Source organism: Pyrgilauda ruficollis, unplaced genomic scaffold (genome assembly GCF_017590135.1).
Source record: "Pyrgilauda ruficollis isolate IOZ18807 unplaced genomic scaffold, ASM1759013v1 scaffold38, whole genome shotgun sequence".
NCBI classification, from domain to species: Eukaryota; Metazoa; Chordata; class Aves; order Passeriformes; family Passeridae; genus Pyrgilauda; species Pyrgilauda ruficollis.
The window spans coordinates 4,885,234-4,953,531 of NW_024525267.1; the positions used below are offsets into that span (position 1 = coordinate 4,885,234).

General features: G+C 46.8%; 2 protein-coding genes across 2 annotated transcripts in view; both read left to right on the plus strand.

Moving 5' to 3' along the window:
- The first annotated feature begins 19,644 nt into the window (after window positions 1–19,644).
- Window positions 19,645–38,684, plus strand: EXOC3L4 (exocyst complex component 3 like 4). Its single transcript, XM_041476397.1, has 11 exons — window positions 19,645–19,978; window positions 22,962–23,613; window positions 26,177–26,294; window positions 27,287–27,412; window positions 28,656–28,756; window positions 30,133–30,228; window positions 32,225–32,339; window positions 34,299–34,421; window positions 34,699–34,851; window positions 36,241–36,362; window positions 38,522–38,684. The coding sequence occupies exons 1-11, from the start codon at window positions 19,645–19,647 to the stop codon at window positions 38,682–38,684; spliced, it is 2,103 nt and encodes a 700-aa protein (XP_041332331.1).
- Window positions 38,685–54,095: 15,411 nt separating this feature from the next.
- TNFAIP2 (TNF alpha induced protein 2) overlaps window positions 54,096–68,298 on the plus strand; it is an 18,551-nt gene continuing 4,348 nt past the window's right edge. Inside the window, exons 1-9 of the mRNA XM_041476373.1 lie at window positions 54,096–54,196; window positions 59,859–60,210; window positions 61,867–62,494; window positions 63,773–63,887; window positions 65,115–65,240; window positions 65,966–66,066; window positions 66,156–66,254; window positions 66,433–66,556; window positions 67,550–67,672. Coding sequence (XP_041332307.1) covers window positions 59,871–60,210; window positions 61,867–62,494; window positions 63,773–63,887; window positions 65,115–65,240; window positions 65,966–66,066; window positions 66,156–66,254; window positions 66,433–66,556; window positions 67,550–67,672 — 1,656 coding nt within the window. The 5' untranslated portion in view covers window positions 54,096–54,196; window positions 59,859–59,870. The remainder of the gene's footprint in view (window positions 54,197–59,858; window positions 60,211–61,866; window positions 62,495–63,772; window positions 63,888–65,114; window positions 65,241–65,965; window positions 66,067–66,155; window positions 66,255–66,432; window positions 66,557–67,549; window positions 67,673–68,298) is intronic.

A 68,298-nucleotide genomic window follows, 5' to 3' on the forward strand; every position in this document is an offset into this window, starting at 1 on the left:
GACACCAGAGTAGTCACAGGGAAGGTCCATCCAGCCCAATGTCCTGGCTCCAACAGCAGCCAACAAGAGGAAAAAACAGGTTTTTTTTTACCTGTGTTTAAGGAAAAAACACAGGTATGGGGCATACATATAGTGATTTATTCCCCCCCACCCCAGGGTGTCCCACTCTCATTTCCCACCCCAAACACCTATGATTTAAGGTTTCACTGAGCCAGAAAAACACCCTCTCATTTAATTGCCTTCAGTGGATTTTAATTTTCCTTGACTACCTACTCACTTTGTGAGTCCTCGTAAAATTCTGTCATCTACATCCCTTGGCAACGCAATTCACAGATCAACTGTGTGGAAAAAAATTAACCTCTTTTACATTTTGAGGCAACCTCCTGTTAATTACACTTGATGGTCTTCAATTCTCACACAGACAAGAGAAAGGGTATATGACCCTCACACATTCAACTCTCCCATTGCCTCCTGTGACTTCATAGACCTCTCCTATATTCCCCATTTCTCTCTTTCAGGCTGAAGATTTGTGATAAGCTAGAAATATTTAGTTAACTAAATCTAGAGGAACCATCCAGACATCTAGAAATGTTCAGTGCTACTACTATGTAACAAGACCAAATGCTTCTCCTTCCCTGTGCTGGAACCAATACTCACTCCTTGGAAGGAATTGGTCTCTCTCATGGAAACTGCAGTTCTAGGTTTGGAACAGTGATCTGGGCTCATCTAACAACATTTATGTCCTGAGTGATAAACAGGATGCAGCAGCATACCAACAGCCTAGTTTGAAACCAGCCAGCAGCAAACAAAATCTTAAAATCAGAGGGGGAAAAAGTCAGTTTGTCCTCAAAGGACCTCCTAGAAACAGGATTTTTGAGAGTTTCTGATGCATTTACTTAGCTTTGCAGCAGTTTTCCTAAATCTGGTAGCTTCATCCACTGCAGATAGCACTTTTGGCGTTGTTTTTTTTTTTCCCCACTATCAGTAGTGGAATTCCAGCACTAAGCTGCAGCTCTTTAGCAGTAGTGCACTAAGCAGACGTCAGAATGTTAGAGGAAAGGTAAATCCAGCCAACAGCAGTGAAATAGCTTTTACCATGAATGCCTGCTGCTGATGTTCAGAATAAAGTGGTCAGGCACAACAAAAACTGCTCAGATCTTACAGTGCACAGGTCCACGTGCAGCTGTACAAGCAGCAGGGGAGTGAAGAATTATCTTGGGTGTGTCCTACAAAACTTCAGCAAAAGGGTCTCTGAACAAACCCTGCTACAGGCAAACCCCAAGTGAAAACCAGCCTCGTGTCATCCCTGCAATATAAAAGCAAAGACATCAGTGATTTTGTACTGGGACAGATTGAGAAAATGAAAAGCATGTGTCCATTGTAGGACTGCCTGGTAGGCAGGAGCTCTGCACCCTACATCTGGCAGGTGAGATAAGTGTCAGGATGACCAGGAGGTGGGCTGGAGCTCAGCAGGAGCATCAGAACCAAACTGATGTCAAGTAAGACGATCCCTTCAGTATCAGCAAGGCTCTTAGATGCTGCCTGAACTTTGTGGGCTGCTAGAGCCTCCTTATTACAGCTTCTGGGTTTTGAGATGCCTCAATCCTACGTCCAATCTCATGACACTCAGTGTTAATGATATCGTAATACAAAGGGCCAAGAAAAGGCCTAATTTTATCTACCTGTAAAGTGTTAAATATAATCCTAAAACACCCACCTTTTTGCCTTTGAATTGGAACATTGATATTACTTTGACTCCTGGTATAGCATTAGGAAAGCAAAGAGAGCCAATTTTTAAAATATTTTCTGTTGCAAACTTATGTAACTTCACAAAATAATATTGCTAGACAACTTAGTGCACTAGTTTACAGATCTGTAAGGTTTTCAGTAGCAGTCCAAAATTATTGTCTCCCAATATTGCCTGACTTTGGAGGAGCCTTGCCAGTTTCCATCAGCCAGGAAATCTGTTCCTTGGGCTCATTCACAGAACATTCTGAGCATCTTTGGCAAAACATTTGGCTTGAGGAAGAGAAGAAGTAGTCACTCTGAAATGAACTCCAAAGTAAGTATATAGGCAGTAGTAAGCAAAATTCTATGGCAAATACATTTTCATGCGGATGAACCAGCACCAAAACATTCACAACCTGATATTTCAACATCCTCATGCCCTTAACACAAAGCAAAATAAAAAGTCTTGTTTTCTCACCCCAAGGTCCTCGGTTCCAGCTGCCCTTTCACATCAGAGCTTTCAGCATCTTTATGCACACTCTTCCCCCCCGCCCCCCCAGCATTTAGCTTCAATTCTCCCTCTGGCTCCTCCTGCCCTTACAGAGGGTCAGAGAAGAATCAGTCTGGTCTCCAGAAGGTCCAAGAAGCATCTCACCTCACACTAACACTATCACAAAGCACAAAATAAAGACATCAGAGGTGCCTCTCTGTTGGCTTGCTTTACAAATCACTGTGCACAGCTGTGGCAAAAACAGCAGTGCCACCATCCACCATAGTTAAGGAGTTTTGTTGGCTCACATGTTTCAGCTGTAAACCATCAGCTGATCAGGAGTATTTACTTATCATTAGCACCAGTTAAATAATAACCTTAAGGAGCTCTTAGTGCCACACACAAAAAAAATTGTGAAGGAATTTCACCTGCTCTAAATCACTTCTCACCTTCCAAAAATAATGTGGCTTTAGTGACTCCTATTCAGTGGGGCTCTGCTGCCCACTGCCAGTTACACTCTGGTTTTTTACAGGTGCCCCATGCAAAGAGAAGGATGATTTCCTGCTCAGACAAAACAAGATGTAAAGCCCCTTGGCAGAGCTGTTTCACAGGTTACCTGCACAGCAGAAGTGCCTGCCAGAACACCCCATCAGCAGCCTGGCTCCATCCCCAAGGTCTGACACCTCCCTCACCCCTCCCGCGGCAGTGCTGGGACTTTGGGCACAACTTATTGCCCTGAGCCTCTTTCCTGACTTGTGGAAGGAAAAAAGCCCCACGGAAGAGAGTCGAGCTTCCTTTTGTTTGCCTCCCCCAGCATCCCTGAGTCACCAGTGGAGGGTGCGTGGTGCCTGCGGTGACACACCGAGCCCCAGCACCGCCGCCGGAGCACGGATTGCACACGAACGCGGGAGGAGCCCCATACAAACAAGGCAGGATTGTTTGCCTTGCATTACAACGTGATCCTCACCAAAGTAACATAAAGCACGCTCTCCACCCCTCTCTTCCAAGCCCACGTTGTTCTCCAGGTTACCGAATCCGTGGCAGTCTGTCAGCAGTGCCCCACGGCCGTTCCCCACTTCTGCTCACCACTTCCCACAGGGATGCTGCTAGACCCTCGCTCTGCTGGCCGTGTGTCACTGCTCCCCAGCAGGCGATGCTGGGGCAGCATCAGGACCACCATCAGGACAGGACCACCTCACGGACACCTCTGGTGAGGAGTCAGGTACCCGAGGGTTTGCCAGCCATGCAGGGTATAAACACAGCCCCATCATCCTACATTTACAAAGCTCTTCTGGAAACCTTGAAACAACTCTCAGAAAATCCTGTGTGCCTCATGCTTGCTTTAGATACTATGAAAAATAAGTAAAATGTTTATGCAGTATCTGCTTTTTGCTTTTGATAGCCTGTTTCTCCAGCACAGGTAGAAAGAATAAAGGGAGCTCTACAGGGAAGAGATTGCACTGAGGAATATTTCTAAATCACTGATCAGTGAAGGAAATAAAGGGCTTTAGAGCTCGTTGCTCACTTAAAGCAAACAAGCAAACAAACAAACAAGATCATTGACTTTATTGGGACTCCTCTAGGCAAAGCATTTATCTAAAGTACAATATATTTTTATTGTGCCACTGGGAGCTGGATGCAAATATTTATAAATCTTCCTTTGAGGAGGTTAGCACTCAGCTGTTTTAAAGAGCTTTGTGTGCTACAAAAATCTTTAAACCAGACACATTTAAAAGATGCCTGCGAAGACGCATGGGCCCACATTTGGAAAACACCACATGTCCTCATGGATGAACCCACCCTCCCCAACAGGAGGCTGAATTACCCTGCAGCAGACCCTCAGTGATGGTGTGTGGACGAGGACTCACTGGGTCTGGACCAGCCCTGAAAGGGCAGAGCAGAGCTCGGCACCAGTGGAATCCCCTGGGACAGGCTGGGACAAGCAGCTCCCCAACCCAGGTGCCCTGGATACTGTGTCAGGCAGAAACACAGGGGCTCAAGGACACTGCAGCCTGGTGGGGTTAACTGCTGGCCACTGCTAACAGGAACAGAGTTCACTCATTTAAAACTCATTCAGGTATTTCTGCACTCACCATGCTCTCTTTGGGACTATAAAGCCAACACACTGTTGGTAACATGCAGCGGTGCTAAGGCAGTGGCAGACCCAGGCTGTGAGGTAAGGAGTGCAGGAAGGTGTTATCTTATATTTTAATAGCTGATATGTTGGAAGAACTGGTCAAACTCTGGCCCAGAAAGGGTTTGGATACCCTACAACTTGTCTTTGCAGTTGTGTTAATTTGTCAGCAAGGTTGGAGCCTGCAGAGGCTGTGGAGAGCATACAGGGCTGGCATGTCACCTGCTTGGTGCCGTTTAGCTGCACTGAACTGAAATCAGTGTCACTGGGGCAGCACAGCTCACTGTTCAGGCCAGTAATTAATAGGTGTCTTTTGAAACCATTTTCTTCTGTCCATTGAAGGAAATATTCTCTGACTCTTCCAGTACAGGAATTAGGAGCAGAAATTGAAGCCTGCTTCATAGCAAAGCCCAGCTTCAAAACAAGAAAGAGCAAGTTGCTCTTCAGAGAGCAGATGGCCTTATGGGACCCCTTGCTGATGATGTTTTGCATGCTAAAAGTCTGCACGCATTCAGGAGGAAGCAGGAGAAGTTCCTGGGAAAGGAACCTACAGAATGTTGCTACATGCACACTGCAAACCATGTTTAGCTCAGGAAGCCCTGAGCTGAAAATGGTTGGATGCTGCAGGACTATCTATCTGTTTTCTTCTTGCTTTTCTCTGCACACCCATTTATGATGCCCTTCAGAGACAGGGTGCTGGGCTGGATGGACCTATGGCCAGGACTGGTATTGCCAGATTTGTGGTCTTTTAAAGCAAGCCACTCTGATCCAAGTCATCTTTACACCAGTATGACAGTGTCTGTACATTGGGACAAAAATAAACTACGTGGGACCCATGAAAAGGAAGAGCTGAAGGATGCAGGAATCTAAAACAAGAAGTGAGAAGAGAAGCCAGCTCCCAGGAGCAGCCATGCCACAGAATGCAAAGTTTTCTCTGGATGATGCCCCAGCCCTTACCTTTCTTCCCTGTTGATGAGGACAACTGCAGCTGATCAGCTCCTGGACCAGGATGGTCTCCTCACCAGCCCAGAAGGAAAGCCATCTGCAGGGACATAAAAATACAGAAAGAAAAGGAGCAATTCCATTTTGGCCCAGGGTCTCACCCCTCCCACTCCTCACAGGCAACCCTTTTTCTTTGCACTGGGCATTTTGTACATGTTTGTCTGGGAAAGCCTGCCCTGGGTGAAGGAGCAGAGGGGCACAGGTGTGTGGAGTCCAACCATACAGCTATCCTCAGCCATACCCATGGGAAGAATAAAGCATCAGGCTGCTTTTTTTCCCCCCCCCCATCTTTTGAAACTGGCAACAAGAAGTATTTTCCACTTCTGCTCCCTGTGTTGCTTTTCCCCCCATCTTTTGAAACTGGCAACAAGAAGTATTTTCCACTTCTTCTGCTCCCTGTGTTGCTGCTCAGCTTCCACTGAGCTCTCCACACTTCAGCTCTCCAGGGTAGCAATGCACATGCCCCATCTGGAGGCACTAAAGGAAGAGTTGTTTGGCCAGCATCGCTCTGAGGATGTCTGTCCTGCCCAGGGAGGCTCAGCAGGAGCACTGGAACCTCCTGGCCTGTTCCCATGGGCAGGGAAGGCTCAGAAGCAGGAGTTACTGGGAGTTACTGGTGGCCATGTTTGGCAGCAACCCAATGGTCCCAGAATGGGCACATTTGAAACACTTTGACCTTTCAGGAAAGTCTAAGAATAACAGTGATTAAATGTAAACCAGCATGTGGACATGTCCAAATACTGCTGGCCTGAAGGGTGTAACGCAGGAAGCCAGCAAATGTGTGTCTTGGTGTCAGAGTAGCACAGGTCTGTCCCTGCACCACAGCAAGTCTCACCAAGGGCACCAAGCATGAGTGAAGCATGAAATCCAGGTGACAATAGGCAGTCAGTCACAAGGAAGCATCTTCCTGGGGGCTGTTGACATTATTATTCTAGATCAAGAAAAAAATTCCTACATGTTAGTTACTTAGCAGATGAAGTTACCATGCCAACTCATTTGCTACCTTTTTTTTTTTTTTAATTATTATTATTGCAAGAGTAGGCAGCGCTCCCTTGAGATTTCACAAAAGGGGAGGAAAAATGTCAAAGTGCCAAGAATATAATGGAATTTCTAGCCTCAACCCTATTTTCCATAGATCTGTTTTTCAGCTTACATCCTGCTCTTTCTCATGGCAGCAGCGAGGCTAAGCCAAGAGACTCTCTGAATGGTAATTTAGTGGCCAGCCCACGATATTGTGGTGCTACACTCCAGTAATCCGCAGTTCTCTACCCCCGCTTCACAAAATATTCAGGGAACTAATGCAAGGAGCTGGTGCCAAATGATTGCACAGCCTTCCCCCAACCTCTCCTTGACTTCTCTGCATTTCTTTCTTTGTTCACTGTTTCTCTTTGCCTTCCCATCTGTCTTCATTCCTCTACTGAAAGGATTTTTATTTCTGACAGCTATTTTCCTTTTTTCCTCTCTGTTGTCTTTACTTGTTTTCCTTCACAAATAAAATACATAAAATGTATTTTATTCCTGTCTCTTCCCCCCACTCAGTGCTGCCTTTTCTGCTCTCCATCATCTCTAGGGTCCCCTAGCTGAGTGTGAACCCTCCAGGGCAGCAGATGTGGGGGCCACCAGAGGGATGCTGGGAAGTAGGGAATTAGTTGTCCATAGCAGTAACAATGTCAAATATGCACTAGTTCAGCCCGAACACGAGAAAGCCTTTGCCCAACAGACCTGGTGTGTTAAATATTCCTGGAGGCAGGGCGAAAAGTCTCCCTGAATTTAATGCACTTTGCTTTCTGTCTTGGGATTAAAAACCACTCATTTCCTAGAAGCACGGGTGCTGTAGCCTCTGCCAGGAAAAAAATCCAGTGATGGAGGATGTATGAAAGGAGAGGGGCTGCAGGGAGGAGTTTGGAGGCAGCATGTGACTGCCAACTTCCTACACCTCTTTGGGAACCTGCGTAGGATTGGTGTGTTGAGGCACAACAAGACTCCTGAGTGTTTACAAATGAAGCGGATTCAGCCGAGTGCAGCCTCTGCTGGCGGTGCCTGCTGGCACAGCCGGGTGTCCTTGGCACCGCGCTCCGCTGGATCGGCGCGGGAGCCACTCGTGCCCGGCGGCTGCTTGTGTCAACACTGCCGTGTGTTTGCTCCACACACGGCGGCGATGGGGAAGGGTTCCTGGCAGGGGCTGTGCAGCTCCTGGGGGGACGTCGGATGGCTCTGGGAACTCGCTATTCTTGCAGCAGACGCGGGCAGGGTGACACCACTCAGCACTGCCAGTTCTTGGTCCAGACCTCACATTCCTTGCAAAGACAAAGAATCTAGGGTTTGCCTTCACCAAGGGTCAGCTCTACCTCCAAAGAAGCAGAAGCACTGTACCTGCACTTGTCTCACACCCTATTTTCTTTAAGGCCTCTACATAAACCAGAAAAACAGGGCACAGACCTTTGTCCCAAGTAATGGTTCTTTCACGACTCGCCTTGCGTGGCTTTAATCCTGCTTATCTGTCCACAGTCCAGGTCAGTAAAGCTCAAGGATGTGATATGGGCTGTGACTCAGCAGCTGGCTTGTGACCAGAACCAAACAGGAAGCATTAATTTGCCCTGGTCTACATCCATGGCCAAGTCCTGCTTTTTATCTTACTGAGAGACCTTGGCTATTGAAGATTGTATTCAAATGCTGTCAGGTGCACCGGCCATCCAGAGGTGCTCCTCAGTTTTTGACAGACAACACAGCAGGTAAATATGCAGTTCTAACTTTCTACAATGTATTCTGATGCTTGGCTTTTCAAGGTCAGGTTTTACGTATCTATTTGACTTTTTCTGTTTCCACTGGACTCCACAACATGTGGAAGCCTGACTCAGTGATCTGTAACAGGACTTCCCAAAAGTGCCCAGTGTCTGGCTGCTGTGCTCCCACCAAAGTTGCTGGGCATGAGGCAAATCCATACTAATTTCATGCCACCTGCTCCTCAAAGATATAAAAAATTCTTAGGAAGTATCAAACTGAAGCAGAAGCAGTCCTTAGATTTTGGAGAAGCTGCTCACAGGGATGAGGACTATCCCCACGTATCAGTGCTGCTGAAGGCATGGAGAGACTGGAGGCTGTGATTCAATAAATTACACCAGTGCAATTACTGGTTTGCACATAATGACCTGAGTCATGGCTTGTGGGGGAGATTATTTCCATCTCAGTGCAGTGCCATAGCACCGTGGGTTGTACAAGGTGATGCAGTGTGTAGTAAATCTGAAGCCAAACTACACTTGCACTGAGTAACTCAGAGCCCACAACTGCAGCTTCAGTGGAGTGTGAATTGCGTGACAGAATATGATGGTGAAAAAAAACAACAAAAGCCTAATAGGGAAGGAACAGAGAAACCAAGTAGGGAAAATCAAAAAGGCTCCTTGGTTATATTCTTTCAATCTGATAAAAGTCAATAAGATATTAGAGACAAGTGTTTAATAGGTCAAAGAAGAAGAGATGGTTGACATTTCTCTGTGATGCGGTACAAAGATAATCACCACGAGACCAAGTTTTCTAAACATCAGTCTAGCAGATGAGACCAGAGAGGCAATTAAAATGCAGGACACAAAATGTGCCATAGCCACAGAAGCAATACAAATTTGGCTTCATTGTTTATCCTTTGATTTTTTAGCAGGCTGGGGAAGATATTTGTGCTAGGATTTAAAATGTGATTTACTGCTCCCATTGCTATTTTGCAATCATAGAGAGGGAGGATTTACACACCTTAGTGTCATCATCTCTCATCCTCATTCACACCTTCCAAGAAAATGTGTCTCAAATGGCTGATTAGAAAACAATGCAGAAGAGTCAATGCCCTTGGATTCTGGTTAATTTAAACACATCTATGTTTGCTGTTCTGGAGAACTGCTAGATACGGACCAAAATCCAAATTCCTGCCTGAGAGAGGACTGAAGCCTGACTCAGAGTAAAGCTCTGTGGTTCCAGCATGTGTGCTAGGCACTGCCATGGGAGGATGGTGCCAGTATCCCTTTTGGAGCCAACAAAGCAGTCCCTGGTGCAAGGCCAGGCAGCCACCTCTGGCTGGGCAACTTTGTACATATCTGGGTGCGGGTCTGCCTGCCAAGGTGTGCTTGCATAAAGGGGAACACCAAAGAGGACACCAGGCATCACCTGCCACCTCCTGCTGGCCAGTTCTAACCATAGAATGAAAGTAAAAAGTGGAGAGCGGCAGGAAAGATGAGGCAAGATTTCATGTAAAACACTTAAAAAGAACCAAAACAAAACAACAAAACAAAACATTGAAAAATTTAAAATTTAGTTGAATCATAAATTGATTTCTCTCTTTCACCCATCAGATTCCTCAGTGTGGCTACTGGTCTGGGAAATCAGGCAAGAGGGATGTCCCTGGGCATGGCACCAGCCTGCCAAGGGTGCTGCAGCTCCCTCTGGGACTGCCCAGCTCCAAGGTGTCCATCTGCATGGCCAAGGCAGAGCTCTGCAGTGCTGCTCAGTGTCTGGGATGAGTGTTTGAAGCAGCTGGGTGCTCAGGAAGGAGCTGATGCTTCCCTGCAGGGAGAAAGGAAAACGTCTCCCTCTGGGAAGGGATGTTGCTGACAGCCACCAGGAGCCAGGAATTCATGTGGGGCTCCAGAAAAACAGACAGAGAGCTCAACTCACTCGCCTCTGATGAACTCCAAATTATTTTTAAAATTATTCTTTCCCATAGTGGCAGTGCAAAAGCCATGTGGCACTGGCAGCATTGAGAAGCAGCCAAGAGTCCCAGGCTCTGGGCTGGGGACCCCATCCCTGGGGTGGTATGGGTGCTGTGCCCACAGCAACGTGCTCAGCAGGGACACAGGCACCACTGCAGACTGCAGGGATGGCTCCAGGACACTGGCCAGGCAGTGGGAACAGAGCTCCCTGGAGAGCCCAGCTCCATGGTGGCACAGCTGTGAGGGCTGCATTGACACAGCACTGAGAGCTCCATCCATCTTCCAGCTTTCCAGCTCACACCAGACTACCAGCACACCCTCAGCTCTACAGAGGCGAGTTTGGCTCAGTCCTAGGAGGGTTGGGAACTGGAGTTTTCTGCATACCAAGGCTGCGCTGTGACTTGTAGGGCATGTCGTGTCCTCAAAACAGTGTCAGTAGCATTAGGTCAAATTAAACTACATCTGCTGGTGAAAGAGGAGAGAGATTGGCAGGGTTTGCCCAGCTAGGAGGTGGTGCAGATGATGCCAATTGCTCAATCTCATCTGTGCCACAGCGTGTTTGACACCGCAGGAAGCTCATAAACATTGCCTGGAAGAATTTTCTGTGGGCTCGGGGATAAAACCACAGCTGTGTGCCTTGAAGTTTGACCCCACCTCAGCAGAGGGGTGCAGAGTGATCCAAGGCACTGTTGGGCATGAGGACTAGGAGCAGTGGGGTTTGGGCTGTCAGGTCCCTGAGGAGTGTGGTTCTCTGCAACCTCCACCTTTGACTCCTGTGCCTCTGCAAGTGCTGGATTTCATCCCTTTTCCACAGAGAAAAGCTGAGTCTTAAGTTTGTATCGTGGTTTGCTTCCATTCCTGCTAGATTTGTTGGGCAAAGTCAGACTGACCTTCAGTGAATTTCAGATGCAGAAGCAGAAGATGTCTCATGAACACTATTCAGAGAGTAAAATAAAAAATTATTTTGTTCTTTAATTCTCACCCTGCTGGCACTAGAACATTGCAGAAGGAAAGAAGCAGAGAGAAACACCACAGGAGGGTGAAATGTTCACCACAAGAGTTGGAATGAAGGAGATGGGATATCCTGGGGTCCTTTGCTGTCTCCTGCGTAGACACATGCATGTGAACACCACCTCCTCTCTGCAAGCACATGCAGACAGGTTACAACTACAGCATGCATTTGTGTGATGTAGTGGCATGTGGAGGTAGGGAAACACCATAAATCTGAAGCCTTTGTTTCCCAAGTTGGAAGAAAGTCGGTTTTATCTCCCCAGGTCCAACAATGCCTCACTGATTTTTGATGCTGAAGCGGATAGAGGCAATTAAGCAGATCTTTTACTTTCGGGTTCTGGCTGCAACACTGCGAGGTTTTTGCAGGAGCACCCTGGGAGCCGGGACACCCACACATCCCAGTGGGAGCTCTGCCCTCCCAGCGGCACGAACCCCGTGGCGGAGGCAAGCGCACACCCGGCAGCTTCTCCTTGTTTCACCCTGGATAAAGCCCAGCCTCCCGCTGCCATACTCAGTCAGCCCAGCACCGCAGAATTACATCTGCTCCACTTGCCTTCTTGTTTTTTCCCCGGGGAAATGGGATGTATAGGCTTTCTTAAAGGGCCACGCGGCACACGGGAGCCCATCGCCGCAGTCCGGTTTGGGGTGGCAGCCTGCGCCACCTGCGGGGCTCAGCGGCCGGGGGATCGCTGCCGCCGCTGCCCGGGGACAGGCAGGCACGGCCCGGGATGCGGAGGCAGGGCCGGCTGAGCGGTTTGCAAGGTGTTTGCCACGGCAGCGGTGCCGGAGGAACCGGGCTGCTGCTGCCCAGCGAGAGCAGCTGTGTGGGAGCCCGCGGGCGAAGGGTGCCCGTGAAGCACGGCGAGGGAGGGCAGTGCTGGTGGCCACGCTCCCCACAAGCAGCCAGCCCTTGTTTGGCAGCAGGGTGGCCTGCGGCCCCAAAAAGCCAGTCCCCACGGGGGTGCCTGCACACGAGTGGGCTTCCCCTGTGTCCCTGCAGCTGGAACTCGATGGAACACGGCATCTGGCTGGCACTGGCAGCCTCTCGAGTGGCACGTGGGCTGCCATACACTGCCCTTGCACCCATTTCTGCGGGAGCCACAAGGAGGGGGGACGCAGTCTGCCAGCACGTATGAGCAGTGCTCAGTATTCCTCTCACTGCTTTAAAACAAATAAGACCCTACAAAAAAGAAGATGGTGTTTTTGCAGCAGCACCTGCTATGCTGCTGCAATTAGGGATCCATTATAGGCCGCCACACCAAAAGGTTTCAAAACATGGCTATATAAATCCCCTTGGACTGGGGAAGAAAAACACTGCCAGTGAACTGGCCCACTTGAAAGGACAAGCAGGATTGACTGACACCTGTCAGGGCCGAGTGCTTTGGGGCTACTCAAATTATACACCTGCATTGCTTGACTGCCACGAGGGCATGCAGTTTCCCACCTATCTCCTTGGCAGCAGCCCACACTCCTGCTGCTCCAGAGGATGCTGGCACTGTTTTCTACTGGTCTCCAGTTTTCCATACAGATTATGCATTTATCAGAATAAAGGACAAGCTCCTAGGACTGGTTTAGAATAGCGTCATTAGACAGATTCCAGTCAGCCAGAAGAGGTGCCCAGTGTTTTGCAGCAGCAGGAGCAAGGGTTTGCAAACACTCTAATAACTGGTTAGGAGCTACTGCCTTTGTTGGCTTAATAACCAGCTATGGCTTAACCAGTTCACTCTGAACAAAATGACATCATGATTTCTGCACCAACTGGTTCCACCCACCCCACCATCACACAGAAATGATGCCCAGCTCTCTCCATGATGGGAAAGATTCTGATGGTCAGACGGATGGACTGCACATGAAATAGTCTGGAGAATATCAGCCAAAAAGAGTGTCTGGGCTCTAATGCTTGCCCTGAGCGTGGCTGGGTTATAAAACCTTCAGCTGCCTCACAGAGATGAGACCCCTCTGCTATCACCGACCACCCACTCTCATGGGGGCAGCTCCTTCAGTGAATTAGCTCTGAAATGATGAGCCCCTGCAAACATTCATTAGCACAATAGATTTGAGCAGTTTCAGCAGATTTATGGGTTTAGGGTTTATGGAGTCATTGATATGTGAATTAAGCACTGACTGACTGAGACTAACTCTTCAAAAGGAGTCATTATAATCTCTGTAGAAATATAATGATTACAGTGACAACATCTTCAATGCAACTTCAAAAACACTAATTTTAAAAAAATGGTACAGAAGTATATATTTAAATAAAGCACTAGTTCTCAGTTTTTCCCATCCACCAAAGGTAAAGAAAATTCAGATTTCCAGAGGTCAGGCTTCATCCAGGGAGATGTTCAGTAAAAGTCGCTTCTCCCTTCCCTAGGGCATTGCTATGGGCACCACAGCTCACACTGGTGTGGGCAATAAAAAGGTGTGATACAAGAACCCTTCAGCACTGGAAGAAAGCCAGGAACTCAAAGTGTTATTCAGATAAGAACCAGCCTGCACCTTTCCTCCCTCTATCAAACCGAGCCTGGGATTAACCTGCAGAAAGTTCAGCTGGGAAAATACCAAAGATGTTTCTCCCAAGGCTCCATTGATTTCTCTCAATGTCCTTGTGCATCAGAATGTCCTGCAGCAATGTGGCAAGCAACTGCTAACCTGGCTTTGATGAAGTTTTTGAGCACTGTAGAGTGGAAATTTTAGTGCAGTAAAGCAAAACCCCACAAAGGAGAAGCACAAGCTCCTGCTTTGTGCAACCTCCCCGTCATCTGCAGTAGAGGCAGCGCTGAGCTCCCAGCTCAGTCCTTGGCCTCAATGACACATTTTCAACAGCAGACATCTAGTTGTGGTGACAGGCACAGCAGGCAGGTGCCTTGGCTCCAGAAGTGGTCTGCTCTTAGTCACCTAATTTAAATGACAGAGTAGTCTAACTTTTCTTGAATTGCTCAGCAGGGCTTTATTCCTGCTCAAAGGCTGCTAGGAATGTTTCACCGGGAACATTCAGCCCTTCCCTGCTCCAAGGGGAAATTCTCACTGTTAAGTTCAATGCCCCATCTCCAGAAGATGGGGCTGGTTACCCTCTGCTCTTTTGGACATCAGACTCCACCCCACTGAAACCAGTGGAGTCACACCACAGTGAAAAGCTGTGGCAGCAGGCTGGTGTTTTGGCAAAGCGTAGGGTGAATTAAGAGCAGAAGCACAATCACACAGATAATCTCCTGTCAGTGTTATGCACAAAGAACTTCTGCTCTTTGAGTTCTGGTTTGGCAGCTCCTGTGACGAGAGGGATGAGGGCACCCTGCTCAGTAGGACACAGCAGGTACCACCTGAAGCCAATGAGCTGTGACATTTCAGTCTCGAGGCTGGGCTGATGGGCTCCACCCTGGCCTTGCTGATGCCCACTGCAAACCAATGGGCTACAGAGCGCACAGCCTGCACAGCCAGCTATTAGCAATTACCATCCATCCACTCAGCAGCTCACAGCAGTCGCAAACAAGCAGAAGGAAATGCTCACCACAGTGCATCAGTGCATCCCTGATGCACCTGCATCCCCAGGAGCAGAGCTGCTGCCAGGCTGGGGGAGCACACAGGCACTGCCCCGGTCCTGGCTGCACCACGCAGCTCTGGAGCCAGTGGGGGCTGGTCTGTGCCTGCTGACCAAAAAACGTTCTTGTGGGGCTGTTGCGGCAAGAATCAGGAGAGTGGTGAAGCCTGTCTCCCAGCCCTGCCGTTCCTGTTGGGCTCACATGAGTCCTGGCATGATTCAGCACAGCTGGCATAGCACATGGGGCTGGTGGCTTGCTGAAAGTGTTAAAACAATTTCACTTCAAAAGAAGAAAACCAGTGTGAGAGTTCCTGCTTGAACAGGCCTGTTCCAGACCTTTTCTAGGAGGAGAGGAAGGAAAACTTTGATGTCTGTCCTTCAAAAGCACCTAGGATGGACTTCCACAGCAGTGGCAGCCCTCATGGAAAATCCTCCTGGACCACGCTTCTGCAACAAAATGAGCACTTGTGATTTTGTTCCCTGGTGTGATGTATACTAGTTCAAGTGGTCTCCTCCCATGGCTACACAGGAACAGTGTAGGACACGATCCTTAGGTCTGGACCACATCCTCTCCCAGATGTGGTAACACTCCTGTGTTTTGCAGAAATGCACCTTCCAAATTCTTCCACTCAAACCTGGGGGCCAGCATCCCTTCTGTAAAAGCCAGCCTCTAAATCACAACCTGCTTCTTTCCTGCAAATGGACTTTTCAGCTTAAGGCTCAAACTTCCCTCAACCTAAAAGCAGAAAGAAAAATATTTCAGGTGAAACAATATCTCTCATTTCCTTACAAACCACCCCTCAGGAGGAAATGGCTGCATAGGCATGTGCAGCCTCCAAGCATGTCTTTGCCTCATCCATCACTGCCGATGCTGTTAAAAATATCAAACCTCACTGCTGCAATAAATCACTGCAGCTCTGGGGTCTCCTCCACCCACACAGGGTGAGATTTCAAGTGAAACCTGCAGAAAGGGAGTGGTTCACCGCATGCCCCACCAGGGCTGTGCCAGTTGGGTAGCTGAGGCTGTGAGGGGGCATATGGTGCAGCTTTCTGAATATGCATCATAGCAGTATTCCCCTGGAACCTCAGCAATATGTTTTTCTCCTGGTCTTTGGAGCTGATGAAAACCTCAGTGCTGTGGAGGGAATTCCAAGACTCCCCCAAATCACTCTTCACTCCCCTCACCTCTGCCAAGGAGCTCTGCACCTCTGAGTCCTACACTGCTCCACAGGCGTTATTGCAGGAAAAGAAAGACGAAAAGAAATATGAGCAAAAGACACAGAGAAGAGATGAAGGATCAAATAAACCCCAAACCAAATATTCCAAAGGGTCAGGAGGCAAAGCAGCAGTTGAAAGCCTCACAGAGGTTTGTGGGTGCAGGGCATTAGGGAGCTGTTAGACAGCAACACCCCTGCAGATTTTAATGCACCTGCAACTTGACAGAACACTTTGCAAAAGCCATAATTGAAGAAAAATGGAAAACAAATGCAAAACCTAGTACATTTTTCATTTCCCATGATCTTCTGTGGACAGACACCTAGAAACAGCATTGCTCTGATGGCATTTCCAGGAACAGGAGCATTCCTTGAGAGCTGCTGCTAGGAGAGAGCAGCAGAAAGGCTTGTAGGGAAAGAGGTGACCTAGACTGTTAGATTCAGAGCTCCCTCAGGATTCTGTCTGACATCCCAGCAGGCCCTGGTGCCAGCTGTGTCTTGGGGTAGTTGAGAGCCCCCAGAGAGACCCAGATCAGACCCCATCCATGCTGGACCTGCTGCCTGCTCTGGCAGCACGCCAGTCACAGTAAGCCTGTCTGTACAAACCAACACCAGGTAAACATTTTGTGGATGAGGCAATTAAAACCTGGATGGAAAGAGGTTTAGTTGGACTTTGTGTCCAAAGGGGCTTTCCACCCTTCAACATGTGTCTGAATAAATAGCTCATTCCTTTGTTCACATTGTCAGCCTGCCAGGTGGCAGAAGCATTATCAGTAATGGTTTTCCCCAGTACAGCAGGGCAGTCTCTGGCTTACACATGACTTTGAAGAGCCCAAGGACAGAAAGCTCAGCACTGCACTGCCTGGCTGAGGGAGGCTTCAGGCAGGACTCCCCCTGCACCATGGGGCAGCCACAAATGATGCTCTGCCCAGTCCCATTTCACCATCAGGGCAATTTCACACCAAGTCCATGCTGCCACGCTTCCCTGTTTAATATGATCATAATTATTCCCATCCCACACACTTTCCCTCTTCTGGACACACAGTCTCTTCCAGAGGTATAGGAGACTGTTATCCTCCATTCTCTTGCTGTTCTCCTCTGCACAGCACAAAGTCCAAATGCCATTTATTGCATCTTTCTATCACTAATCTCTTTGGTGTCCCTTATCACACTGACAGGTGTCATGCTGGCAGGCTCCTAAAGCAAAGGAATGCACACTGCCCATGGCATGGTGGCACCTCCTGATTTACCCCTCTTGCTTTACACCAGGACCTTGGACATCTGGCAGCCTGACTTGCCTCTACCTGGGCACTAAAGGAGCCCCAGGGTTAAATCATTTTACACAACTCAGTGACAAACCAAGTGACTGTGTTTAATCTTGTTAAAACCTTCAAGGCCCCTTTTTTCATGCTCTTTTGCTTTGAGTTCCCTCTAAGGTTCCCAAATGCTCTGAGAATGGAGGGATCCAGGGCCAGGAACCCCATGGAAATAAGTGCCCACAGGGCAAAGTGAGGATGTGAATATATAAATATTTAATCAGGGGACACATTACTCTCTGTCCCTCACCCACGTCTGGCAATCATTACTGGGACCAAGCCACCCGTGACCTGCACAAACAGGGCAGAAGGGGGTGAAATGCAGCCATCCCACACAGCAGCTCTGGGGCTGCTTTTGAACCCCTCTACCCAGATAATGTGGGGCTTCAGCCCATCCGGACTGGACTTCATCCTGAAATCCTCTTCCTTTCATTGCCCCAGGCCATCTCAAGGCAGCAGCTCACCCCATCGCAGAACCTCAGATTCAAAGCCCTGTCTCCACTTGTAGTTAATAATTAACCTGGAATTTTTTTTTCCCCTACCTTTTCTTTTAAATGCTCAGACGTAGTGAAAGTGAAACAGTGCCGAGTCTTTTCCAGAGATCAAACAAGTGAAGGTGCTGCGGCTCTTGGGCAGGAGCCTTTTTTTTTCACTTTTAACAGCCTTTTTCAGAGGGTAAAGGAGGATGGAGAGCAGCACCATTCCCAGAGGGAGCCCCTCAGCCAGCACATGTGTGAGGGATGGTGCCCCAGTCAGCTGAGGTGGATGAGCTGGCCCGGAGCTCTGTCCTGCAGAGCTGCTCACCCACCACTGCATCTGCCCTGGATTTCCTGCAGCACGGAGCTGCTCTCAGTTTCTGTGGATCACACCTGTGCTATCCCAGCTTGCTGTGGAGGGATCACTTCTGTCAGTAGTGGGGTATGTATTCCTTTCCTTTCTCACGGGCTCAGATCTTTTATTCCTTTTCCCCTGGCTCTCTCCACCATCTCGGTCACCCCTTTGACCATTGCTGCTGCTCCACTCTGTCTGCAGAACCCCCATGCAGAGTCTGAGCTGAGATCTCAGCCTCCTTTCATTGAAATCCCTGGACAGTGGGGTGCCCTCCTGTCCCTCCCATCCGCTGTATGGGCTGTGATGGGTGAGCTCCTGAGCAAGGCAGTGAATGGTTAAATACTCCCTCCTGTGAGAGTGTGTGAGGTAGGGTCTGAGCCCCACTGGGCAAGCAGCTCAGCAAACCCATGGGAAGATGTCATCCCTGCACTTCACAGCCTGTGAAATAACCACGCACAAGGGAGCAAAATTCTGACTGAGAAAGGATGAGCTCTATTTCCAGAGTCCCAACATGTCTATTGACTGCAATTTTTTTTCAATCTCTGGCTTCTGTGGGCTGGACAGACCCAACACAGGCAGTTCCTGTGTCACCTCAAGCAATAGCTGTTTCTATTCATTTGAACTGTTCACTCAGCTGCCTTGAGCCTGCTCTGGAGAAATGTGACATTTTCCATCCTCAGGGCACTGCAATGTACAATGGCTCTGTGAATGGGCTGTATCAGCTGGTGGTCTGGGAGCCTTTTGCAAGGAGGGAAGGCAAAACCTCTCTCCTCCCTCTTCCCAAACACCTGGGCAGCCCTCAGGGTGGGCAGAGGGGAGGTTGTCTGCAGCAGGGCAGGAGCTGAGCAAGTGCAGAGGCTGTGACTGCAGCCCAGCAGCACTGACAGGAGCACTTCTGCTGAAATCTGGAATCTCCTGCAGCATCTCCTGCGGCTTGTGCAGAGTTTGTTTGACCCTGGAGATACCCTCCTTGGCATACTGGGATGCAGTGCTCTGAGGCAGGATGAGTGCTGTGAGCCCCTCCTGCCTTGTATTGCCTCCTGTGCTGTAACCATGACGATTCAGAGTGCAGAGGTAGTTGTTGCTTTGGTGGAAGGGGCTAGAGCAGAGCTCAGCCACCTGCTGGGTACCATTCACCTCTGGGCCACCTCCAGCAGCAGCAGCAGCTCAGGTTTTGAGCTGGGCAGAAGTAGCAACAAAACCCAAAGATGCCATATTCACATCAGAAAGTGGAAACAACCCAGTGAGATTCAGGAAGATTATTATTCCTGCATGGCTGGAAATCCATTTAGAAGAATGGAAAGTAAAGCCATATCTGGTTACCCACTGAAATGGTATGTTTACACAGATTTCAACATCTCTGATATCTCATGATTCCTTGGTGCTGGAGAAATAGTTGCCACTTGCCTGTTTTATGGAGTTAATTGAAGCTTTCCAGAGCACCAGGTGCAGGCCAGCATCTGCTGTCTGTGGGTAGAGAGATTGTTTCAGCAGCTACAGGCTGCAACATCTTGCTCTGTCCTTGTATTTAGGCACAGAAAGGAACGGGTCAGATTTTCAGTCCAGGACTGACTTTGGAGACACAGTAATACCCTATTAAGGACATCTCTAATTCTGCTGTTTTATGCATTTCAGTGATTGCCATCAACCTGTTTGGTAAACCTCCTGTTGAAGGACCAGATAAATAGAAATATGGAGTTAGACACAAGGAGTGTGACCTCAGAACCAGCCTCTCCACTGAACAGTCCAGGGGAGGAAAAGATGGAGGTCGCTTCTGAACTGAGCAGCTCAGATTCGCAGAGCAGGGACAGTGGGTTCTTTGAAAGAGGTATTAAAACAATGTTAAGTATCCGGAAATCAAAACGAAGTCTGAAGAAAGAGAGAGGGAAGGAAGATTCTGGCACTTGGAATGCAAAAAAACTTCTGCAAACACTCAGGAGCTACGAGGAGAAAAAACCCACGATCTGTAATAGCGTGGAGAAGGTTGGTGAAATATGTGAGCCCATTGAAGCAAAACCTCTTTCAGGTAAGACACAAAACCACCAGTGCCATTTTCCTGGGAGGGTAAATGTAATGTTAATTTACAGTGTGCAAGGCTTGGGCCCAACAGAGGTGCTAAAGAACTGGGCACCCCTTGCATGGGCTTTTTGGGTGTTACCTGGCCCAGCCTGGGCAAGGCTCTGTCACTGAACATGCTGCTCTGTGGCCTCCTCTGCGTTAGTTTAGCCACATCAGCAGCCACTCTATCAACCTGTCAGGGTGATATTGCCCATCACACGGATCAGCCACCAAGCAGCTGAGCACAGTATGGGAACTGCTGGGCTGACAGTATCTACAAGTGCAGTGTGCTATTGCCTGCATTGCTGTCCTGGACAATTTCTGCTCTTTAGCTCTCAGACTAATGGTCCTCCAACTGTGCTCTGTAGGGTGCTGCAAGGCCTAGAGGGGAAGAAAGATGGTTTGGCTATGATTTGGCTTGGAAGCTCCACTTTGGTTCATAATCTTAGAGATTGCCTTGCAAAGAGACTCCCACAGATATTTTGCTCTCTTGCATTGACTTTCCACCTGTCCTCACAATAGCAGTGTTGCAAGTATTTGATTTTTGTCTTCCTCAGGCTGGTTACTCTCATGTGTTTTGTCAGCATTTTATAGCTAGGCCTCAGATGAATTATAACAATTCCCTTTAGTGTAGCTCTCACCTTTCCCCAGGTGTAAGCAGACTGCAATGACTTCGATTATGGTTTGAGCACTGCTGTCCTCCACCTTCTCAGGGCAGAGGTGCTACAATGCATTCACCTGCATAGACTGAGGTGAAACATGACTTGGCCTTTCCTCAGCCTAAATTTCTAGAAAGAAATTCTTGGTGTACTGCACAGGGTGCCACAGGGATCAGATGCATGGGCTAATGCTGCCTCACTGCTGTAATGTGCTCTGCTGGGCTGGGAAATGATTTATTGCTTTACATCGATACATTGTGAGCTTGGTAAACTGGATCTGAGCCCACCTCATAAACTTGGCTAGTCTGATCTCCAAGGGTCAGAGATGAGGAGTGGCAGAAAATGTTATCACAAGCTTTCTGATCTTCTGAAATAAACGAGCTGAAAAATTGCATGAATAAGGCCCATTCTCTGCCCAATAGCTTGTGTTTGGCCTGGACTCGAGCAGCTCTGTCAGAAACACATCCCATCCTGAGATAATATGACAAGTGATGGAGATTCCACCACGTGCACCATTAAGCTGCATAATAGTTAATTGCCTTTCAATTGTCTTCCTTCAACCACCAGCTGGCTGATCTTGTATTGCTGAATTAAAGATCCATTTAGCACCCAACATCACCTCCCTGAATAATTATCCTAGATGGTGATTAAATGGTGTTTTCTCACTTTGATAAACAGAACAGAATGTATTTCTCTAGTCTCTCACTGCAAGCATTTGTGTAAACACAGGTTTTATATTAAATTATCTAGAAGAGTCCAACTTAATTGATAGAATTTCTCTCCTTTCTGAGTGCAGAAGCAACTGTAGCACCATAGAGGCACGCAACGATCTATGTGTTCTATGACGCATCAATAGTTTGGTTATTTGGCATATTTCTGTCTTCATACAGATACTCTAATGCTACAAAAATTACTTGGTACATATGACATAAAACCTGTATGCAAACAAGCCTAAGGGCAGAAATTATGTGCTATGAACCAGTCCTTCTTTGAGTGCTCTCCAATTTTTCTGTATCATTTTGTATGTGTATGTCCCAGAAGCAGTGGCCACACATGCCTAAGGGATACCCTTTCCCTTCTCTTAGTATTTTATTTATGCCCAGTGTCAGAGTGGGATCTCCTGTTCAAAGCTTCTGTTAGGGAGATGGAAAAGGGTGCGAGCTTCTCGGGATCTCTCAACAGCTAACAGTGCTCTTGGATCTCCTGAACTCATGGCAAATACTTCTCATCTTACTGGCAAATAGGCATGAGCAAGACTTTGCAAAACAAATGGGAAACTCAGTAGACCTCAACCACTTTGGGAGGAGCAGTATTGGGTGACTTCCCCCCAGCCAACACCAGCCTGTTCTGGCAGTGGGTGCCAAAAGCAAAGGAGGTGGAGAAACCCATGTGAGATCTGAGTACCAGGAGCACCACAAATCCACAGGTTTAGATGCCCCTACAATGCCCACACCTCCCCAAAACACTGAGGGACAGCAGTGCTCAGCACTTGGTAAAAAAGCATCGCTGGTGTGAGGCAGTGCTTGGCACCTGACTGTGGGCTTACAGACAGGAGGCTCTCAGGGCCCGGCTATCTCTGAGGACATGCTTGTGGGTTGGCTGGGACACACATAAGCATTGAGAAAGAGATCTGACCCAGGAGTTCAGGACACCCAAAGGGGTCTGTCCTGCTGTGCTCCCTCCCACTGCCCCTGCCAGAACCCTGGGCACTCTCCCTGCCCTCTTGGGCAGCACACTGAAATGCCCTTTCAGCCAGAGGTGCCTGAGCTGGGCTACACCACCATGGCCAACACAGCAGCAGAGCTGTGCTGAGCACAGTGGTATGCAGGAAAACAAGGACATTTATGCTAAAGGAAATCCTGCTGGTAAGGTATGTTCTGAACCATTCCTGCTGCCAGTTCCACCTCATCTCCACGCCAGCAGAGGGACAGAGCCAGAGGAGCAGAGTTTTATGCAGCCTGAGCCTCCAGTGTCCTTCTGTGCAACCTCACCAGCCATTGCTTGAGGCCTTCCTGCAGAGCTATCAGGTTTTTTTATATTTCCTGTCTCTGTAACCAGCTGTTTAGGAATGTGGCTCAATTTGCAGCGATTGCTTTTCCCACTGTTTTCCTCTCCTGCGTCCAAGAGGAGCTGAGGAGATCAGGGAGACCGAGGGGCAGTCTCAGAGGCACTGCTGGGACCTGACTATGAACAGCCCCCTGCAAGTCTCCCTGTCAGACATCTTGTCCTGTTACCAACCTGTCAGTAACCTAATGCCTGCTTTGTCCCAACCCCTTCCCCCTGTTTCTGCAGTAATGGAAATCAATGAACTTATTCAGAAAAGACAACTTTTGGAAGCATTTGCAAGTATCAAGCTAATGGAAGATGAGACTATCTCTGAACGGGATTCTGAGAAATACAGTGATAACCCCCAGGAGCTTGTACGGAAATCCAAGGATGTGGATTTGCTTTATAACTCCATCACAAATGCAATCAAGTCCATAGTGGAGGAAACACTGGAGGATCCCACTTTACAGCATACCATGCTGACCTCCATGGTGACTTTAATTGCCCTTGAAGAAGCAGCTCATTCCAGCACAGACAATGCTGCTCGTCCTGGCTCAGATTTACTGGGCAGGCCCAGAAAGTGGAGGGAGCAATGGAGGGAAGCTGTCAAGGAGAGCGCAAGAAAAAGAGTCCTGAAGGCACCCATGGCATCAAGGGAAGAGGCAACTTCTTGGCTTGATCTCCACTTACATTTCCTCCAGGAACACCTGAGGGAAGATTTACTGAAAATCAAGTCATCAGTAAAAAAATGCTATCCAGAGGAGTACCAGGTGTGTGACACATATGTGGAAGCTTTTCACAATGCCATTGCCTCACATTTGCAAGAACTCTCCCAGGGACCACTGGACTTCCACGAGCTCTACACCTTGCTTGACTGGGTGGCCAACACCTACCACAGGTGAGCTGCTGTGTTTTCCACAATGCTTCTGCCTCCTCCAGGGAGCCATGGGGATGTGGGGTACTCCAAAAGCACCAGACCATTTTCAGTTTTCCATGCAAGCAAGCAAGCGAGATGCAGTGACTACAGTGGAGCCAGGTAGCAAATCTGTTAATAGGTGGGGACAAAGGTCTGTGGATAAAGCACTTGCTGCTTTTTACAGATCTACATCACCCCATTTCCCCCTCCCTCTCCCACTTGCTGTTCCCATGTGCCAGGAAGCTCCTCCCTGCATTTGATAAACCTGCTCTGATAAACTTGCTCCTTTCTGCATATATTGCAAGATCCAACAGCTGTTCAGTAACTTTTCCAGGCACAGGCAGGGGCCTGTGGGGGATGTCTTCTTCCTGTTTAATTAAAATTGTGATACATTTGGAAACGGCCCACGTTAACCCCCATGCATGGGGTCAGAGTCCTCTAAAACAGGAGTCAAGACATCATGGAGGGTAATTAGACACATGAAAACAAAGGTTCTGTCTCAGATGTGTCTGTTGGTTGAATGGGAGGGGTTTAAGACATAGCTCCTTGCAGTTCAGGGGTCTGGAAAATAAGCATGTAAAAGAGTTCTGTCAAAGCAAAATTGTGTCTGTCCTGGTAGCTGGCCTCCAGGTATGGTCTGAACCAGATGTTCAAGGAAGGGAGAAACACAAACCCACTGGAGTCCTCAAATAAAACAAGGAAGGAGTGAAGGCAGGACTTTCAGCACTGAGCCAGCCAGTGGGTCAAAATGGTCAGAAAGGAGGCAGTGACAGAGCAGGGCAAGCAGCAGCACACTGTTGTCCGGAACATCCCTAGCCTGGGGTAGCTTTTGGGTAAGAAACATTTCCATTGCAGTGGTCTTTGTTTTGAACAGCCCTCAAGAGGTTTCTTCTGTGAACTTACCCAGTCGCTCTTAAAACCCCACCTAGAGTGTGGTGAGCATAATAATGTATGTAACCCCCCCAGTATCACAAATCCTGCAAGATCTCATCTGAAGCGAAATTCCTGCATGGCCCCACCTGCCATTGCAGGAGAGCAAGGAAAGAAATGAGCTTCAGCAGCCAGATTCTGCACCAAAGAAAAATGCCCCCGCCATATTTCTCTAAATTGCTGTGAAAGGGTTTATTGAGATTCAGTTGTTTTGGGCACTGCTTGCAATTACCTGGCTGTTCTGGGCTGTTTCCATTTGATTTTCCCATTCAAAAAAACCTCATTGTCTCTTGGAATAAATAATAAAAAAGGAGGAGATTGACTGACTCAAACTCATTATTGATGTTACAATTCAAACAAATGAGAAAAAGAAAATTAAAGAGGTGGGAATAATCCCCTTGGATACACATTTTTCCTTTCAGTTGTGGTGGAGAGTGAGTATTTAAATCTATGTTCTCCTTTAAAAGGAGCAGTAGGCTCTGGCAGCAGCTGGGTTGTGCAATGCTCCACGTGTGGAGATGCTCCTCTCTGGGAAATCTGAACCATGACCACGGAAGCATTGACTCCAGGACACTACCAGCAGGCTGGACTTATTTTATGCTGAGCAGTCACTCGGCAGCAGCCTGACCTTGTACATTACAGTTCTTCCTTGTATCTGAACCCAACTGTGGGCACAGTGTTGGTGTGGCAATGGGAACCCTTTTTGGTGGCTGAGGAAATGTGCAGGCTGTATGTAGGACATTGCAGCCATGTTCCTCAATTAACAATATGACAGCTCAAAACCTAGACCCCACCTTCATGAAGGGCATGAATATTTTCTTCTTTCTCTTTTCCACCTTCACTGCCCTGCAAGATGCAGTGCCTCCACAGTCTGTGGCAGGTTGCAGGAGTAGCACATTCAATTGTACAGGCTAATAACATTTTTCCTGCCCCAGAGAGAGGAATGCAGGCACTCCCTCCCTTCCCCTGCTTCTGAGCTAATCAGCTGTCCTGATTACATGTCAGTCCAGAGGAAAGTGAGCAGCAAAATCTCGTGTCAGCTGAGCCCTCTTTGGAGTCAGACTCTGTAGCTGCACGTCTACCCACCACTTCCATCTGCAGGGGAACATGGCTGGTGTCCCAGGCATGGGAGTGCCTTCCAGGTCCTGCTCTGCCACCTCCTCTGGATCAGGATAACGCACAGAGACAAATCACAGGCTGACATGAGCTGTGATATGACACTGCAGGGGAGGCAGGGAGATGGGCTAACTCCAAAGCAACGTGCTACTACAGGAATTACCCTGAAAGGCATTTTGCAGGCTTCTAGTCAAATGAATCAGCTTCACGTTGTTTATTTTAAAGAGTAAAATCTCATAGCACTTTTCATGTCCAAACAACTCAGGAGTCTCATGATTTCTGAGGTGGGCTGGAACCTTAGATCATTTTGGGTTTGAATAATTAGGATTTTGAATAGAAAGGAAAGATTTTCTTGTTAAACCTTGAAAACAAGCAGCACAATTTAAGCTTTAAGTATATTTCTCATGGCTTAGTAATTATGTAGCTCATGCTGCATGAATATTCTATCAGTTTATTCACACTCTGAGGCATTATAATTTTTTCATTTTATTCTTTCCAGTGAACTCTTTCTGGGTCATCCTGAGCTCAAACCAGAGGTTAAGACAGAAAATCTGTCCTTGCTGTTAACACCAGCTGATTGGGATAAACTGAAAAACGACTACATTGCTTCGGCAAAGGTGAGAGTTTTGACCTAGTCCCCATGTGCCTCCCAGGGAAGGTACAGGAGCCCCAGCCTCCCAGACAGAGGTCTTGGATGACTACATTGTGGTTTCCAGCCCCACCAGGTGCTGAGTCCTATTGGCCCCACACAAAGTGGCCTGTCCTCTAAAGCAAAAAATTCCTGAATACCAAGCAGAGCGAACAGGACTGTACCAGACCCACTCAGTATGGCAGACACTTACTGAAAGGTCGTTGCTGGGTTTCAGTAGATTGTACTTTGCATTGCAAAGTCAGGGACAAAGGCATTCTAGCAGCTACTGTCCCTGTGTGGGATCTCCTCCAGCCCATCGGAGGTGTGCTATTGACAGACTTTGGGCATCCCCCACCAGAGCACACACTCATGGTTTGTGTCCTCTGATGAAGGCACTTCCCTGTTGTCTTTCTGCAGTCCTTGTCTGGCACCCTGTGTAAGACTTTCCTGGCTCTTTGCTGGGCTCAGACATCTTCTTGCAAATAATTTCTGAATCAGGGCACAGCTCAAGGTGAGCTCAAGGTACCCAGCTGAATGAAATCAGTTTTGCTTCACCGTGCTGGTGAAAGATCACTTTGTTTCACCAGCAACAAGATTGATTTATCAGCCAGGACTGAATGGTGCTGCTGCTTACCTGACTGGCTGTACCCTGGAAAGGACTGGTTTGATCTTTAATCCTGACCTGGTGCATTCCATGTGCTGGAGGACTTTGCAATCAAACAAACAGCTGACCCACTGTTTCCCTGCCAGGAGAACGACTCTCCTTTGATTTGGGAGTACCTTGCACACACAGAGCACAGCTCCTGATTTCTCCTGAGGTCTGGAGCAAGGCCTGTGACTGTGCTCACCTTTCCACCTTGCCATGCCGTGCGTGATGGCGCACCCATGTGCTGATGGAGCAAAATGCAGAGAGGTGCTGCACTTGTGTTTGCTTCATTATCCTGAGCTGCATGTTTCCTTCCTGTGTTTAACATTTAGGGGAAAATCAAAAGTTATTTTGGAAACATCCTGAGACTAGAGGTCACAGAGAAGTGGGAGAAGGAAGTTCATTTAGAAGAGAAGGAAAACCTCTACCACGCCTCACTCTCTTTTGATATTCAAACGGTATTTAATTAGCTGGGGGAAAGTGGGGGGGAGGGGAGGGGGTGTCTGTGGCTCCAGGGAAACTGGATCCTTTCCTTCTGGGGTGGAAGTACCGCCTCCTGCGATAATTTATGTAAGCCACACACTGGCAGAATACATTAGAGCAGAAAATGCCATTTATTACAACTTTTAGCTCTCCCGCTTGCCTTCTAGCTGCAAATTAAACCTGCTGTCAATTGTGTCAGCAACATAATAGGCAACTGATTTTAAAGTCCCTAAACCTCTTTGATTAGGAAGAAGAAAGAGAATTGGAAAAAAGGTGGAAAGAAAAGGTTTCTTTGAAAAAACCTTTGGCTTAAAGAACAACTTTGTCCCAGGGCTGTGGAAGCTGGGGAAAGGCTGTAGGCAGTGACAGCCACTCCAATTTAAACAGTACAAAAAACAAAAGCCCCTACTAGTTTAGGGACTACAGTGTAATAAAGGCAGGAGGGGTTTGGATTAATTCTCATCACTCAATTGGTTGAGTCACTTCAATTAAATAATACTAGCAGAAAAAGAGAGGGAGAGAGAAAGAAAGAAAATCAAAGAGTTTTGCCCATTGATGTGACTCTTTTTCCATAGAGGAATATGACACATTATGTGATCGCAGGGAGGGCAGGTCTGAAATGATTTAGCAGATGGATAGGAAGCCAAGGGAAGTACTAGAGTAGGACTGCAACACACCTCAGTCCAGAAGTGCAGCTGGGGTTGTGGGAATGGGAATCTGGGAGGAATTCCAGTGCAAATGAGAGTTCAGGGTGATGCTGACCCTCTGTGCTGCCCTGGTATCACTCCTGAGAAGGGGGCTTGTGTGGAGCCTCAGGGATGGGACTTATAGTCACCCTTATCATGGGGTCATACACGGGGACAGCTCAACTCCCCTTGGGCTTTGGGTTGGGGGAATTCCAGCAATTCCCCCAAAAGAGGAGAATGATACCAGGACACCCCAGAGCTCCAGCCAACACCGCCTCTAACTCACACTCAGACAGCAGAAGGGCATGAGGCTATTAGGGTGAATGATGACATCACAAATAATTTGGTGCTTCTTGACCCATTCTGCAATATAATTTTTAAAACTGCCAGAGATTAATGAAAACCTCCTGGCAACAGTTGCCCCTTTGCTAGGTGAGCCATTCTTACCAGCCAAAGCTGCATGAGATCCTTGAGCAGGATGTTTCACCAGGGCTTGTCCCACTCACTGGAGTGTCTTCGTTCCCTTTTCTAGATCATTGGACAGCACGTGAAGTTATCTGGAGCTATCAGCAGAAGCCTGGAAACAAAAATGCTTGAGTTGTGCATGGCAGAGCTGCTTGAATTCATACCAAGGTCATCACTGCTCTGGGCAGTACTTTCTTTCTAAATGAGTCCCATACTGGTAAAAAAAAACAGGAAAAAGGTCCAGGTACTGGACCAGACACTGGCACTGAGCAGGCACAACGCTGCTCCTGAGAGAATTAGAGATCACGATGAGCCCAGTAAATAGCAAGCTGCAAAACAGCTTGGAGGGAGTCGTAAACAGACCCAGATGGGACTCTTGTGAGTACAAAAATCTAATGTCAGAGGTCTGGAAAGTAGCTGCTACCTGGAAAGGGATGGGATCACTGCAGTCCCATCCACCCAGGACTTTTGTGACATGGGACACTGATCACTTGCAGCTTCAGTCATGAGCAAGCAGTGTTTATGGACCCCTCAGACCAAAAGCCGGTTTGCCCAAAACATCATTTAGGTATCCTGGGATGAGTTCTGCTGAGTGTTTTTCTCTGGCTATGGGCATAAAAAATGGCTGATGAGACCCTCTCTGCTATACCCTGGCAAAACACACAGATGGACTGCCTCCTGAGTCCCTTAAAATTTAGCCAGTGTCCAAAGGAAACTGCTGAATTAATGTTTTTTTCTTTTTTTTTTGTTCTTATTTTTTCCTTTTCTTTGTTCTCTCTTTTTTTTTTTCTTAATTTTTTTCCTTTTCTTTAGTTTTTAATTAAAAAAAAAAAACAAACCAAAAACAAACAACCAAAACCTGTCTAAAATGCAAGCTGGAGCTGCCAGGGCTTAAGCTTTTACTTAAACAAACCTGAGATGCAAGTGGCTGGGGCCAGCTCAAGCAGGTTCCTTTACCCTGACAAAGAATGGGACCACCAGGCAAAGGCTGCCTGAGCACACAGCCTCCTGCCTTCAGTGTGGATCTGGCTGTGAAACAGCTGTCAACCCCATGAAATTGGTGCTACAAAAAAAAACCAACTACCTAACAGCCACACTGAGGTTTTGGGGGGAGGGGAGGTAGGCGTGCTGCCCTATTCCTATACATCTTCTGTTATATAATCAGCCCTGTGTTCTCAAAAGGCACATAATATATTGCCCCAAAAGCCAGCGAAATGAAGGCTCAGACTTATAAGCCTGTGTACCACACCTGCAATTAAACCCTCAGCATGAGGAAAAGTCAGAGATTTGGCCTCCCAACATCCCTGGCATCTCTCCAAAAGCACTGCGTACCTGTTCAAGCGAGCACATCCTAAACCCACAATTATCTGCCATCTATTCCCTCCACTGCACACTCTTGTTATGACAGCTGGAAAAAACTTGCCTGCATACAGAGGGGACAGGTTGGGCCAGCCACGGGTGTCTCCTGACACCACCACGTTCACAGAAGATGAGGCACCCTCAGTGCCCCACTGTTAGTGATACCTGGCTGTATTTTCCTACAGGTTTGAGCAGGAGTTCATGGCGTGGAGCACTGCCCAGGACAGCCCCATCTTTGTGCCCTACCTTGTTGCCTACATCAACAGCTTCCATGACCTGGTGTAAGTCTGCTCCCCCTGAACCACTTTTCTGGGGTCTGGGGGGTTGGCAGGATCTGGAAAGGAAAGACCAAGCTGTCCTTGAGGTGCCCTGGTGAGTGCTCAGCCTCCAGCCCTTCTGATCTCACAGATTTCCCCCAAGGGAAGCAAATAAAAGCCACAAGGGTGAAGATACAGAAATATGGATGGGTGCAGTGCTTGCATGAATTTTGAACTCATTTTCAGAGCATCTTTTTCATCCTCAGGGGAGGTTTTTTTTTCCTTTTTTTTTTTTTTTTTTTTTTTTTTTTTCTTTCTTGAGGTTAGCAGAATAAACTCAGAAACATGGCCTCAAGGCTGCCTTTGGCACTGGGCTGGAGGAAACTCCATGAAAGCACTCAACCCAAAAATAAATGCCTGCCATTGCTGCTGGCATCTGGAACTTCCAGGGCTTTGCTTGAATTAGTTACTTCAGGCCACATGTTGGAAAGTGCCTCTGATGAACAGGTATCCTCAGGCTGAGTGTCAAGGATCTACCACACACCCCATAAGTAGGACGGTGCCAGTGAGTGCATGTACCAGGGTCTGCTCCATCAGCCCCATGCTGAGGTCCAGGGGCTCATCAGCATCTGGGGACATCTTTGCCACACAGATGTGGTGCCTTTTTTTTTTTTTTTTTTTTTTTGTCAACCCGGGAAAACGCCACAAGGATTAGCGTGTGGGCTCTGGCCACCCGAAAGACTGGGGTGTGATTTCCAGCCCCTGCTGCTGCACCGCTCCGGCAGGGATGCATATGTCAAGTATTATTCAGGGGATGGAGGGGATTTCGTGCTGTGTCTCGCAGGAGCCGACGGCTCCAGCCGCAGCGAGCACTACCGCCAGCAAGTCTCTAGATGGCACGGTCTCTCCAGCAATGCTCACCTCGCCGACGAAATGGCTTTCCCTGCCTGTTGCTGCTCCCGCGGGACATTGCTGCCTCTTCCCTGCTGGGCAGTGGAGAGGGGCTGAAGGGAGACGCCAGCCCCAGGCAGGGAGCTGGCAGTGTTTGGGTGATGGGTTTATTCCTGAGTCAAGTTAAACCTTCATCAGCCTGGGATGATGACTTGTGGGGCAGAGGTAGGTGTCCTAACAGCACGATTTTTTTGGGTGCTGGACCCAGACTTCAGGTGTTCATCTGGAGTTACAGTCCTGAGCTCCAGCCTGGGATGACAGGGATGGTGTTGGGTGCCTTGTAGTCCTGCCAGGGCAGCTCCAGACATACAAATCTGGGCAGTGACAGGAACCTGCTGTTCTCTGTGGTTACAGCAGTGGATGGGGCACATCCAGGGATGCTCAGGCATCACTGGTGATGCTTCTTTTTGTGATGGTGCTGCCTCAGTTCCCCACCTCACAAACACTGAGCATGTTACAGTGGGACGGGGATGGAAAGTGAGAAGAAATCCAGGAGGTCACAACGCCCCTAAAGCACTCACACACACTGGGAATTTCATTAACCTCCCAGAAGTTTACTTTCTCGCAAGGTGAAACATCACAGAAGTATGTCACTGTCCTTAGGAAATTCCACAGGTTTCCATCCCTGCAGTTACCATCCCAGCTGCTGCTGATAGACATTGTGTGGAGTGAATCAGACAGGCTCTGGGGGACACAGGGTCAGCAGCTTTCCCTTCTCTGGCTTTATTATTTACTTTTCCCCCATAGCCTTCTGTTCTCTCCCACGTACCTGGAAATAATTTTGCAACTGGCCTACGCACCTGCTCTGCATGGCTGCACTGTCCCACCTGATGAGGAAGTCTGAGGGGGTTTTTAACCACAGTTACTCATCTATGGTTAATTTTCAGTGTACAGGATTGTGCAAAAAGAACCATTACTTTGACTCATTAAGTGTTTCCAAGAGGAAGTAGTAGAAACACAAGTTTATTTAAAAATAATATCCAACATGCCAATCCAGATAACATGCTTAGGGCCGTGTAATAGTTTACATTTTAACATTAACTCATTGGTGATCTCTGTCTCTCTGTAGGTCAGGGTTAGAAACAACGTTTGAAGTCAATACTGAGGAACTGCAGAAGATTTTGGCAGCTCTGACAAGGAACTTCACAAATATTTTTTTAACAAAATTAAGAACAAAAACACAGGTAAGAGGATCTTGGCCACATTATTTCCTCATTATAAGGGTTATGTGCAGCAGCTGAGGGTCATTGCCCTTCCCTTGTCTCACCAACTAAGCCTCATTTTGAGCACATGACATTATGGTCCCTCCAAAATGTATTTATCACCTGTGGAAATCCCCCTTAAAAAGCAACACTTCCAGCATCCTGGGAATTTTTTGCTATGAGCAATGGTACATTTTTCAAGCTGTTAATAGCAATCAAAAGAAAAGGATATTTAGCAGCTTCCAGTCTCTCAGGCAAAGCAGTGGGGAAAATTTTATCTGAAGTGAAGCACTGGAGAGGCCAGCTGAACACCACCAATGGGGTGCTTTTCCTTCTATCAAGTCATTTGGATTTTTCAGGACTTTGACTTATTGATTCATAGATCTACCATCACAGTCTGTCAGAAACCTCTTCAGATAGGACAGAATTCATTCTGGTAGGGGTGATTTTTCCAGGCTGTTCCCATGGTGACAAAAGACTGATTATTCCAGAATGAGAATGCTAAAGGTCTTGTATCAACTGATAAAACTCTGATAAAATTTGACTTCTGTTAAGAGGTCTAAAAGGCAATGTGCTGCAATGAGGTTTGTGCTTCTCAGGTGATGTAGATGAACCTTTCTGCTCTCAGCCAGTTGGGATCTGCTAGCTCCAGCTGGCATTATAGAAGACATGGGGGAAATCAAGCCTTTGGTCCCACCCCTTTTCACTTACCCTAATTCACTTTCTAAATCCCCAAACATAACTTCCAGAAACCAGGACAGTCATGGAATTTCTCCAGCCTAAGCCAAGCCCTCCTAGCCAAGGGGACTTTCCAGTGACTGCAGATCTTGCCTTGGAGTCTAAGCAGCAGATGAGGAAAGGCCCTGAGCCAAGGTATTGAGCAAGAGAGCTGAAATGTCGTGAGAACTGAGAGAAGCCGAGTCAAAGCATTTCTAAACAACTCTCAGGCAGGCTGGGAGCACAGCAAGGGGGGAGATAACTGGGAAGGAGATTGCCAGGAGTCTAAAGACAGAGAGTATGAGAGCTAGGAAGAGAAAAGGGGACATGCCAGAAGAAGGATATTTTGCATTTGACCTTTAGGGAAGGGTCTTCCAGGTCCCACAAGTTTTTAGCAGATATTGCTGTTTCTATATGAAGGTACATTAGCTCTATGGACCCAACAAAGGAAAATAACCTGTTAAGGACACTTGGTCAGAGTACCTTGTACCCAGGACAGGTGGGAAACAGTGCCATCACTCCCATGTCATCCCTAACCATGAGGCATAAATCTGGAGATGCTCCCAGCTGCCATTCTCCCCACCACCACATCAGAGCAAGGAGCACAAGGAAAATTCCAGCAAGACTTCATGCAGGTCTGCAGGAGTACAGAGAGCCTCCTGGAATGGCTGTAAACACGAAGAGCTTGATTTCCTTATGGAGAAGGCTGTGGAGGTTATGGATTACTGGGTTAATTTCCAAGAGATTCACTACCAAGTGAATTTTCGTTTCCATGTAACACTGGCATATATGGTTACCCACCACAGCCTGTTCTAGTCATGCCTGAGTTGCTTGTGATTAACATTCTCATCTCTTTCTTCCCCAATACATTAAAGAAACAAATTTATTTACCTAAAGAAATAGAGTTGATGGACCAGAAGGTGGCACAGAGCAAGGAAATGAGGTATCCTAAATAAGTCTTTAATGCCAAAACATCTCCTGCTCAGGGCATGATGCTTCTCCCCTCTGCAGTGGGTTGCCTACCCAGGAAGGGGATACATGGGTGTCAGTTCCCTGGGGTAGAGAGAGAAACCCAGCCTGCTCCTCATGTGTCTTCATGCAGAGGGGGTGCTCTGTGCTTTCCGTTCAAGCCTGAGATCAGGTGTATAGCTGGGTGCCTTCAGCTAGGGCATCATCAGCTACTCTGAACATACCCATGCCATCAGTGAGTTGGTCTTTTTTCAGCCACTCCTTAAGAAAATCCTGACCAAGACCTGGATTTTGGCGACGGAAAGGCCGGACTCTCTGGTGTCGGCAATCTCGCAGTTCTCTGAGCACCTGCAGCACATGAAGAAGCCCCTGGGGCAGGTAGGCAGCCAGTCCCACACCTGGGCATAGGAATGCTGAGGGGCCACACCATCATTTTCAGGCTGTGGTAAGACCTGCAGACTCCTCTGTAACAGTGGTTGCTTTTTGTAACTCTGAGGGCTGCAGACATGAGTGTGTGCTGATGGTGTGCTGCCTTCCTGTACCTCCCCTATGCCCTCAGGTGCTGCCAAAGACCTGAGGGCTTTCCCTGCCCTCTCTCACTGCCTTGGCCTTGAATGGACAAAAAACACCATGAGGTTTGCTTCTTTTTAACCAGGAGCTTCTACATGAAGTTCATAAATACGTGGTGAAGGAATATGTCACACAGATCATCAAACCCAGATGGAAAATGAACAGGGAGACACGTCAGCAAGTCAGCAGAAAGATGAGCCAGGAAGCTGCAATCATTCACAATACACTCATTGATCAGGTATGGGAGTTGTTTCTTGGCATCCCCTGGCTGTCCCACTCCCAGAGGTGCAATTTTCCCACTTGGCTTCACAGGGACCAGGCAGCAGGCTCTTGAGGAGGACAAGCCTCAAGAAATATAGAAGTGCTGAAAAGAGTGAGCAGGGTGCTTACTGCAGGTTCATGGTGTGGGTTTCCAGCCTGGCAGCCTCTCTGCATTGGCAGCTTGAGCATGTTCAGCCAGCAGCTCTCTGACGGCAGCACTTGGTGTTTTAATGTGTTCCCAGGGAGCTTTGTATGGGATGGTTCATGTGCTGTAGGATCACACTCATCCTGTGGCAGCTTCTTCCTGGGCCTGTTCCCTCAGGCCATGGGATGCACTTTGTCACCAAAGGATCCCTGCCCTGGATACAGCTCATGGAGTTGAGTCCCATAAGGATTTCCATCTGGGTACACAAGTCTGTGTACAGCAGGGTGTGGGGAGAAAGCGATGGGAGTCTGAGTGTTTTGTGATGGACAACTGTTACAACCTGACCCTAAAGGTGGGGTAACTGAGGTTCCTGTTAATAAATCCCTTGGGCAAGATTAGAGCAGCACAACACTGAATGACTGGTGTGAGATATATAGATTAGATAGGTAGATAGATAGATAGATAGACAGATGGATGGATGGATGTGTGTATCTCTGTATGTGTGTGTGTTTATATGGCTGGTTTATTTTAAAACAATTTGATTACAATGGAAAGGAGATATGTAGCCATTTTGGTTATTACCTATAGTAATATAACATTATAAAAGTATAAAAATATCACTTAAGAAAATATATAAGGAAAAGTAAGAAAGTATAAAAGCAGATAGCAGAGAGGAAGGTATCACCACCTGTAGATCCAACAAGACTTGATTGTTGCAGGTTAGGGGTCTGCTGGTAAAAACAATGACAGCAGTTGGTTGAGTTGTTAACCTTTAACATTCCTGTCTCTCACAGCAACAGTCTGGGATTTTCAGGGAAGTCAGAGTTGAATTAATTGGATTTTGTGGAAAGTCAGGCATCCAGGGCACTAAATCCCATCTCAGAGATGAGGCACATGAAACTATCAAGCAGCAGGAGGTGAAGTCTCTGGCATCTGCTACTATGCTACTATACACAGCCACAATGCCCTGCTCAGGGTCTGGCTTGCTTGGGTGCTTGTGAGGATGGGGAAGTTCAGAGTCAGGCCTGGGAGAGCCCCCAGGGGTGCCTTGCCATTGCCACCCAGCACCCTGCTGCTGCCTGAGGCAGCCTGTCCTGCCTGCACCAGTCCTGGCTCACTCCAGTACATCCCACTGCCGTGCTCTCCCTGCAGGGAAAAAGGCATTTAGCATTTAGCGGGTGCTGCTGTCCCTGATGTCCCCATGTGATTCTTTGTCCACAGGGCTCCAAAGCTGACTGGCTCCTCCCCGTCATATATCACATTGCCAGTATCACTGGGGAGAATAAAAAAGACAAGATCAAGGCATATGTCAAGGAGCTGTGCCAGGACTATCCAGACATCAGGTACGTGAAGTGGCAGATGCCAGAACTGTTGGGCTCCATCCCAAACAGCACCAGCTTTTCCTGTGCCTGGGCTGAACTCTTCAGCTTCTTTTTGTGGGTGGCCACACATTAGAGATCAGGATGCCAGCAACAGTGGGAGCCTCAATTTATTTTTCTCTCTTTATGGCTGCACACTTTTTCTATTTTTCCCCTGTGTGCTGTATCATATTATGTACATAAATTACCTTCAAAGCCCTTTCATTTTAGAATAGAACGGAATGGAATGTGATTGAATAGAATAGAACAGAACTGAACTATTTCAGTCTATTAGGAAGGGACTTGCAGTGATAATCCAGTCCAACTTCCTGATCACTTCAGGCCTGACCAAAAGTTAATGTAAATTATTAAAGGCATTGCCCAAATGCCTCTTGAGCACTGACAGGCTTGGGACATCACCTACCTCTCTAGGAAACCTGCTCTAGCACCTCATTTAAAAAATGCTTCATAATGTCAAGTCTAGAGCTCCCCTGACACAGTTTTGAACCATCCCCATGCATTCTATCATTGAATTCCATTTTATTGCTCTAAATGAACTTTATTTCACAGTGAAGCTCCAGTTTGTTTTCCACTGCATCACCAGTATCAGCCCTGTTTGCCAATTTGCAGGCTCCAGATTTGGAGCAAATAGTTTGTCTCCTGTTCCCAGACCCAGACCTCAAAGTGTGGCAGCCATTGACACAGATCAGCTGCAATTTCTGAATTGGCCTCAACACAGCCATTAAATTTTGGAAAAAATTACAAATTCTTTCTTTTGTACTTTCCATTTTCTGTTCCAAGGCTGCATCTGGAAAATTTAAAACTCCTGGAAAAGTAAAGAAAGTGACTAGCTCTGTGCATTGCTAAGCAGCTGCAAATAAGAAGTTACCTTCTCTTCTACAGCTCTTCTTTCAACTACTGAGAATGAATATCAGTAGTACAGATTGCAATAAATTCCATTTCATCAGAGTAATTTCAGAAAAAACCAAAAAAACCCCACCAAAAGTTTAATCACTGGATGACATTTATACAATCAAAATAATCCATTAGATTTAACTAATTGCTAGAATACTGTAGTGGACCCTCAAATATTGAAAAAAAAAAAAAAAGATCACATTAAATATATTCACTTCTCCCCAAAACTGAGGCTCAACATTTTTCATAACTAGATTTAACTTGCGTGGTTCAGATATTCCTCAGGCTTATCTGTGTGGGGGAATTCAAGACATGGATATGTAAAGGAACAATTGTTCCTGAGTAATTTCCTAGGTGAACATACCTATCTTACAAAAAAAAAAATCCCTACAAACAAAAAACCAAACAAATAAATAAACCCCAATAAGGGTTTAATCCCAGTGGCCAGACTAAGCTGAAAAAGAGGCAGTTCCTGGTCTGGGAAGGAAGGGGGAGGTAAATGACGGCTAATCATCAATGATATTTGAAAACCATTTTCCAGTCAGAAAAGCCATTTACAAGGCCATTATTTGTGCTAGTTTTTCATCATTAGCCTCAGTCCCAAGCCAGGTTTTAAGGCTTGTCCTCTTGGTTTATTTAATTTCTGTTTTTCCATTATTGAGTAACATTATTTTAACAATGAAGTTTGGAAAACGAGGCGGAACCTGCTGGACCTGCATTGCTTCCTGTTCAGGTCCCTGTTAATTTTTCCCCTGAGCTCTCCGAGACATTGCTGAATTTGTATACACTGAGATTACTGGAACAGAGTATGTTTCCAAGTTGGCTTTCCAGCTCTAATCTAATTAGTGTCTATCAGCTTCCTAAATATTAGCACTTCCATTACTCATCTCAAAATAATCATCACACAAAAGGTCCACAGCTACTCTGGAAAACATGCAAAGGGCATCACGGGTGTGGAGAGAGAGGAGGAAATTCCCTGCAGCACCAGCAGCAGGAGGCTGTCCCACCAGTGTGGTGTGGCAGGAGCTGCTGCTCGCTGGTTTGATACCTCCAGAGGCTGCAGACTCCCATGCTGGTGGCTCCTCCGGTGTGGCAAGGAGTCAGTCCCTGGCACTTTGCTATAGCCTTGCTCTGTCTCCAGCATAGCTGTTGGTTGCTAACAACAACCATCTTGCTCTGGGATGGTTTTGCTGGCTAGATCTGAGCCAGGTCTTGTTTGATTTCTGCAGGAAGGAGCACATCCTGGCCATCCTGGCGCTCCGGGGGCTGGGGCGCGCCAGGAGAGCGGCGATTTTTCGGCAAGTGTGCCACACACAGGAGAGCTCCAATGGAGGGAAGGACAGTACACTCTTCACTGAAATTGATGTTCCAGTAATCTGCAGCTGCTTCTAACACAGGACCAAAGTCAGCATCCTGCCTCCTCCTACACTGCCTTTACACATGATCCAAAATCTGCTAATCCATCTTGCTCCCCTGCAAACCCAAACTTTTGACTGCTGTGGAGAAAGGAGTAGTTCCCTGAACTTGCTACCCAGAGTTCAGAACCCAAAGACAACAAATGCACCAAGACACCAACCTCCTGTGAGAGCTCCTGGGCAGCAGCTCCAGCCCAGGCACAGTGTCCACCTCATGTTCCATATGGATTCTATTGCTAGGAAGCTGCTCCACTGTGTGAAACAAGATTAAATATATTTTCAAAGAACAGGAGAAAACCAAAAGCAAGTCACTCAGAGCTAAATTAAGGCCTCAGCCCTATATTAAGGCTTGGACTGTGCTCTGCATAATTATACAGCAGCAGAGCAAGAGCCTCCCTCATAATTAGTGCCCATGAGCAACCAAGGGGCAGAACTTGGGCAGGGATGTGGTAGCACCCAAGTTTTATTTCCTCCCCCACAAACCAACTGGCTGAGCTGGTATGACACAAGGTCATGACGCTGTGACCTGAGTCCAGAAACCACGACCTGCTTGGGGAGGAAAACACTGGGTAACCAAACCCCAATGCCAGGACACGGAGCACATGGAACGCTCTCCCCTCCAGGGTGGCCCCCATGGCCCCTCTGGCCTTTCAGCAGATGTTCCTCAGTCAAGTGCTGCCTTGCAAAACTCCTGTTGGACTGAAGATCTGTTCATGCCATCACATCTCCACGTGTACAGACACGTCTGGATCGGATATGCCATGTGGAGGGAGGCTCCAAGCTGTCACCATGCCTCCAGTCCATTTGCTTGTGTGTTTAAATGCATTTTAAGAAATCTGTTACAGTCTGACTGCAGTACGAAACCAAATGTGAGGTGGACAGACAGTGCTATAGATGAGATCCTCCTCTGGTGTAAACCAGCATCATCTCATTGATGGGCATGGATAATCACAGGGTTAACTCCACGAAGGATCCAAAGCATTACATCCAGCATCTGCAGGGGAGACTGAAAGAAGCATTCAGCAGCCTAAAGCTGGAGAAATCTGATTTTATTTAATTCAATTTATCCTTTAGGTTGCCCTCCACAGGATTTAATCTAAGACTTTACAGAGATGTGTTCATGACCTACTAAAATGATAAATGTGGACATGGCATAGCCTTGAACACTATTTTTTCTGGCAGCAGAGCTTACTGCATCAGAAGTGAATCTCTTTTGTTTCCTTTGCTTTGGGTTGCACCAGCATAAATTTCAGCCTGGGTGAGCAGCAGGTGCTGGTGACAGGCCAAGGGAAAAGCTCTGATGGATAAAGAAGCACAGAGTGCACCTTTAATTTATAATCATATGAAAATTTTTCTGAGGTAGACTTGTTACCTCCACAGTCAAGATAAGGTGTTTTTCTAAAGTTGGCTTTGAAATATCAGTTATAAATTGAGAGCCTGAAGCAGGAAATCCTGGGCGGAATTTCTACCCTGCATCACTCTTTAATACATCTCATGACAATTCCCACAAACCCTCAGCTTGGTGACTCCCTGTATTTGCTGTGGAGAAGGAGAAATAAAATGTCATCTGAGTCTCCCATTAGGTGTGCAGAACACATGAACACTTCGGAGCTCCCTTCCCCTGGGGACATGGTGCAAGCAGGGAGCTGTGTGATTATACCCCCTCCCCTTGGGTCTGGGAGCTACATTCCCCCTCCCAGCATCAGTGCTGAGAGACTTACATTTATTGTTAGAAGGGTTGACTGAGTGGGAGAGATACAAAGAGGATTTTGACTTTTGCAAGCTAGGCCTGAGACTTCTAAAACTGCACTCCTGGAGTGCTGGATTTGAGGCACTAAAGTCTCAGTGAGAGATTTTGTGCATCAGAAATTTCCCTCTACCGCACATGCATGTCTCATCCAAGCACCTCACACAAGGCAGCGTGAGCATTTTCCCAAGTGCATTATTTAAATGTATACTGGGGTTTTTTTCAATATCATTATTTGAGATTGGAGGGTCTGGCAGACACTCCACAAAGCAGCTGCCTTTCCTCGAGCCCCAGCTGCCTGTCCCTGGGATTAGATAAGGTGCTCAGTTTCCATTTCCTAATAAAAGCAAGTTGCTCCCCTGAAGTCATGGAGGAAAGCTGGGCACAATGGTCTGCCTTTTGTCACAGCCTCTCCTGGGACACTCAGATCCTGCAGCCTGGCATCCTGTGAGTGAGTGGCAGGCGCACAGCCAGCTTCCTCTGGGAGCTGCTGCTCTCTAGCTGCTTGCTCTTGAGCAAACCAGTTTAAGGTTAACCCCATTATGGCAAGGCCATGGATCAGCCCTGCCCCAACTGCTGTGCAAGTGGAGAGGGGGCTGCAGGATAAGTGAGGAGCAGGGGTGCCTCTGGGCAGGGGGATGCTCGGTCTGGGCTGCAGAGCAGACCCTGAGGCCAGCTGAGCAAGGAAAAAGCAAAGGATGTGCTTTCCAAAATGAGCTGCTGTTGTCCAGCTGTCTTCTGTGGAAGACCCAGTGTTCATTACAGCCATATTTCACATTCCAAGAAAAGAGAAGAAAGGCCTCCCAGGGCTTTTAAATGTGGAATATGTGGCTCTTGTAGGAAACTGCCAAGAAGCTCAATTATTACCCTGTTGATTCCTTCTGCTTGTTGTTTCTCTGTGAAGAAAAACACCATCATCCCTATTCCTATCCCACGAGACTCTTCTCACTTTTACCCCAAAAGGCGCAAGCTATTACGTGCAGACGCATCTCTGGTGAATAATGCTGTCTCAAAAGCATCAAACTAAATGAAAAAGCCAAACTTTCTCCAGACTTAGTTTCTCAGGAGCGAATGTTGCATTTTTTGGGTGGGTGGGGAAGGAGGCAGATCTGGCACAGTTGACAGTGCTGTGTGGGTGGTGAAAGATGGGGTTTTTTTGTTTCAGAGGTCTCTGATGTTTCACAATACTGTTTGCTTCTGGTTTGGGGTGAAAAGCAAAGGTCAGTGACAGCAGTCAGAGTGCATGAGCTGGCATTGGCCATCTGAGACCAGCCATTGGATGCCACCATTTCACCGATTTTGCTCTGTGAAGTTGTTCTTTCCTGGAAGGAAGATATGGGAAACAGACTCACTTGAAGCAAGAAAGGAAGAGTATACCAAGACGTTGCCCAGGAGGCTGTGCCTCAGCTGGGGATCATAATTAATCAGTCAAAATATTCCTGGAATGTGCCTTTTAGTGCAGCGCCACTATAATGTTTAGCTCCCTGTTATGTGGTATCTTTCAGAAATGATCTCTCAGTTGGTTTAAAATATTAAGGATGATCAGTAAGAAGAGGAATGATGTATTGCATCCACTTTACAGGCTGAGTGATGTGGCCTGACACCACCCCAGCACACACAGCTGGGATGACAAGAGGTGCGAGGGCATTATTATCTCAGGGATGACTGAAAAGTAAAGTTATATTAGTTTTAGGCTTCACTGCTTTAGTAGTTATATATCACTCTTCTCCCAAGCACCGGTGTTTAGCAAACATTTATCTTATGTATTTTGCATCTTTCTCAATGAAATCTTGTTTTGGTTGGACTTAGTCCCCAAAGCCAGTCATTTTGGTTCTTTGGTACTAGGCAGATACAGGAATGCTCTGCTCAGCATCACTGTGCATTTCCATTCCTTGAGGACAATTTTATGTAATACTGCTAATGACACCATGACATTACTACTGGGATTGGCCCACCTCCCCCATAAAACCTGAGTAAGAGAGCAGTCAGGTTGCTGGAGCATTGATTTAAATTATTTGCTATCACTGTTATAGCAAAAAGATAGTACTGGAAAAAGGTGAAGGCTGATGTACATTAATGGGTAGCAGAAGTGGATTAACTCTTCAAAAACTACTAGAAATTTCTCTAGTCCCAGCTTGAGGACACTGAGCACGTGAACTTTGCCTGCCTGCCTTGATCCCTGTCACACAGAGCACTGCAAATACTCTTCTAGTGTAGTACTCTCAATTTGTATTTGTAAATTCATACGACACCATTAGAATACATTTTCCCAGAAAATAATATGTAAGGCACAGAAAACTCCAGAAAAAGGCTGTTGTAGTATTTCTGCCATCTTCATGCTACCTGAAAGTCTTGAATTGTCAGTGTAAGGCTTTACCTGCAAGCTGCACAGAGATTGTAGCTCTTTCTAAATGAGGCAGAAAGAGTGAATGGCAGATTAAAGGTGAGCACTTAAGTCCCAAGACATTTGACCAGGCATAGTTTATGTTTGGCCAGGCATGAAATTGTACTTGGCAGCACGAGTAGGCCCATTGCCTGAGCTCCATAATGAGTGGGACCGGGGACATGCCATGGCTTTGCTAGGGGATGCAGGATTATGCCTTGGTTCCCAGGACTGTGGGGAGACTGGTGTCAGGCGAGACAGAGCTGCTTTTGTGTGAATAGAGCAGAAGTGCAGAAAAAGCAAACCAAGCCAGAAGGCAGAAAGGGGGCTGCACTCAGCCTCTGGGAAGGGGATGGCAAACTGCAGCTGAGAAAGAGAGGCTGAGAATCAGAAGAAAGTCCAGAAAACAGGAATGATTTCACAAGCTGCATTCACAGGGAATGAGAGCTTTGATTAATATTGGTTAGTGCAGAGCAGTGGCCTTCAACTTTTTTCTGTCTATGGACCAAGGAAGTACTTCCAGGAGAGGCACAGAATACAAATGTGATAATTGTCTTCCAGTTGGTTAAAAAATGGCTGCAAAAGGGAAGGAATTTGCTTCTCTCCATTTTCTGTGGGGGTCAGGCATAGAGAAGCTTCTACTGAAGTAAGTAGATCCATATTAGCAGCAAAACCACCACTACTGCTGGCAGGGCTGGACTGCTGAGGACAGCATGTCATCCCTACCACCAGGGGCTTTTACAGAATCATAGAGTGGCCAGAATTGGAAGGGATGCCAAGGATCAACTCATTCCAACCCACCTGCCATGACTGGGGACACCTTCCACTAGACCAGGTGGCTCCTATCCAACAGTACTTCCTGGTGAAGCACATAATGGGTAATCCCAGAACTGAAATGAAGGGAAAATCAAACTAATCACACAAGTATGGCACCTTGAGCAAGGCACAAAGTGCTGGGGATCTCTTCCTGAGTGAGGGAGCTCACAACTTTTCAATACTTTTTTCCAAAACTTGGGGGAAAAATATTTCCTGAAAGAACTGTGCTATGAATAGAAGCTCATTGAGTGGGTAAGAGGCAATCATGGAATTAATCATCAGGGATTCATGAGGCAGCACAAGGCCAAAAGTCTGGTGGCTTTCGTCTCCAAAAGCACGTCATGCACTCGTGGACCGTCATCTTCCCCTCACAGCCCCAGCTGGAGCGCAGGAATGAATTGCTCATGCTTTCATCTTGAGAGCTCTTCAAACAAAAGGGCCTTGAGCCTCCAAAGCACCAGCAAAAGCCCACGGTGCCTCTTTCCCTCAGTGATCTCAAGGCTGAATCCACCCTGTGCCTTGCTAAGCAGCTGTTAGTCACCCTCTGAAACAAAGAGCATTCCCCAGAATGACGGGAGCGCTGTCTGCGAGCAGACGTGGAGAGAAACAACAGCCCAAACAACTCAAAGGCTGGATTTGCCTGTGCTAAGATGTTCTCCCAGCAAGCTCAGGAAGCTGTTATTTGGAAGCACCACATGGAATGCCACATGTGACATTTCAGCACCGCCTGCAGGGAGGAGGCTGAACTAGAATGCACAATTTCCTCTGCTTTTGGCCCTGACCCTTGGGTCTGGGTTTTCTCATTTCCACCAAAATGCCTTTTGCAAGTGATTAAATACTAAGACAGCTCAAGGTTGTGTCTCCTAAGTGAATTATTTTTTTAAAAAAGAGGATTTCTTTGCCTTGCAACAGGGTGGGAATACTTGAATGGTTGTCTAATTTTGTTCTATTAAATATCCAAAGCAGAAGAAAATCTTGAGTTAAAAAAACTGCCTGTAGGCAGGCATGACAAGTCACAGCAATATTATTCCATTTCCCAAAGTTATTCATAATCCATTGCAAACAAGAACTGCTATGTCTCCACAACCAGTCGACCTTCAGCCTTGGTGTGTGGATTTAGATGCCATTGTTTTAGTCACAGCAAGAAAAATTAATTGCATTGTTGCTGTTCCAGCTGTATTTCTGGGAAAATGCTTGCATGGGGTGCACCAAACAGAACCCTCAAAGGAATATTATTTTTCTCAGTTAAAAAAAAATTAAAAAAAAAATATATATATAACTTGCCCTTTCAACCTCTGATAAGTCAAGCAGCTTCTTTCTGATGCAGGCAGAGAGAAGCCTGGAGGAGTTAAAAACACACACACAGGGCTTATCTTTACATACTGCATCCAAATTATTGACTTTACATCACAGCACTGGAGTACTCACATTTATTTACTTTAGATATTTTCCTTTTTTCTCTGAAGGTGATGTTTAAAACAATTATGAAAACCCCATCCATTTAGGAAGTGGTTTAGGAAGAATCCATGTCTGGCCACTGTGTTATTGGGAAAAATCCTAGGAGCAAAGCACCTTACCCAGCCCTATGATGCAGTTTGTGTCAAGGCAGGAAAGGCAAAAGAAAAGGTTATTGCCCTGAAGATCCAACAAAATTCCTCAGATTTTTTTTTGAGAAAAGGAATATTTTATTGCATGATCAGTGGGAATTTCAGTCATCAGGAGAACTGCAAATCTCATTCAGAAATGTCCCTATTTACAAAGAAATGAAGGGCTGTTCTCTACTGTCAGTAAACTTGGCAACAACTCTGTTGATTTCAACAGTGAAATAGAAGCAATGAGCTCCTTGCTGAGTCAGAGGGCTTGAAACACAGGCTGTCCTCATGGCTACTTGGATTTCCCCTGGAAATTTCTCTCTGCACCACTTATCAAGCCCAAGTTTGCTTGGGCACATGAGCATAATGCCACAGGACAGAGGCCAGGAACATGAACAGGCAAACCTTGAAGACCCACAGGGAAGTTCAAGACAGAAGAATTTCTTGGTGTTTCACTGTCAAGACCTCAAACAGAAATACTGGTTTTTCAGTTTCCTGGGGGCTTTCCCCCAGGACTTTCCACCACCCTGTGATGGGGAGTTCATGGACAGCCTTTCCTGCTGGGCAAAATGAGAGGCCCCAAGGGAGAGAGCCCTGGGCAGGGGAGGTACCTGGGTTGGGGTAAAACAGCTGCAGTGAAAAGAGATCATGATTAGTTCCACCAGGCCTAAACACGATGCTGCTGCCATCATGAGGACCAGTTGGGATTTGGTCCCATCCAGTGACCTTTCCAGTGTTGCATTCCCTGATCTAAAATTAGGCCTCTCATCCTTTGCACACAAGTCCTGTGCCAGCCCAGATACAGCCGTGGGAGACCGGACAGGATCCACCAGCTGAGCACTGGTGAGGACAGGCATGGCCCAGCCCCTGCTCTTAAATATGGATGAGCACATTCCTCTCACACCACGGGAGCTGCTGACACGGCTGGGTGTCAGGAAACCACACAGGGTGGTTTTGGCAGTTCCTGGGCTCAGCTGACAGAGCAGCTCTGTCAGGACTCCCAGCCCTGTGCTGTGCAGCACAGCTGTGCTATCACATCTGGAGCACTGAGCCACAGTGCAGACAGAACAAGTGTCTGATGCTGCTCAGCATGTGGCTCCTTGCACCATTTCTTGTAGCTTAACTGATGAGGCAGTTCCCATTTGCTTTCCCTCAGCCCATGGCTATGCTAGCCTCTGAGGACATACAAGTAAAAAGCATCCCCAACACAGAGACCCCTATTTACTGCAGGGGCACTGTAAGAAAAGCAACTTGCATCTTGGAAGCACACATACAAATTTTTCTGGCTTCACAGAGAGCTGCCCCTTGTGTCTTCGCTGAACTTCAAAGGCATTAGGAAGCCATAAACAGAGGAGCAGTGTTTATAGAAAGAAACAAGAGGATCCCTGAACCATCTCCAAAGCAGCCATGTTTTTCAGAACATCTGTGCTACAGGCAGTTGTGAATTCCCCAGAATGGCCCCAGCCAAGAGCTCTTCCAGATCTGCTCTGAACCCCAAGCCTGGGGCTATGACCCCACAACATGCCCTCCGTTTCCCAACAGGAGCAGGACAGAAGGAAGCATGAGTTCCCACTCCTCTGGGGTGAATTGTGCTTAGATGAGTGAACTTCCACACAGGAAGAACACTTCTGGTTTCAGGTGAAAAGGAAAAAGCTACACCCTTCCCTCAGCACCTGTTGTTCCTCCCCAAGTCATCACATGCCAGATGTTGAGGATGCCCATCAGACTGCAAACAGCACCAAACACAGGGACAATATCACTCCCTGTGACCCATGGGTGACTTTTCCCAGGCTATGAAGATACCTGGCTGAAGGTCCAGGGACAGCAAACTGGGAACACCTGGCTGCCAGGGCTGCCAAGTCAAGGGGATTTCCCTTCCAGCACGTGATGTGTCCTGCCCACTGTGAGCATGTCAGGGACAGCTGCCCCAGCCAGAAATCTCTGACATGAATCCCCTCCTCCCTCTCCATGTCAGAACAACCACAGAAATGCACACCTCCCTTGCTCAAATGCCAGGGGAAGGTGCCAGGGCAGCCTCAGGGACGGATGCCTCCTCCACCAGAATATCACAGCAAAGGTGTCAGCAGCCTCAGCTACGACCACTCCTCAAGCAGAAATAGCAGCATGGAGATGCAGACCATGCATGAATACAAGCTCTTTCTTTGATGAAGATTTAGGACATTCCTGACAGGTTTGAACTCCTGGCTCATTACTCAGGAATGTAGTATCTCTAATGCCAGAAGAAACCAAAATCAGGAAAGTTCTCTGGGGTTAGCTTGGTCCAGATATGACCAGAGAGGACAAAATTATCATCATGTGAGGCTGGTACCACTGGTAGAAAAGTTCCCCAGAGGGGTTCACACTGTTGTAGTTATTAAATCACAGTTTTGCTGCAGGTCAGACCTCCAACACCAATCTCCTTCAAAAAGACCTTGGAAAAACCAGGTTTTTGTCACTTGGAGAGGAACGCAACAGAGGCAGAACTATGACAAGAGGATGAAGATAAACTGCTGCTGTGGATGTTTCTGCTGAACATGGCTCTGCTTGGCTTTCATGCCTGGATTCAAAAAAATCATGAGCAGATCAATCTTCTCAGCACAAGGTCAGGATTCTTCCTGTGGCAATAGGGTCCGCGTTAGAAAGGACAAAGTATTTCGCAGGAGGAAGAAAACTTTTTGGATCTGAGAACATTAGGTTAGGTAAGTGCTTTAGTACTTAAAAAAATATTTCATATTGGTTGGCTTCAAGATCTTGGCTTTACATGTTGCTTTCAAGTAGTAAGATAATACTAGAATTGGCCAACTTGATGGCTCCCTTTAACCTCAGAATGAACTTCCATAGCTGTGGGTGAAAAGCCTGCTCCCCACCTACCACAAAACAGCCTGCACATGGAATTCTTTGGAGAAGGCCAAAAACAGGCTTCAAAGACAGCAGAGATCCATCCTTTGATGTGCTTCTGTGATAATTTTGAAAGCCAAAGAATGTTGTACTTAAAAGCATATAACTTAGCACATGCATAATTATCAAGGGTTGTGAAGCACAAATGAAACAAAGTTGGGGCAGGGAAGTAGTCCATTAAATAAGAGGAAAAATGAGAGGTTGTATCCTGTGGTCTCACAGGTGTCTCACATTGGCTAGAAACAACAGTGCCCTCAGACTGAAAGGTTTCAGACTTGGACCCCAAGAGGTACTCTCCACTCACTTGTGGGCACTAGGGCTCCTAGAGGAAGTCCAGTTAGCAGTCTAGGAGGTTCTTTCTTCACTGACACATATAGAAACTGGAAGAAAGAGTGAAACTTCATCCTAGTGATTTCTGCTATTGTCTGGGAAGTCCTGGATATCCAATCTTTGCCCACCACTCCTAGGTTATGTCTCTTACACAAAGCATGGCCTGTCAGGGGAACTTTTCCCTCAGTGGTAAGCACTGTGTGATGCAATCTGCTGGTGAACTCAGAGCCCCATTGCCCAGACTCTGCCCCTGTCCCTGTGCTGCAAGGCCAGCATTTGGGTATACACACATAGCTCTTCTCAGGCTGGTTGCTGATGGAGAAAAAGAAATCCTTTTTGTTACTTGTAGTCATCATAAACAGGGCAGAGGAAGACACCTCAATCAGTTGGAAATAATATTGTTGCAAGCTGACCCAAGTGATCAGAGTTAAAATGCACAAAAGTCTTGAAAAGCTGGATCCACCTCTTCCAGACCTCCAGTCACTTCCTGGCTGCCCTGCCCCAGCTGCTGAGCAGTGGCAGTGCCTTTGGAGCCAGCAAGCTCCTCCACAGCTTACTGACCTGTCGTGTCCCTGCACTCACGGAGAAGAACTGGGCCCTTCATGACCTAGCTGACATTGCTCTGGTCTGCAGAGGTGAGGCAGCCTTCAGAACTCAAGCTTTCATTCTTTCACTGACCTCAAACTTTATAAAGTTTTGGAAAGAGCCAGAGAAATGTGGCAAGTGTGATTTCTTGGTTTTTTTACCTCACATTCTAATGGGGACCCTAAATCCTCTTCTGCTACCCCTTTTTGTACGTGACACCACGTCTATAAAATTATCCCACAGTGCACAGAAATAAAAGAGCTATTTCCCAGCACAGAAGGATGAAAAGCAATCAGTTACAAGAAGCTCATGTCACGCACATGCAACCCTTCATGTTGCTTCACATGCCTCCCCCAGCACTGCAGGAAGGTCAGCCACCCTTGGCACATCCTTCTCTATTTCCCTCCTCAAGCTGCTGCACAACACATCCCACATGGAAAAGCTGCTGGATATTACCTGACCCTGATTTTTCAGTCCAACCCCACACTGAGAGTATTTACTGACTCTTCCAAGCACCAACTCAGGCCCCTCTACTTGGGCTTTGTGTGCCACACCAGCTTGAGGAGATAAGTCACATATTCCCAGCAGAAGGTGACAAGGAGTGCCTGCTTACTCAGAAAGCTGCTCCAGCCACCTGCACCCAGACCTGCTGCTTTTCTACTCTGCACATGCACAGCTGGAATTGCTCAGTGCAAATTAGTTAAACTCATAGAAAATCCCACAGGAAAACTACTATCTTCCCTGTATGGTAAAAAAGGTAATAAAAACAAGTTTTGAACAAAAATCTCAAATACCATTCAATGAATAATCATATTGAATTAATGGACTCCAGGAGGAACATCTTTACCCTCATGACAATCTGCTTCTTGACACACCTTTAGCTAACAATGGGGATAACAGCTTTTCAGCACCCTGAAAGATGAAATTAAAACTGCACTTCAAAAATAATCTCCTTATAAATGCTTCTTGTTGATAGTATCTTCATTTTTACAGGTAGGTCTTTCATTGTCTAATGCAAAGAATTCACAACTTTTTCTAGTAGAGACACACCCCATTTGCAGGCTCTTGCTCAGCTAAATTTGGATATTAGGACTGCAGTAAAATTGATTTTGATGCTCAACCGAGAAGGGGGAAACAATCCTCTGCAAGTCACTGTTCAAATTTAAGGAAGCAGCTGGGAAATAAAGTTACAAATCTCTGAAGCATGTCTTGCTTTTAAGTGTAAGTTTCAGGTGAGAAATATATCCTGTGTATTAGAGAAGTGAGGCATAAACCCCTGGATTCCAGGGATTCCAGACTTCAGTTAACTTCTAAGATAGCATAAACTACAAACACAGATATCAGTGCAGCCCTATGCAGTACACTGAGTAGTTACAGAGCACAGAAAGGTTCCTGTGCAGCACTGGAAGACGTGCAGCCTGGTTTAACATGGTTACCCACTACCCAATATTATTTAAGTAGGTACAAGATAGCTGTGTCAGGAATCAGGTTACACAGACAAGCAAAGTCATGCTGCTGTAACAGCAGGAGGTCAAAGTGCTGTGATATATTTGGTTTGGGTAAACAAGGGCAGCCAGGGGATGACACCCAAACTCTACATTTTTAATTTGAAACCTAATTACAAGATGCTTCTTTTTCCCCTCTCTGCTGGCAGAAATGCCCTGACCCCACTGAAATTAACTTAAAACAGATAGAGATGAGGCCCAGCAACAGATCCTATTACATGAATCTAATTTGGATCCCACATAAATCATTCCATACAAACATTTATTCAAGAAAACAACCCAGGATGCCCACAAATCTGCAGCTACATTTGCTGCAGATGTACCAGCTGAGCATCAGACTCCCTTGACTTCCCCCATCCCTAACTGCAAGAGTCTCCAGTGGGTAATCTGGGTATGAGACATTTGTCTGAGCCAAGTGCAAAGACCCTCTGACTATTAGAGAGGTTTCAGTGGGTCTGAGATGTGTCACTGAGCCACTTCCCAATGCAGATTCCCAGCACATCTGTGACGGACACCCATGCATCCCTCAGGGATCACATAACTGAGGATGTGAGGAATAGCCCCAGGTTCCCCCCAGCATCCACAACAGCATCCTCTGCTTTCAAACAGTCACAAACACTGCCTTCCCAGCCATGCCCAGAGCTTGTGTCTCTCCATGTGTGAGTCTGTGTGAGTCTGTGTGTGTGTGTAACCCTTGGACTACACCAGACACCTTTGTTTGTCCCAGGAGCCATATCCCTTCACCTTCTGCATGAAAAGGTTATTGGATGCAGCATCAAGCTCACCTCCAGCTGTCCCCAAATCAGCTGTAACTGCAGATTTCAAACCTTGCCTCCTCTCCCATTCACACTGGCATTGGAGGAGGTGATGAAATACAGAGGAAGTTTCAGCACTCCAGGGCCAAATCTTGCACTGTTTCCAATGATTTTCAGGCTCATGTGGCACCCAGCATTTCCATCCCATGACCATGGTTATTCCTGGTCACTGGTTGTCAAGGAGTAAGGAGACCCAGCCCTGGGGCAATCCCAGAGGGGAACCCTCTGCCCAGCACAGCCAAACACTGGCATGACATGAATCAGTGTTTTCAAGATCATGGGTTTGCCCATCAGGGCGGCCCCTCTGCTTCTGCTTCCTGTCTTGGCAGACATTGCTGAGGGTGAGGTTTTTCCCTGCTACCGTGGACTTCTTGGAAAAAGAGTGCCAGAGAGGAAAGTGGCTGTGCCAGCAGATAGGATGCCTGACAAAAAGCACAGACCAGGAGAGGCATCTACTCTCCAGCACTGTGCCAGCTCAACTGGGCACCCCCTTCCAGCACAAACCACGGCCCCAGACCATGTCTGCTGCTGGGGATGTCCCCACTCAGGACCTGAATAACCCCTCCAAAAGTTGTGTAGCCACACAGATGCTGAGTGTGGGCATCAGGAGCACTGGTTAAGCTCATCATTCACACCCAGTTTTAAATCCCTGGACCATTTTTTTACATTTTGCATTAGACCAAAGTTATCAGATGTAAAACAGGAATTGTCCCAAGAACAGTAACCAGGCACTTGGACTTTCTACCAGCCCCACTCCCTGCCCCACAGCAGCTTCCCAGGAAAGGGGGAAGAGGTAGGCTCTGCAGGACCACAATATTTTGATTTTTTGCCTGCAGGGCAACCGCTTCAACCCAGATCTCATCCAGATGTGTGCAGAAGATGCTTCCCATTGAAGCTATCTAAGCAAGGGACAGCACAGCCCTCACAGCCTTCGCAGACCCTCTGCAAAGGCCCCCCACAGCCACTGCTGTCACCCAGGCATCCCCTGGCTGCCCTCCAGCCAGCCCCTGCTGTGGCAGCATGCTTCCCCAGGTAACAGGGGAACCACACTCCATGGCCAGGGATGCCGGTGGCCAGAAATCAGGAACAGAAATAAGGAAAACAAGACTCATAGAATCATGGAATAGTTTGGGTTACGAGAGACCTTTAAAGGTCATCTAGTCCAATCTCCCTGCAATGAGCAGGGACATCTTCAGCTACATCAGGTTGCTCAGAGTTCTATCCAACTTGACCTTGATTATATCCAGGGAGAGAGCAACTCTCACCTCTCTGGGCAACCTGTTCCAGTGTTTTATCACCCTCATCATAAAATATGTCTTCCTTTTCTATCATCTAAATCTACCCTTCTTCAGCTCCAAACCATTACCCCTTGTTCTATTGCAACAGGCGCTGCTAAAACCTTTGTTCCCATCTTTCTTATAGGCCCCTTCAAGTACTGAAAGGCTCAAGAAGGTCTCCCACCTACAAGTGGAATGCAGAATTTTGGAGGCTTTGGGGTAAGGAAGGAAGCCTGTCTCTTTCAGTCTCTAGGCAGGGAGTCAATCCGCACTCTGAAGGTGCTGGAGGGTATTCATGTCTCCTGGGAGTGCTGTGAGCCCTGCTCTGGGGAAGGCATGAGACAGGTGGCTGTGCTTTCAGTCATGCACCTCATCCCCGACAGCCTGCTGCAGGCAGTGCCCTGCTCAGAAAGCAAAGCTTTCAAGAATCATAGAAGATCCTGAATTAGAAAGGACCTACAGAGATTATGAAGTCCAACATCCTTTTCTGCACCAGACAGCCTCAAAAGTCACACCATGTGTCTGAAAGCATTGTCCAAATGCTTCTTGAACTCTGGCAGGCTTGATGCCATGACCACTTCCCTGGGGATCCTGTTCTAGTGCCCAACCACCCTCTGGGTGAAGAACCTGTTCCTGATATCCAACCTAAGCCTCCTCTGACACAGCTTCAGGACATTCCCTTGGGTCCTGTCACTGGTGGCCATCAGGAAGACATCAGTGCCTGCCTCATCTCTTTCCCTTTATGAGGAGGCTGTAGGCTGTGATGAGGTCTCCCTAAGTCTCATCTTCTCCAGGCTGAGCAAGTCTAGTGACCTCAATTGCTCCACATATGGCTTCCTCTCCAGACCCTTCACCATCTTTGTTGCCCTCCTTTGGAAACTCTCTAATAGCTTTATGCCTTTCTTATATTGTGGTGCCCAAAACTGTCCCCAGCACTCGAGGTGAGGTCGCCCCAGTGCAGAGCAGAGCAGGACAATCCCCTCCCTTGCCCGGCTGGTGATGCTATGCCTGATGCCTCCAGCACAGGGTTGGCCCTCCTGGCTGCCAGGGCGCTGCTAGCTCATGTTCAATTTGCCGTCGACCAAGAGTCTCAGGTCCCTTTCCTAATCCCCCAGGCTGTTTGCACACCCAGAGATGACCACCGCAGGTGCAGAACACGGCATTTTGGAGGCACTTGCTCTATCCCTGACGGCGCGTTTCCAAGCCCGCAGTGGGACACATCACACAGCCAAGCCCTCGGGCACTGGGCGCAGGGCCCGGCATTCAGCGTCTGTCGGGACAGGGCGCCGGGGCTCAGCTCCGGCGCAGGGACCGACCCTCGGCACCAGGCGCTCCAGCCGCTTCCCCGCCGAGGGGATTTCTCGGTTCCCTTCCCTCGGGGGGAGGTGCAACTGGAGTTTCCCAGCAGCTGGTCCCGCCCCCGCCCTCCTCCCCTTATAGCAGGGCTGCCCCCGCCCCGGGCACAGACCCTCTGACAGTGCCGGTGACAGTGACAGTGCCGCTGGCCCGCGTCCAGCCCCGCCGCCCGGAGCCGCCGCAGAGTAAGTCCGTCAGTCTCGGGTCTTTCCCTTTCCCCGTCCCCTCGGGCCGGCGTCTCCCGCTTCTCCCGAGCCGCTGCCCCGCTCCGGGCTCACTTGCTGGGGAGTTCGGGGGCTCTCTGCTGGGTCCGAGAGTGGGGAACAAGGGGCACCCAAGAAGGGTGGGTTGCCGGGACGGGTTTCTGCCCCACCTTGTAATTATCAGAATGGGGAAATAGGACCGCTGGCAGGACAGCAGCTCCAGGCATGTCCCAGGGCTGGGCACCGCAAGGATATGTTCCTGATAATTCCATTGTCACAGCTAGGTCTGATTTGTGCTGCTTTCCCCCTAAATTTCGGGCCACGGGCTCAAGCAGTGACTACTGTAAACCATTCACCTCCTTTCTACCCCTCCATCTTCCAACACCTTTCCCAAAATCCAGATGTAGATATTGGGCACCAAAGTGTCCTAAACCCAGATCTGGCACTGGATTCCAGATCCAGTGCGGCACTTCTGCCCTCTCTTCTTTGTCTCTATTTAAAGGAAGTGGTTTTCCCTGAAACCACAGGAAAGTAACTGGATTGTGATTCATTCAGTTTGGCTTCACTGAAAAAACACCATTTCAGAGCCTGGACCCTGGATGGCCCTGGGGCAGCCCCTGTGACTTTCACCCTGCCAGGGTCACTGTGCCAAGCTGGCACATTTCTGCATTGCCATGCTTGCCCTTTTGTGACTGCTTTTTCTTTGTCAGGGATGTCCCACAGCTCCTAGGACCTGCCTTTTCCCGGAGCACTGAAAAGTTGTAGAAATTCCCTTCTGTCTTTGTGCAGTAGCCCCATATCCATTGCATCAGCTCCTCAGCACAAATTGAAAAATTCGGCCCCAGGGTTAGGATCCTTGGTGTGTTCAAAGTAGAATTTCTTTTTGAGGCTGCTGCAAAGTGAGGAAGAAACTTTCTGTGACTGGAGCATGTGGCTGATCTAGAAGCCATGGTGCCTCACTTTGACACCCAAGTTCAGGACAGAAAACCTGAAGAAACACTTGCTCTTCAAAGTGTCAGCTGCCTGCCCCCACCAAGGGACTTTGAGGCTTTTCAGCTCTGATAAAGCAAATAACAAGGGAGCAGAGAGCTCAGGTTTGGGTTTGCTTCATTCACCGTCTCTATGAAAAGATGCCTGGAAAGCCAAAGAATTTGAAAGTGCCGAGAGAAGCTCCCAGGGAATTTGTTTATCTTCTCAGTCGCTGTTAGCTCTAGCAGTGAACTTTGCAAACTCCAGGCCTTAAAGAAGGATTTGGCTTTGGAACTGTATTATGAAAACAAAACTCTAGACAGCAGCAGCTGGTTGCTCTTTCAGCAGCAACAGTTCAAAGTTATGCTGCTCAGATTTGAAGCAAGAAGAGAAAATGAGAGTATTACAGTGCATTTTCTCTGTTTTTTCCCAATAACAGTGTATATATAGAATTTTCTCATTCTCTGTTTGAAAGATTCTCACTAACAACAGGAAGTGATGGTTTATTGGATGGTTTTCAGGTGTGTGTCAGTAATTTAGGGAAATCAGATTCTCATTTGGAAATGAATGCTGCACTGCACAGCTGTATCTACACATGGGTTTATGCTGGCTTAAAACACCTCTCATGCCAGGTGAAATGCCCTGAGGTCCTCTGCCTGCTCTGCCGCTGCCATTCCCCTGAATCTCTTGGGTTCCCCATCACCCCCAGCCCTATAGGGGTGCCTGGTGATGCTGAGGCGCATGGATTGAGTCCTCTGGGGATGTTCTGCACCTGCCTTGGCTTCTTTACTGGAGACAAGTTTTGTTTTCCCTCACCTCCCATTAGGAGCAGAACTTGGCCACCATCAGGATGCTGCTGGAGCACATATTGGGTGGTAGGTGTCTCACAGGGGTCTGCAGATAGGACTATGGACGTAAGCAGCACAGTAGAAGGTCAAGGTGGGGCTCTGGGTGGCCCAGCTCTTCTGTGGACTGTGAATTCCCAGGCAGAGCCAAGTGGGAGCCCACAGATTTGTGGTGAATCCATTCAGTACTTAACCCAGATAACGAAAATGGTAGGAAAACCCCCTCACCTCCTAGGAGGGCTCCCAACTTGCAGAGATTGGGTCTGGCATCTCTGTGGACTCTGCTTTGATGAACTGGCAGTTTGTTTAGGTGTCAGCACATGGTCTGAGGTACACTAAACTCAAACTGCCTGCACTGCTCTACTGCTTCAAAGATGGCTTGGCCCAGTGTAATTCTCTTGTGTGGGCAAATAGATAACTTTGCTAGATAACTCTTGGATTTCTGAGAGGCTGTGGGAGAATGGGAGTTATCCACTAAAATGAGATATAAATCCTCATGACCTAGTATGTCAGCAGGCTGGAGAGGACCAAAAATCCAAACAAATGCTTGTTAATACTGGCAGCAGCTCAGGAAAAAGAAGTCAAGGAAAAGTTCAGCAAAAAAATTCAGAATAGGGATAATTAATAAATCTCTTCCCCTGAGTGCTCTCTGGCACACGATGAGCTACCCCTGACCAATGAGATCATTCTGCATGAAAGCTGTTTCCTTTGAGGAGGAAATGGGAAGTCACTGTGCCCAGAGTCTGGGCTGGGTCCTTCTGTGTCTTGAGTCTGCTCAAAGTGTATCCCTTGCCCTTGCTGCCCACCCCAGAAAAGCTCCAACTCAGAGGCAGGTGCTGTGATCAGCAGAGAGCTCGCTGTGTCCCACTAGAGCAACACCAGCAGTCACAGCACCGCAGTCCCAGTGCTGCAGGGCATCTGGATGGGGTGGCAGAGCATGCTCTGTGAGCTGTGTTGCTCTTCTGGTTTGAAACCAGAAGCTGAATATGCTGTGTCAGAAATAACTGGAGCTAAAGGCTCCCCTGGCACAAACCATGTTGCCACATAACAATAAAGAGGATGATGATGATTACAGTAAATTAGTAATAATACTGAGTTGGGAACAATGTCAACTCTTGACCTCAAATCATTGCATTTCCCAAGACCTGAATTTGAGTTCTGGGAAATGATTTAGCATTTCTCCTGTTAAAAAAATTAGAAGCCTGCTGGAGTTTTAGCAGGCTATGATTTGTGAGAAGAGCACAGGCATTGAGGATCAGCCTGCAGCTGTCCAAGCCAAAGCCAAGCTCCTGGCATGTTCTGTCTGCTGCGTTGGGCAGGAGTACATGCTGACAGAGGTGCAGTGCTAGCACAGCATCTCCTGCCTGTGTGCCCTAGATGTAACCAGGACCACCTCCTTTTAGCTGACTATTTCTTGTAGAAAGTGTTGGCATTTTTTTCTGTAAGTTCCTTAAAAGCATTTCTTACAGTAAGATCTTGGTTATCTAACAACAATGAGAAGAGATGGACAGGGAGTGTTTGGTACCCCTTGACATTAAGACTTCAAGGCAGAAGTGGGAGCTGAGGTTTACTGGTTTTTCCTGCTGCAGATATAAACACAGGTTAACCAGCAATGGCACATGATAATCACTGGGCAAGAGTTCAAGCTGGCCAAATGTGACAGTATGGCAGCTTTTGCATCAACAGCCTTACCTAGGTGCTTGGGGCTGGCTTTTTTTGAGTACTACCATGACAAAGTTCTAACAGATGTTAAAAATTCAGCTTCTAACCAGCTTAATCATTCCCTTATGAACTCCTGTACATGTAGTGTCACTTCGATCCTTTTCAAAGATCTGTTGCATTTATCTTGGCATTGAAGAAGAACGAAAATTTCAAAGTCCACCTTTGTGATCATCATTCATCAAAATGAAAGACCTTAGCCTTTTGGAAGGGAGAGGTACTTTCTGTGGTTAGAAAACAAAAAAAAAAAAACCAAAAAAAAAACAAAACCAAACAAAAAACACAATAATGCTTTGTTTGAAATAATAGGAGAGAGAGAAAGGACTCAGCTGAGTCTGAGTCTGTGCTTGAACAAACAGGAAGGAAGGGATTTGGCAGAATTAATCTAAGCACAGTGTTGTGTTGGGAAATGCAGGTTACGAAAAGAGCCCTACAAAAATTAGGCAAGTCCAAATCACTTACAGAGCGTGCCTGTTGCCATGATTTTTTTGGGTTGATTGGTTGTTTTTCTGAGCATTTTTGTAGTGGAAATGTATCCAAAAGGAGCTCTTTTCCACTGCTTTCAGGATTCTAGTGGGGCATCCTGACTAGCATAACTGGAGAGAGCTGCAGAGAGTTTCCTTCCCCCTCCCCTCCTCAGTACATGTGCTAAGGAGATGTATGTGCACAGATTCAGCCATGGCACAGCTGCTGGCTAACCTGGGATTAGCTCAGTTAGTTAAGAGTATGGTGCTAATAATGCCTTTGGTTGTGGGTTCAATGCCTGTATGGGCCATTCACTTCAGAGTTGGAATTGGTGATCCTTGTGGAATTGAGTTGGAATTGGTGGTCCTTTCCAGCTCAGACTATTCTGTAACTCCTGTCAGCTGAGCTCTAGTGCTCAGGCCCCCTTTGCTTGCTCATGCAAGCAGAATTCCCAAATGAATTTTCATATTTGTTGTGTTTAGAAGGTAATAGCATCACTAATCCTGAACACAGCCTGGCATCCAAAGCAGGGAGAAGCAAAGCTCTCAGCAAAGCCAGGCTCTCACTGCTCTCTGTATAACTCAGCTGCTACCACTAACTTGATGCTTCAAAGCTTTCCAAGCTGCCAGGAGCCAGCAGGAGGAAACACAATTAGAATGAAAAGCCACAGTCTTCCAAACAGTTTTCCCAGAAATAAGTATAAAATTTTATATCAGCATGACACATATGAACATTATAAACTTAACAAAGGTGTTTGAAGATCACCACATTGTGGCTGTATAACTGAAGCCAAATTCTTCATTTATTTGAAGTCTAATTTTTCTGCCATTACTCAGTACAACTTGCCTGGGAGTTCTTCATACAGATGTGCTTCAGTCTCCTAGAAAGTCACTTTAAATAAAGCATTATTAGAATAAGGATTGGAAACTATGAGTCACTTTATTTATTTACAAAAACTGCATAATTATAATCATTATACAAATGGTTATAGTTATGCAAATAAATATTTTGCAATCTATTGAATTATAGAGGAACATAATTCCAAATATGAATTCTGAGAAGAAGTTGTAACAGTAACAAATTTCTGTTGTTAATTATTTGATTATTTGCAGTGTAAGAGTGTTAGTGGTAAGGCAGACTCTGGCAGGATCATGTCTGTTTAAACAAGACTAAACTACCCTGATCCTCATGCCTTGTTCCCACTTACCTTGAGCACAGATCAGGAAAAAAAGGCCCTGAGTAAGGTGGGAATTGATCCCGATGCCATGTAAGAGTATGAGAGTTTTGTGGCTGCTTTGAAGGCACAGGACACTTATCCCACGCACATCACTCATGTGCCCATCCATGCTCATGTCCATAGTCACACAGCATCCTATGGGAGAGCCTGACAAGCTCAAGGTCTGAAATCAGGACATCTGAATCACTCTCAAAATGGCTCTTTGATTTTTCTCTAATTTAGGCTAGAGAGCTGCTTCCATTCTCTGCATTGGCTGGGATGGTGTTGCTCAGGAATTCTCCTGTGCTCACACCAAATGTGTAACATTCTCCATTTCATTTCCATGTCACCCACACATACGTCTTGCCACGCTTTCTCCTTGGTTAATTGTTATAATCTGATATTTTTTTTTTTTTTCTGAAATTTACAGGCCAGAAGGAAAATGATGAAAATGTTACCTTTTTTTCAAAGTGGTCCTTTTGGAATGCGCAGTGGATCGGAGGGTTGCATTGATGCAAACAGGCCATTTGAAAACACTTCACCATCAGTAGCTGAGCAAGTCCCTGCCTGTCCTGAGCCTTCTGCAGATGAGATCTGGTCCAGGGACCAGGAGAAGATGAGAGAAAGGCCAGAGGCAGCCTGCAGAGCTTCACGTGCCTCTTCCATCACAAGCAATGAGAGTTGCATCTCTGCCGGGGACAGCCCTGAGAAGGGGAATAAAGGAATAAAGGGAATGCTTAAAAGTGCATTTAAAATAGTTAAAAAGACCAAGCCACCCAGTGGTAAGTGCTCCTCAATCCTCCTTGCACCACTTCATGGGCCATAGTTGCCTCTAGAGGGGCTGTGTGAGGCAGAGTATTGTCCCCTAGGGAAACAAAGGTACTGATAGATTGAAGTGACTTTTCCAAGAAGCCTGGGGAAAATTGGGCTGAGGGAGACATGACCTCAAGTCCTAGTCTTTTAGTACCAAGGGCACAGTCCTTGAAGAGCTGTCCATTTGCAGGTTTTCTGTCCAAAACAAAGCTTATTTCTGCTCCCATGGGGGCACAGAGAACTATGGGTGGGTGGGTGACAAATGAAGGTGTAACTCTCAGCTTGGTTCCTCCATCTCCTCCTACAAAGTCTCATTTTAGTACAAATTATTTCATTTCCAGACAAGCCTTTACCTGTCTAACTGGTATCTCTTTCTCCATGTGTCAAATGCTTTCCCTAAGTGGTGGTTTTCCTTCTTGGCCTTGAATTTGCTGCTGAAAACAGGCCTTTTGTACTTTTGTTCTTACCACTGCATTGCCCCATCCCCAATGTCTTTTTTTTTATTTTATTTTTTTAAGCAGCCAGATTTTTTAAAGCAACCTTAATTGCATTAAATATTCCAGATGAGACACTACCAATGTGTGGTACAATATATTCCTATTTTCCCATCTCAGCTGGATATTTTTCACTGAGTATATCCTGGGGTTGTAACGGACATGTTCACTACCACCTGCCAGTAAGGATTTACTAATTCTCCAGGCGTCTCTCTTCCTCCTCCATCTCAAGCTGATTCACATCCAGCTTGCAGCAGAAAATCCTGTTTTGTTGCTAAGTAACTTTTGTTCTATTGCATTTGTATCTTGTGTTTTGTGCCATTAAATTTCAGCCCATTTACTATTCAAGTTATCTGATTGTTCCTGTGAAATACACCAAGCCCTCAGTTTCGATAATGTCTCTGAACTTTGTGCAATCAGCAGATGCCAAAAGGGCACTCCCAGCTTTTGTACCACAATCTTTAAGGATAAATGAAGTAAGATGAGTTTCATGAATAATGTAAGATTTCTCCACCCAGGGTCCCCCATACAAACATTACACACCTAACAAATCTTATTTTGGGATATAACTTCGCCATTTTAACTAATAATTTCCCAGGTTTCCCTGTTCAAGTAACTAGCTGTAGTTCAGATAAGATAGTTCAGTTGTATTTGTCTTGCTTGCTAAATGTGTCCTCCCAAACGATTTCACAGGTCAGGTAGTGCCAAATCTATTTCTGGAAAACCCATGTGGCATTTCCTTTAGCCCATCTTAGTTACATCTTTCCATCTACATTATTTCTAATGCTGTGCTTCTGACTTGAGGTCATATTAATGGGAAGGGGGATGAGCAATAACTAACTAACTCCACAAGGCTAAATTTTGGAAACAATTATAGGTGGCTTGTGAATAGCTGTCCGTATGCAACACACTGGTGATGGGTATTCAGGTTTCCATTGCCCCAGTTAAAGGCAAGCTAGAAATAATCTCATCTTTAATTAAACAGACTTTCTACAAGGTGTAGGAGCCCAAGAGCTAGAATTTTGGAAGTATAAGCATTTAAAAAAAATATTCCAGAGCCATCATTTTTTTATAAAACAGAAGTCTAAATCTTCACTCTTGGTTAAAGAAAGGCTGTTCTTTTTTCACCAGTCAAACAAGTAATGGATCTCCTTGGAGAGCAAAAGCTTTGTGATGCCATTCAACATCTGTTTGTCCTGGAGAAGAGCCTGTCTAGCAAAAGTGAGGAGGGACTGAACACCAGTCAGAAAGACATCGAATCTGTCTACGAAATTCTGAAGCACAAAGTCTTCAGCACCTTGAAGGATTCTGTGCTGCTTGCAAAAACAAACCCAGATCTGCTACAGCAGGCAGTGGAGGCTCTGAAAGAACAGGAGAAAGAAGATCAGAGCTACATGTCAGAGAATCCACCTGACCAAAATATGCAATTTAGACCTAGAAAATGGAAAGAGCTCTGGATGGCTACAGTAAAGGAGTCAGTAGAGGCTCGAATGAAAGACACAAGCCATACTCCTAGAACTGAGAACCTCTCTGCAGTTGGCCAGAACCTCCTGCACATGGGAAAGACAATGAAAGAAGATTTGACAGTGGTTGCCAAGTATATTAACAAGCTTTATCCTCCTGAGTTTAATGTGTTCAGCATTTATGCAGAACTCTATCACAATTACTTTGCCTCTCAGGCAAAGAAAAATGCTGAGTCTCATCTGGAAGACAAGGATATTTACCTTCTTCTTTCGTGGGTGCACAACTTTTATCCAAAGTAAGTGGGCTTTTATACATGTTTACCCCTGGAAATCAAAACAGGCTCATTGGCTGCAAACCCAGGCATTTGCTTGATTTATGAGTTAGTATTACTGCAGTGCAGTCCAGCACCTGGCTAAGTTACTGGTGTTGCTGATGATGTGCTGATTTACAGTCCTGGCCAGAAGAGCCAGAAGGGACTCTCAAGGCTGCTGTAAATGTAGGGCTGTTTCACCATTCTGGCTTCTGGGCAACAGACACACAGATATTTAGGGCTTCATTGCTGGGGTAAGTTGCTCAGGTTCATTGCCTTGATATCTATTCCAGTTGCAGACCTGAGCTCACTCTTGGAAAATTTGGAAATTTCAGCCCTTTGTACCAGAGAGTAGACAACAAAATGACCTGAGATGCAATTATCCTGGACATGGAGGATGTTGCTTAGGTGTTACCCACAGTCTGTGTTTTCCTCACCTTTAGGAGAGCCACGGGTGCACCCCTATGAGAGGACACAATCCAAGGGTCCCCATAAACTCTGTATGTTATTGAACTGAAAATATTGCTTGTTGTGGCTAATAGTACTGAGTGGAGAACTGAGAGCTTTCACTTCTTAGGTGGAAATCAGTAAAGACACCAGCAATGTTTCTTCTGTTCCAAAGTCATTCAGCTCCACTTTTTCCTTTTCATGTTTCACTGATGAGTATAATGATTCAGTGTTCATCCTGGAAGTTTTCCACAGCCAGTGTTGTGCTCTAATTCAGGATATTCAGGCCTGAACCAGGCTGTGTTTGGAAGTGAGCAGTTGTGAGGAGTAGGGCTCAGCCCAGCACTGGGGACAGTGTTGACCAGGGTAGGAGCTGCTTTGGGAGTGTTCCCAAAGGCCACGTCCAGGTGTCTGCTGAGGGACCACCTCCCAGCCATCAAACACCAGCTTTCATCTGTTTGCCTCTCTGTATGGATGGAGAGAGGTCATGTCCAGGGGTTAGATTCCCCTGCTTGCTTCAGGTCCCCCATCCCCACCAGAGCACAGTGGCTGGTACTCAGGAGTTTGACACACCATGACTCCATTCACAGGGCTGCTTGTGGTCCCACCCAGGTCTCACCCCTGGCACATATTCATTCAGCTTCTCCAAGTCCTGTCTGGACTGAGGACAATGTACATTTCCATCTGTTTTTTCAGATACCCTCAAAAAGTGTTTTTTCACTGATACCCTCAAAAAGTGTTAGTGATTTGCATCAACAGCTGTCTTGAATTACGCTGCCCTTGGAAAATACAATTGTTTGGCTTTTTTCATTCCAGAGACATGAGAAAAGATCATGCTTTAGCCATGGAGTTGGATAAAGTTAAGCTTGGAAGCCTTTTGCCTTCAAATCTGAGCAAAGAGCTTGAAAATAAATACCTTGACAGTGAAGAGGTAAGAAAGGTTCAGTCACTCCGGTTCTTCTCTTCACTGCTCCCATATAACTCCTCAGAGAAGCTGTGACTTGTCCTGCACACACACTTCTTCACCAGTGAACCATACACCCTACACACCCTTCCAGGGAAAAGCAAAAGCTTTTGTTTGTTTTTGGGAAATAGGTCACCTTTCTGCTAGATGGGACTTGCAGAGCAAACTTCTGCTTAGTCCTGGGAGCCATGAGAAAAGAACCATTCTGTTCTTGTAAATCATGTTGCAACAGGGGGAAAATCCAACAACAGATCTATGGGCAACTTTCTAATTGTCTGATAAATCTCTAGAGGGATTTATGATCCCTCTCACAGGAATCTCTGAAGGATCTTGGATTACTCCTAGTCTCTGCAGAAGTACCAGACCTTAGGTGAGCACAAAGCTTGGAGATCTGGTCTTGACAAATCTCTTTCTTTGATGGAGAATCAATCCCCTGATCTGCAGAAAATAAAAGTTGCTCTGGTTTTTGTATCACCCTTCTCTTAATGGAAACAAGAAGCCACTTTTACAGTACTCCCATAGCTCAGTGTTTTTGGCATTTGGGGCTGGAATTCCCGGAAAATGAGAAGATGAGTTCCAAGTTTAGATGTAGTCCGTGATGGTTTGCATATGGGAGAGGTGGTGTGAGGTCTGCAAAGCGCATGAACAGGACACTGAAGGATCAGCAGTACATGCCAGACACTGCACAGACCATTTCCAAAGCCTCACTGCAGCACAGAGGGGCCAGAGCAGGGAAAACCTGAGAGCACTTTGTTTCCCTCTCCAGCACCTGTGTGGTGTCAGAAGAGCTCATGAAAAAGGATTGCAAAAGCAGGTGGCTCTGAGTGTGACACACACGCAGTGCGTGGCTGGGGGAATTTGGGCTCTGGCACATGTAGCTGCTGCAACCTTCATACCCACTGCTCCCCTCCCTGTTCTTCTGATCCCCCTGATGTGGGGGTGTGATGGGATCTTCACTCCTACCTTAAAATACTCAACTCACTGTTGCATAGGTGGGTATCATGAGGGGGTTGTCCTTGTTGCTGTAAAGTCATGGGTCAAGCATCTGCTAAGAGGAGCCTTCATTTCCCAGCCAGGGCTGAGGAAAAAGTCTGCTGAGCCAGGCAAAAGGTGGGTGGGGGAGTAAAACCTGCATAAGGCAGGAGGTGCTGCATCCATGTTGTAGTAAATGCCATTGTTCTTCCTTCCCTAAAGGTTACTGTCAAAAATTCACTGAGCAGATGTTTAGATAAAGAAATCCAAAGATGGAAAGAAGACAAGGAACCAGAGAAGCTAAATGGGCATTTTCAGAGTGAACTGCTAGGAATATTTGTTATCCAGGTAATGCACAGCTACATTAAAAATAAACAATTGCATCCTTTACCTACTTAGGATTTGAGACCAACTGTGATCAATGCAGAAAAGGAAAAAGCCAAGTCACTTGTGTAGAGTGGTAGCAGAAGGGAAGCTCAAAACCATGATCTATCTTGGGCCTGGTGTACCATGGCACAGAGGCAAATGCCTCTATAAGCAAAACAAGAAGAAAAACTGCATTCATTCTCCTGTGCAAATTCTTCTGCATCTCCAGCAGTGGAGACAGGCTCAGTTGATTGAGAAATGGGGAGTTTCTTTCTTCCTCCCAGGGAAAGTGCCACAGGCAGAGCTGCCTCTTTCCGTCCCCTGGCTGCAGAGGATTAGTTGAGTTTATTTTTAAAAATAAATAAATCACGTGTTGAGGTTGTTGTGATTAAATTGTTCATTTAAATGCTATCTTAATGACATTCAAAAAAAAAAAAAAAAGAAAAAAAAGAAAAAAAAGAAAAAAAAGAAACAAAACCAAGTGTCAAATTGCCTGCTTTCTCAGCTGTTTTCTAGATTTTCTTCATGCTCCTTTTGAACCTCTCAGCTAAGTACAGCTGCTCTGTGTGGTCCCTGAATCAGTTGCAGGGGGGGATGCAGGAGAGCTGGGTGCAGTTCTCAGCAAAGGATCTGCAGCTTCTTTTACCCAGCAAACCTGGTCTTTTTGGAGCAGGCAACATTTCAAATTGATCTCACTTTTTTGTTAGAGTATCTACAGCAGCCAGAAGCGAGCTGAGGACATCAGCAAGGCCGTGGGAGAGGAGCTGTCCCGTCGGCTGCTGAAGGAGCTGCCAGCCTTCCTGAGGAGGTGAGGTGGGGAGGGGCTGTGGGCACTGGGGCTGGCACAGCACCTGGGCAACCACTCACCCACCTCTCCTCTTCCCATCTCCCCTCCAGCTACAGGGATGCCTTTGAAGACTTCAAGGAGAAAAGCAAGAAGCACAGATACTACAAGCCTATACTGATTGCAAATGTTAACAACTGCTGGAATTTTAGGTAAGGGTCCAAAAGAAAAGGATTTGCTCCTTCCTCTGCAGGCAATGTATAGAGGGGGAGGTACTGCAGAGTGAACAGACGTAGGTCCATCTGCCTGCAGAAGATTTGGAGACCTCTGAATTTCTCTCTCTCTCCTCTGAGGATAGACTGTTCTGACCTAGCTGGTATTTTCTTGCAGAGAATACACGGAGAAATACGTGGCAGAAAAGGACGACAGTAAAGCCAATATCCTCAGCACTCTTGCTGATATTGAAAACAGCGGCTTTGATGTGCTGCTTCAACAGCTCTTTGCCCAGCTGAAGGTACCATATCTGTGCCCCACATCCTCCTGCCCCATGGCTCAGCTAATACCAGGGCAGGGCATGTTCTCCTGCCGTGCTATCTGTTGCTCAAATCTCTGATTCAAATCAGCCAAGTTCAGAAGGGACAGGATCGGTCCTAACCCACACTGCTGCTGGAAAACTCCCACTAAGCTCTCCTTGAGCTGGTCCTCAAGCCTGCAGGCAAAATGGGTGCAGTGACATAGGCATGACTGTGCAGGTGAACATAAAAAACACAAAAAAACCCATAAAACCTGCTGATGGCATCTGAGACAACAGCTACAGCAGGGAGGGTCTCAACCTGCAGCTGTTTGCTCTCCACACTGTAGGAAGTGTGTACACTAATGGTGTAAACTGCAATTATGCAGCTTTTGACTTCCCCATAAAGGTGACCTGAAGGGCATTTCTGTGCTTCTGGCTTCCTTTTTTTTTTTTTCTTTTTTTGTTTGTTTATACATATAACACAATCTTTTCAAGTTAAGCAATTTTGGTGGAGGAAAAGAAAGTGTAGGGAGTCAGGAATGTTCAGCCACAATCTCTCCTGCTTTCTCTGTAGAGCCTTTTGGAAGGCACAAGAGAACAGGGGTGCAATTTTTTTCATTTTCACATTTATTTACTGTGGCTGAGAAAAATTATGATTGAAAACATCTCATAAGGATTCATTTTTTTTCCCCTGATGGTTCCATAATTCTTTAATCAGACAAGATGGTGAGGGGAAAAAAGAGAGGCAGAAATAATAAAAACACGTCCAATATTAACCTTTCAGAAAAAGAAGCCCTTGGTCTTCTTCACCATGAGGAACCAAGAAGGGGACACAGCCCCTTGTTCCCCTGTCCCTCTAAGGCATCACCACACACCCTGCACAGGACTACACACCACACTCTCACTACATGGGATACTCTGCATGTAGAAATGACAAATACACATGTGCATACAATTTGTTTGAGGTAACTAGCAGATTTTCCTTTTTTTCAGCCAATGTACAAGAAGTTTACAGAGAATAAGTGGGATTCCAGCAGTGAAATTATGAATGAGATCATTAAAACTACCAGCAAACATATTTCAGACTTCCAAACCCTAAAGGACCCATTTTACCATGTAAGTCCAAGAGAAATATTGGAGGGATTCTGGGGCCCTAGGGCTGCATTTTCAGCTCTGATCCTCTGCAGCTTGAGCTGCCTTGACCTCTGGTGAGCTGGCCTGGCAACTCTCAGGCAGGGTTTCTATCAGCATGCAGTTTACCCAGATTAGGCACATAAATCTTACCCTCCTCTGACAGAGCAGACTCCTGCAGCTCTGCTGCATTGTTTGCAGAGCAAACCACCCCTGATGCAGAGAAAGTGCTTTAGAAACCACCCAACATGTGGCTTTAATTACATATTTGGTTTAGTGACCTTGAAACACAAATGCAGTTGCATGGTTCAGGCTCATTGCTCCTTTGATTGCCCTAAGGACTGGAGGAGGTGGATGCAAATGGGACAAATCCCAGAGAGCTGAGCCAGAACCATATCCTCACTGGTGCTGGACTATATATGAAATATCATTATATAAGGCAATATTTGATTTCCTGTCTTTTTAGTAGCTGGGACAAATTATGATGTTTTATGTGTTAGAGAGAAGAACAGGAAGAGCAGCATGAATTCCTGTTTCTCTGGAATACTGTTAATCCTCTAGCACATCGAGGTTTTTTCTGCACTTTAAACTCTTCCCAGAAGGAAACAGCA

What these genes read in the sequence shown, in the direction of transcription:
- EXOC3L4 (XM_041476397.1), top strand. Translation starts at nt 19,645, where the DNA reads ATGGAGTTAGACACAAGGAGTGTGACCTCAGAACCAGCCTCTCCACTG. An exon ending in ACTACATTGCTTCGGCAAAG is followed by an intron (nt 26,295 to 27,286) that starts GTGAGAGTTTTG and finishes TTTAACATTTAG; the next exon opens with GGGAAAATCAAAAGTTATTT. An exon ending in AATTAAGAACAAAAACACAG is followed by an intron (nt 32,340 to 34,298) that starts GTAAGAGGATCT and finishes GTCTTTTTTCAG; the next exon opens with CCACTCCTTAAGAAAATCCT.